Genomic DNA, 60,234 nt, shown 5'->3' with positions numbered 1-60,234 from the left:
GAGGAGGCTGGATGGCAGCGGGTGTCCCCAGCGGCCGCCGGCCTGCAGGGAGCCACGCACACGCAGCCTTTGCCGAGCCGCTGCTTGGACGTGGACAGCGCGGGCCGGGAAGGCGGCCAGGGCCGGTGTCCGTGTACCCCGGGCACCCTCCGTGCTCGGGGAACGTGGCGGTGGCGGACCGCGACGCCCGTGTGGCAAGAAGGAGGGAGCTGTGCTAGCCAGCGTCCGAGGGCCCGCAGGCTGCGGCCCGGGCGCTCTCGGCGGCTTCTCGGGTGCCTCTCTTGGTTTGTCGCCTCTTGCCGGACAGGGTCGATGGACGTAGGGGTGCTGAGTGATGCCTGGCACGTTCTTGTGAGTCCAAATAACGGGTGTTTACTTGGAGAGGCGAGTTGCGGGAATCTGCAGCAAAGGATATATTGAAGAAGGCGAGAGTGATCGTGAGTCCCTGAAGGGATTTTACCGAGTGACTCGGAGAGCGCTGCACCGTGAACGTCATCGTCACAGCTGAGGCAGCAGGACCTTGGCAGCACAGATTTCAGAAGCTGGTGATAAACCCAAAAGTTTTGGTTTAGATATATGATTTGTGACCCATACTTGCAGGGAAGGACCAACTGGTAGACCCAGAGCAGTTACCTCCAAATTGAAGTCAGTAGCTTGACCGAAGAAGCTGGTCACTGTGACCTATGACTGTTGCACTTCAATTTTTTCAGTTGTCTTTCCCAAGAAACGAAGACAGAGATTGCATGGAAGTCAGTTGGCAGGTTTCTGACAGGAAAAGATGATTCAAGTTCCTGTAGCTGGAAGAGAAGCTGTGTTTGAGTTTTATTTGTTACAAAAGCGTACACCCCAGCCAGTGGTTACCACCCACTGCCCCCCTGTTTGGTTTTCCTTGTGCTCGTGCAGCTTGTACGCCAGTGACTGCAAGCCTTCCTTTCTGCCAGGAAACCAGATCTGAAAGTCCCTCTCCGTGTGGATTTCGGTGTCTGTAATTCATGACTGGTTTTTTTTCCATGATGATAAACTTTGAGAGAAGTCCTGCGTCCTTTCTGTTTGAATGTGGCCACGGCTTCTTTACCTCACATGGTGGTACAGGCCCAGCTTGAGCGGTAGGGCCATGCAGTTCTGGTCCTTTAGGAAGTGTCAGTTATACTTTGATTCATCGGTATGCGGCCAGGAGCTCTCTAAAACATGTCCCAGAAATAGGTTGTAGGTTGTGGACCTTCAGGATTTATTACCTTAACAAGTCTTCAGATGACTTACTGTTGACTATAGTTTCATCAGTTATGTATTATTTTATGTAACCCCAATCCCAAGATTGCAGCGTGCAAAAGACATTCGTCCTCAGACAAAACACAGGAGAAAGCAAATGTTCTTTAGATTGGTATTTAAGGCAGGAAGAGAGATGAGGTTGAACAAGTTTAGACTTGTAGTTTCTAAGAAGAAAGCCGCTAGGCCAATGCTTTTTCCTAAAAGATTTTTCTTCCCCTCTGAGACTCAACCCTCAGTTCTAGTAAACACTTCACAACACTTCTCGGTCAGTGACATCACCTCTATAGACATTTCTATAATATGCTGTCATTGATGTAACTAGCCGGTTTTGGTTGAGATTTCTGCACTAAGTTTACAAGGGAATAGAGTTTTCTTGGAGTTTTCAGTTTCAGCTCCCAGTTCTTTCAGACCATACTATGAAGGCTTGATTTAAAACTCATTACACATATATCAGCCAGCTGGGTGAATAAAAGGACTCCACCTAGGTAAAATTGCCTTGTAACTGTAGCTTTAATGCTATAATTTACTGTGCAGTATTACTTTCTCTAAAGCCGTGTTCAATTAATTGTAAGACCAGAGCTCTGTCTTTGCTTGGCTTGTGTTACAGAATAGTATGGTGCTTTCTGCTGCTATCTTCATCACACTGTTTGGCCTGATCATATACCTGCACTTCGTGAAAGTTGACCAGGAATCCCTGTTGGTCATCGGCTCACTCGGCATTCAGGTGACCTCATCCTATGCTTCAGGGAGAGAGAGCACAACCTTCATTGAGATGGGTCAAGTGAAGGATGTGGTTATCAATGAAGCCATCCATATGGTAATCATACAGACTCTTTCTTCTTGTGCATCTGTGGGCACACTCACATCCACTGTATTTTTATGGGCGTGATTTACCAGAGCAATTAAACACAGCACCATCCATAGCTCTACTGACATTAGGAGCTTTGTTTCAGATTTCTCTCTTTAATCTGTTCTCTTTAAAGGAGAACTCAAGCCAAACAAATAACCTCAAAAAGCCAGATCCATCCCTTGGATAATGCCTCTGAGACTGAGCTAGTGGTTTTAGTTCTTTGTGTTGTACTGTTGATGCCAAACTCCATAAGTAGTCAAGACTTTGGAGATAGGAAGATAGACAACACAAGAGAGGATTTTTCCTGTTGCTGGGGTTTTCTGCAAAGCTCCTGTAGAAAAGCAGACCTTACCCTTCCAGCACGTGTGTGTTCATTTCAGGTTAAAAATCTGATAGAAAAAAACACAGGTAGAATTATTTTTTTATTGTGTGAAGGGAGGAAAACTATAGATATAAATTTGCAGACTTGACTGTGGCCTGGGGTAATTGGCCTTCAGCCCAATGAGTTGAAACAGATCCTCTTTCCGTGATAACTCCAGGCACTTTGGTAGCATTTTCCAACTCCGATGATTTTGTCTGTTTGTGTTGTAGCAAAAAGTTATCTACTACCTGTGCATCCTCCTCCAGGACCCTGGAGATCCTCAGGGAGTATCTGAGGTTGTGCCACTCTTTCAGGTGAGTTTGACTGAATGGTGGAGAAATCCTGATCTGTGGTCTGTGTGTGCATGCCAGTTGTCTAAGCGTATATTTATTCCACTACAGGTAGCTGATTACAGTTGCCTTTCCCTGAGTGGGCCTTCAGGATGGGTCTTACAGCATTGTGGAATGGGTGGCATTCGAAGTCTCATAGAACTATGTACCGGGGATGGTTTTTTCATTTGCCCTCCATTCAAAGAACAGGGAGCTGTGTCAGTCTGAACCCAACCAGGAGTTTGGGCGAACTAGAAGTCTTCAGCTCATGTAGGGTACTGAGGACTCGTACAGCTTTCTGTGTAGTCTTATGCTCAGTGTTACCACCATAACTATGGCGCTGCGCTACAGTTATTTTTCTCTCGGCTCTGTGTGCCAAAAGTGCTCATAAAAACCTCCTTGGGATTAGAATGACTTTCCCTGTCTCACCCGTTGACAAAGATCACAGTACAAGCTGTGAGCAATTTGCTTAATATATAATAACTTGTTTGCTTTACCGTTACCCTGTCTCCACTTTCTCTTCTCTTGCTAACTTGTTCTGACTGTTCATAATACCATTTGTGGGATGGATTTTCTTTCTGCATGTACGTGCCTAACACAACAATGCCCTGATCCTTGAGCAGTAGAGGTACCTCACACCTTAGACTGCTGAGGTTTATAGCCCTCTCTGTCCTCCTTAATTCACCTGCTGCTGGTGACTATCATTTTGTAGTCCACATGCAGTTTATGACTGGATACAGTTAGTCTTCAGCTAAATACTTATGGGTATAAATAGACTATTCCATTGATACTTGATGCTAACTCAGTCCCACAATTATAAAGACTAACAATAATATAAGTTAAGTATTTCACACATAGTCAAGGTAAAAAGATGGATTTGCTGGAAATCAATGACTAATAAATTCCAGAGAGCTGCAATCAGGAACCTGGTTTTCATTATGCATGCTCCTTTCCAGCTTCAAAGAGACTGCCTGGCAATTGTGTAGTTTCTCTTTTTTTCTAGCTCAAGTCTGAACGGTTTTATTTTCATGGAAATACCTTGGTATTGGCAGCGTTGACTCCACCAGCAAAGGAGGTACAGAAAGAGCTGTGTCAGTTTGCAATTCATTACCTGTCAGTAGTTATCACTTTAACGTGCAAGTTAGTATGTTACTTAGTTTTGAAGGAGAAGTAATTAGTAACTTTATTGCATCTCCTTCATTGGGTTCCTCTAAGTTATGTCAGCCTTCAAAAATACAATTTACCGTGTCACTGAGCCCAGGAGCACTTCTGCGCTGAATTGACCTATTGTTCTCTTAAGCAACACTTGCAAGGAGAGGCGTTTGATGGACTTTACACGGTAATGCTGTTTTGGGAGCTCAAAAGTCATGGGACCATAGGGACTGTAGGACTGGGAAACTTTCACCTCCTTGCTGGTTTTAATTTGGTCCAGGTTAGAAGTGATGGAAAATCATTATACTTTGACCACCATTCGCTGTTCGTGTGAAGTGAATTGATGTTTTCAGTTAACCTTCCGTTGTCCTTTTGTTGACAGTACTAGCAGAGGCCAAGGACCAGGTGTCTAAATTCTCTGTCCTAAGGTAGATTTTTTTCAGGGTGGAGGTCTTCTAGGATGGTGGATTAGTGTATGGAAATCTGCTGTTTGGTAGGTCTCTAGAGGGATTATGGCCTAATACATAGGTTAATGGGTTGGGAGGTGTGGATGTTCTTTCATGCTGTCGCTGTGAACTGAGAAAGGGGAGGCTTTCTGATTTGGTGAGAGATTCAGGCTAACTGCAGAATGGTGCTGTGTGTTTTGACCTGACAGCTTTAGGGACTGGCGTTTTTCATCACAGAGCAGGTATGGCTTATGGAATGGCTTTGCATTCCTTTATCACCAGCTTACATCAAACACTTTCTGGAGTTTGGTGGATTATTTCTCAGTGAACATGTAAAAGGGAAATCTATTCTCCATTGACTTAATGTAAGAAAGCTAATCAGCTACAGAACCTTGCTGTTGCATCCCTTATATATGTATGCTTCTGATAGTCAGCTTTGTGTCAGCTATCTCCACATTCCTTTCTCTGCCTGATAATTTCATGAGTAGGAAGTTAAAGCTTTCCAGCTCTTTTACAGCCAGTTCAGAGCCTGATTGTCTGTTGTTTGACTTCAATTCTAGAGCTCCAAGCCACGCCTGGACTGCTTAATAGAAGTGTACAAAAGTTGTCAAGAAATCCTGGAGCAGAGGAAGACAGCTCCACAATCAAGTGGAATAAAATAGTAAAAAAAAGAAAAAAAAAGAAAAAATCAAGGTAGCAAACTTGCAGCAGGACTCAGACACATGGAAAAGCAAGCAAAACTACCCCATGTTTTTTTTTTTTAATTAGATGAGTAGAAAGTGGTGCAGCAGTACAGTGATGTTAGGTCTAAAGGCCTGCACAGACTCAGAGAGTTGTTACAGAAAATGTCAGCTCAAGCACAGGAGTGAAACTTGAAATCCTCTGCTATGAAGACAGGTGAGCAGAACTTTTTAGACTCGGACAGAAAAGGCTTTTCCTTGCCTCTCCAGAAAAGAATTATGGGGAAATAGGGCAAAGGGAGGCAAGAACATGCATCAAACGTTTACTCTTTTGTGGATCAGAAAATTATGATAAACTTCTAATGTAACCTTGGCTGGACTGCCAGAAATATGCATTTTTTTGTTTCTATTTAACCCTTTGTTTGAAAAAAGCATATACCACTCTAAATACCAAAGCTGATGTGTGGGCTGGGATGGTAACTTCCTGATCCACAGGAGAATTTCAGAAAGAAAATAACAGAAAATTAGAAGATACTGCTGCATTCAATTATGTTTAGTGAAATAAACATAGGAGAGCAGACTTTGACCTCTTCAGGGATCTGCTTGAAAGAGTCCCATGCAATGGGGCCCTAGAGGGAACAGGGGTCCAAGAAAGCTGATTGATAGTCAAGGATCACCTCCTTTAAGCTCAAGAACAGTCCATCCTAGTGAGCAGGAAGTCAAGCAAAAATGCCAGGAAGCCTGCATGGATGGAGAAGTTGCTCCTGGCAAAATTCAAACACAAAAAAGGAAGTATACAGAAGGTGGAAGCAGGGACAGGTAACCTGGGAGGAATGCAGCAACACTGTCTGAGATGCGGTTAGGAAAGCCAAAGCCCACTTGGAGTTGAATCTGTTGAGGGATGTCAAAGGCAACAAGAAGGGCTTCTGTAAATACACAAGTAGCAGAAGGAAGACGGGGAAAATGTGGACCCATTGCTGAATGGGGCAGGGGGCATGGTGACACAGGATATGGAAAAGATGTGGCATTAAACAGGCCACATCAATTGCTCTGAGAATATGAGGAAAATGTGTTGTTGAAAATGATTGTAATGACTATGTGAATAAAGTGTTATTGATCTGTACTCTCAGAAGTAACTTAAGGTTGGGAAATTCTTCTTTGCTGATGAGCTAAAAGTTACTGTAACCTTTAACTGGTATTTTTCTCTCTTTTTTTTTTTTTTTCCTGTGACTCCTTAGTAATGTAACTGAGACAATTTAAATGTCAAAACAAGAGCTAAACCAGCAAGTTGGCAGGAGCCTAGGAGTCATGCTTAATTTGCATACAATGCTGTACTGTGCTTGTCTACATAATCTGTAATTAAAACATGTGGCAACATACCATCATGCAATATGGTAGAGATAAGGCGATCTTTTTTTTTTTTGTTTTTTTCCACGGTGCCATGAAGTTTGAAAGACACAGGTTAGCACATGTCACAGGAAGTATTCTCCTTGTCCAAGTGAAAGGCAGCAGCTTGGGGATGTGCCAATGGCTTTTGGGTAATGTTATCTAGGTTACTTTATTTTTTATGGTTTTATTTCTCATAAATACTTTAAATATTGGGGTTGGCCAGATTTTTAATTCCAGTGCTGCCCTAATATAAGTTGGTAGGTCTCTCTAAAGTTGGTGAACCTGCACCCTGATGCAAACTGTGTTTGGTTGAAAGTCAAGCCAGAACTGGGAAGGGCAGGTGTTGCAGCAGGGGCAGAAATTGGCCATTAACAAAGGCAGCAAGCCCTGGGAGTGACTGTGTAAACGACTATAGCAGTCCTTTGACTAAAAACCACGTGGTATACTTGAGTTATTTGAGTCTCATATGGCTTGAGGTGTGGTTTGGCCAGGCTGTGTTTCTTCATGTGGAGGAGAAGTGGTCAAGGCCCTTGAGGAGCACTATAGCAGCAGGAAGATTCACTGAGCCATGGGGAGAACGTGTCAAATTATGTCTCAGCAGACTGGACAGAGTCTTGGGCTTAAGAGTGTGCTGGGAACATTGACTATGCTGTAAAAATCCCATGAAGTCCTGAGAATGTGCACTGAAGAAATGACCAAGTAGCTGTGTCAGAGGAGGAAGTCTGGAAGATTGTTTTAGCCATCTTTTGAAGGAGTGAACATCCTGTGCCCATGAGAGTGCACTTTAGTCATCCACTAAAGCTGAGAGAAGATCAGCAGAGAGAAACAAGGAATCAGACTAGGGCAGGTCTGCACCAGCTATGTGCCTGGATACCAAACAATCTTTGTCCATTTTTGTTTACATTGAGACTATTTTGACTTTTACAATAGTTTCTTTCACTCTGAGAATAATACAGTTTAATTCATACTAACGGCATTTTATTAAGAACAAACAGAAATCTCACAGTATCTCCCAGACAGCCTTTTACATACACACAGCAGTTAGGAAAACAAAGGCTTTTGTCATCTCATTCTATTCTGCAGCAATAGTCATTGCCAAAAGCATTGATTAAAATAAAAATTGTTTTCTCTACCAAAGAATCATACAAAATAGATTAACTACACAGGGTTGGTTGGTTGTTTGAAGTCAGGTAAGCTATAAATAGGAGGTATATGTATATCCATCAGAGTGGGGTGGTCCCTGAAATAACTCAAGTATTGGTGAATATTTTTAAGAAATAAGGAAGAAAAAAAAGTTCTATATGCCATGCTTCTCAATTTAAAGTGCAGTTATGGGAGAAAATAATGAGCTTCAGGACAGCTTTTGCTTATTGAACATCTCTGCTTCCTGTGTGCCCTGGTACAAGTGCCTAAGGACATGAGTGTTAGCACTGTAAGGTAAGTACAGCCTCTGAACTGTCAGCTGGAGACTTTTATGCCTTGAGCATCCCCAGCACAGATGACAGCTCAGCATATTCTGAAGCAGCTTTGTTACTGGTGGGATACAAGAAGCAGGCTGCTAAACAGACCTTCAGATACAGGAGGAAGTGTTAGGCACAGGTGACTGAGGAGGAATAACACTCTCTGTATTCAAACTGATGTAGCTATACTGAGATCACTCTGTGTGTGTGTGTGTGTGAGAGAGAGAGAGGAAATACATGCTACTGGCCACTCTTATCAGGATATGTAGTCGCTTAAAAGTAAGAAAAAAAAAAAAAGACTAAATACCTTCTTCAAAGTTGTTGTTGGCTCAGAAAGCTTCTACCCTTTTCCATAACTTCAAGGGATGGTCCTTAAATTCATAACAAGGGGGTAGATTACAGTATGTGCAAATCAGGTCTCTGTTCATACAATCTTTTCCTGTCTTATGTCTGCCATATTATTTCCACAACCCACCATAGGGTGGTTTAGGTTTGGGGGTTTGTGTGTTTCAAAGATGCTGATACGCAATTGCTTAGAACATTTTTCTTCTAATTTGTGGCTTTGCACCCACCAAAAGTGTGAAACAAGAACTTCCTGAAGTATCAGCTCCACTGCATGCGTTAGTTGGGTGTTTCAAGGTTGGTGGCAGGTACTAGGGAGTAAAAACACTGGTATGGTTGGTTTGTTCATTTGCTAATAGCTTTGGTTTGCTATTGCTGAATCCTTTCTAATGGTTGGATTCACACTGTTTTAATTTGGGAAAGTTGCCTATGAATGCATAATTATTACAAAGTTGCACATGGTACTTTTGAAAGTGCAGTTATTCTTCCTTAGCTTTTTTGGAATGCTTATCAAAATAGCTGAACTCAATCCAGGTAGATTTAGATTTTTCAAGAAGAATTGCTATTTTTCTTTTATTTGTTTAAAATCCATTAACTTTCTCAATCATAGCAAAGTCCCTTTGAAAGAGATCAAAAAAAAAAACCCCTGTTCTTTAGGAAAGTCAGAAGAATGATATTTGAGTACATAGTTGCTGACTACCTCCTCCTTGCTGTGGTAGCATGAAGGAAGCAGGAGTTTGAAAGGAACAGCTTCTGTCAAGTCAGAATGGCAGAGCTGGTTTGGGAAGATCCATTCCAGCTGCTGAAAGACAGAAATAGTACAAAATTTGCTTGCCTTGTCTTCCTTTGTCTGAGATTATCTGAAGTTTCAAACACATCCTGAAACATCTACAACAGTGATTAACAGAAAGTCTTTGAAAGTGCTTGTCTGACAGTGGAGCACGTGACACGTTCAGCCTTGTGGTAGAGTTCATCTATTGCATAGAACAGCCTTGACTCCCAAAATGCATCAGTCCTGTAGGAGCTAGAGCATCATCTGACACTCTTCCAGTCCCAGTCATTCTGAGTCCTCAACATGCCAAGACAGTATGTTTCCATCTGTATATTGAAAATACTCTTGAGTACCACTGAACTCTGATTCTATACTCCCCACTTCAGGTGTGAAATTATTCTTGACTTGCATCAGAATTATTCTTGTCAGTTTAGTTCCTTTTCCTTCTCAACAGTGTCTTCTTTCTTTTCACATCTGGAGCAAGGACTTGGAAAGTTTCTGTCTTTCAATTTTAGCATCCATTTCAGGGAGGAGTCATTATAGCTCTAGGGAAAATTAAATTGTCCTCTTGGTTATGTTAAGCAGCTGCATAAAAACTATTCTAGTCTCTGCAAAAAGACTATCTTAATAGTTGTTCTGGGCGTGGCAGCATTGAATTTAAACACTGCTAAAAACTTTAATATGATGGCTATTCACAACCAGAGCATAGAGCTGAAGTTATGTCTAAACTACCTGATCAGACTACGTCATGTTAATCTTTACACTCTGGTAATAGCCTTTTCAGTGTATATCTAGTTTATGACACAGTGATATGCAGCTCCTAATACAGGCAGTATTCAACAGTATGCATCCTTCCACAGGGTTCATGCCACATGCCACAGTATCCATTACCACCTGTTTTTACTTTTAATAGGACTGTGCGTTCAGCCCACTGCAGTCAGATTCAAGCCTATATACCACTCAAATCTGCCTTGCAGAGGTTGCAGTCTAATTAAGGTAAAAAGTGAGCAAGTTAGGGATTGATGCAAACAGAAGATTATTGCAAATAATGATAATAACTGGAAGGGGTTATGATGGGGAAGAGAGGCCACTAGGAGTTTTAAGAGCTGGACTGAGATTCCAGGCACAGGGTGTGCAGTGATCTGAAGGCAGGTGCAAAGCTGAAAATGGGAGTGATCACAGGCAATGTATGTGCTTGTAAGCAAAGCAGTAAGATCAGGATATGGAAGAAGAATGGGTGCAAGGAAAGAGCAGATGTGATGTGACTGGAGCACTGTGCAGGCAAATGACCTGAGGCATGGTATTTTGGATGGAGTGTGGCATGGAAAGGAAACTCCTGCACAATCCCCAAAATCAACATTTTTTTTTTTTAAGAGAAAGGACACTGCCTCTACCCACACTAAGGAACTTTGTCTATTATTGTGGAATCAGAGCCTGCATTAAAGTAAGGTGTGTAACCAGCAAAATCAGCAGTCTGCAATTCAGTGCAGAGCAGTGCAAAAAAACCCCAAAACCCCACAAAACCAAAAATCCAACTGCCCCTCCCTCCCCCAACAAGCAAACAAAAAAACGCCCAAACCCCCGAAGTCTTTTGGAATGAGCCCTCAGAGCAGGGTGGGCCCCTTAGTGCTTTGGGGCACTGAAGGAAAAAAGCACCGACTTTCAGTCTCCCAGAGCTTGTTAGCAGGTGTTTTGCTTCGGGAGGGCTGTGTAGAAGATAGGAGTGAAGGTGTCGAACGGTAGTTAATATAGCTGGCAATAAGAAGTGTTGCTTCAACAATCTAGGGAAAAAAGAAAATGATTAACTGTAGTCAATTAGAGGTAAGAGTGCCCTTTGATTTTTAGAACCTATTGACTGCATAACTTTTGCAAATGGCTTTCTCACATGGAATTGTTCAGTTTTGAAATGAAGGTCTGTCTGTAAAAATTAGGTAGAGTAAGTCTCTTGATTAAAGGTTCCAGCTTACACGAGATTTATTGAGTGTATATAGCTAGTGCAGCAGCCACAAGTACCAGTCCCCAGGGCTTCTACAAAATGCCCAGCTGTGATGCTGCCAGCTGAAAAGAAACTCATTGTTCATTTTGTAATTACCTTTGGAATTGCCATTGTGAAAAGGAGTTTTTCAGTGCTGTTTTTTCCAGAACTCCTTTCTTTCATTTGACTGACTACAATCATGAAGTCATCTCGACAGCCTCCAAAGGTCAGCACAGAGGAGTATGAATAAGAGACCTTCAAGTGCTGCAGACAACAGAGAGTTTGAAAGAGTCACAGTTCTGTAAAAGAAAAAATGGCCACCTTAAACTAATATATTTGCTTCTTACTGGAAGAACACCAGATCTCCAGGAGTAATAGGCTCTATAGGTAACAGCTGGCAGAGAAAGCCAAGCGAGAATTCCATTTCTAGTTTTCTGCTAGCTTGCTCAATGCCTCACTGCTTCAGAGCAATAGTCCAAACTTTGTTATATCCCAGATGGTGGTAGTAAAGCGCATACCACTGAGATTTTGCAAGATGCATGAGCACATTTGCTGCCCATCAAAGAGGCAGTTAGCTATTTCATGAAACCCTACCTTACACTGTAGCTGTAATTTTCCTTTGTTTATGTAGCATTCAAACATAGTCCTGACTTCCCTCATCTCCAACTTCTACAAATTAACTTCTGGATCCATTTGAAGTTAAAGACAAACTTTTAGTGACTTTAAGTGGACTCAGGGGAATGTCTTTCTGTGGGAGGTAAGTTATTTTTCTTAAACAGTGTTCCTCAACATACCATAGTGTTATAATCCAGTATGCTGATACCATCTTCATTCACAGCTATCCAGACTGGGCAGTCTTCCAATGAGGAAGGCAAAATAGGCTAGAGAAAAAGATGATTATTAATTTAGGTATTTCTTGACCACCACACAAAGATGTTTCTGATGTAAATCTTGGGTTTTAAGGATAAAGTGAAAATGAGAGGGAATCCTATAGGCTTACTGGTCTGACCTGGTCTGATTTTTAAGAGGACTTTTCCCAAAGTCTCAATAATGTTTTCAGATTTACATAGAATTTTGGTACTAGTGGCACAAGAGATGCAATGATAATGAAGGCTCTGAGATTAATTAAATTCCATCAGTGTAGTTAAAACTGAAGGAAATACTAGGACAGAGCAACAAAATGGCAGTTATGCTCTGCTCTGCTTCTTACACTACTCCCATCAGGCAGGCAGGCAGTGAGACCTCTTGGTTTCTATAACACTAGTGCATTACATCAGTGCAATTTTCTTTCTTACAGATTTTGACAAATGTGCATCAGTTATCTGTTAAAAATGAGTTATGTGTTGTTATGGCTAATGACATGAATCTTTCCTGTGAATCTGCTATTACATGGCTAATGCTATAGGCTTTGCTGTTTAACTATTGAAAAGTTATAAATTACATTAATCATCAGAAATATCAATGTTATTTAAACTCTGGGTGGAACTATTCTATATTCTGATTCTTCAGTGTCAGTAACCTTAAATACCAGTAAGCTCTTCTGCTTTTAATCCTGACAGTGGAAATAATTGTCTTTTCAAAAACTTCTTGTATATTTACTCAAGAGGTCCCTTTCATTCTTAGACTTTATTCCATAACTATAGCAGCTTTGACTTCAAAGCAAGAGACATGTAACCATCAGCAAGACCTATCTCAAGCTTTAAATAGAGGAGGTGGGGTTGGGGAAGATGGTTAATGCCAAAACAAGACTTCTCAGACAGCCACTATGTGCTAAGACATTAGTTTGGGCAAGGTTAATAGGTACAGAGCTCTAGCCTGAGGTGGGCTGAAGGATGGTACAAGCTACTGGAAGAAGCACACCCTCCAGCTGTTCTTTGCTCTCCCATTGATGCCTGTGGGCTGGCAGCTTACCCAACATGTGCTTTAGTTTTTGCTTCTGAAACATGACATTAGCAGTGCTTGCCCCTCTTGTGTGGCAAGGAGAGCAGCCAGCTCTGTGTCAAGCAGAGAACAGGACTTAAATACCCATTCCCCTTTTAGCTAGCATCAGCTGCCAGGTGTGATTTATGAGGGACTCTTCCCTTCCACCCTCCCAGTGGTATGTAAATAGTTTTTTTTAAAAATATCATTGCAGCCTTGATGACCAGGGAAATTCCCACCTGAGAAAGCTTTGGCAAGGTTTGTAAGGAGAGGTAGTACCCTGCATTATGATCAACTGATCCAGCCAGGGAACCTTCAGTATTTATTTACTGAACGCTAGCAACCCCTAGTGTTTACAACATACTTCTTGTCCTTCTTTCTAAACCTAGGTGGTACAGACAGACCTGTTTGTTCAGAACAAAGCATTGTTCAGTTTTTTCCCTTCCTGAAGTAGAAGCATTTTCAACCCGTGTTACCAGAGATCATAGGTATATCTCTGCTCTCGGGAACAGAAAAAAGGTGCTTCAGTTACCTTAGCAGCAAATATTTTGGTTCCAAAGAGAGGCCATTTCCGAGCCACTGTCAAATAAATTCGAATGCATTCTGGTGGAGAGCATCCCTGCAGCACCATCCACTTTGTCGCCAGCCTGTCAACCAGTTGCCTTTCAGAATCCAAGACACAAGACAGCATCATTTACTAATGTCTTCCAAGGAAAGGTGAGTAAAATTGTAACAGTTAATAAATGTTCCTCTTATTCCAAAAGGGCTGTTCTACACAGCACTACAGACAGGGCTGTTAGCACTGTCAGTTAGGAGGGTTGTACAGCCTGAGTTTATTTCAGCATTTTCTCTACTTCCACAATTATTTTACTACTAGTGATACTGTAGTGCTCAGGAATCCCAGTGACATACAGATTGCTCACTGGTGTATATATTAAAACACTGTAACTACAAACACTCAGGCAGCTGCTAGAGTAAAATCCTGCCCAGCTTGTCTTTCAATTATAGATTCAATTATACTCTCACCTTCATCTTAACTTGTCTGTAGTACGCTCTATATGGAGTGGCAATATATATTAACTCACTCTTGATTTGGCTCACTAGGGATGGTTTGGCAGCTATCTTACTACATGCAGATGGAATTTGCTTCCAACAGGTTGTAGTTATCTTAGTTCCACCACTGCATCCCTAAGTAGCTTTGGATCTGGAAGATGACCATTCTCTCTTTAAAACAGTTAGAGCTGAGATCCATGGCAGCATCTGAATTCTGTACTTAAATACTTGAGATCTCTGCATTGTGTGTAACAATTTCCAAGTCAGAACATCAAAAAGCCCTGCCAAAATATGTCCTACCAGAATTACTGCATGGCCTGAAGCAGCTCATACATGCTGGCTTTATGGATCGTTGCAAATGTTAGGCATCTGGATTCAATTGACACTTCAGGGGAGGGTAAAACAAAAATTCAGAAACAGAATTCATCTTAGGCTTAGGTTAGAGTTTGTTGGAACCGAGATGTGTAATTTGGAAGTGAAAGGCTTAAACTTCTTGTCTAGGGGAAAATTAGTTGGTGATTTGGCTCTTTTTATATTAGTTAACTGCTATTTTCTTTTAAAGGAACCTTTTCCTGACACTTGTGTTTTGTTTAAGTTTCTACATCAAATAATCTTAACAGGGTTCCTTGAAACTTCTTAAATATAAAGACAGAGTTTTGCAAGTAAAATTTGTTTTCAGTGCAAAGTATAGAAGAACAAACAATTTACCTGAGCTGTTCAGGAGTAATATTTTGCTTGTAGCGTTTGGGGTAGAATTTATCTAAGACCTGGTGGAGAAGATGCTGCATTTTCGATTGTGATGTTCCCCCAGGACTTGAAGATCCTGGTCGATCCAAATCCCCATATTCCACCTAAGACAACATTACAGTTTATAGCGCAATAGAACTATGGGGGGTTTAGTGCAGTAGAACATTCCTTGAATTCCTATGCCAATAACTACTGTGTTTATTAGTCATGCAAAAAGACACCATTAGGCTGGGGAATTTTGTCTATGGCATTTACCATAGTAAATGTATACAACAGAGCAACCACTGAGGACATGACTGCCAAAGAATTCTTTACTGATCTAAGAAAGTGAAACAAGATCCCGGCCAGCTACTTGTTGTAGGGAGACACTTCTACATAACTGCTAAGCTTTTGGGGTTTATTTTCAATTGGCCAATTAAAACAACAGTGTTTTCGTAAATAGTTTGGACAATGTCCCCAGCTTCTTCATCTCAGTTCACATTACTTTAACAAATGCAACAATCAGTTTCAGCTCAGTAAGAAACTATTATCCTGCTTATTATGCTGACAACCCATACTGTGTGTTTTATGTGATAAAATGCTAAATGCAAGCCTGGAAGTCTAATGGAAGATCTTCTTCCTGGGAGGAGGAATAACGGAGATGATCTTCCTGAGTAAGAATCTATTGGCAGTGCAACAGGGAAATTTTTTACTATTAATGGGATTCTAGTAGTGGTACTATTTCCATATCTCTACTAAGGCACTAATTGGAGCAGTTCTGGGGATAGTCCAGCCTCACTGGACTATTTTTCTTCAGAAGGAAAGGAGAGACACTCCTATAGCAAATTTCCCTACAGCAAAAAGTGTTCTAACAACATATGTATGGTGGTACAGTGTGTTTGGCACGGTACATCTCAGACTGTATGTTTGATAAGAAAAAACACTTTTGATGTAAAAGATAGCTGCTTAGTCAAAGATATTTAGTGTACAGCTGAAGTCTCTGGAGCACAAAAGGGAGGATTTCTGCCCATAGCCATACTCACCTGAGCCATCAGAGCCACCATTTCCAGAGCTAATTCCTTATTAACAGGAAACCTTCCATTGGCTATTTCATTGCTGACTTGGAAGGCCAGTAGCAACCGCTCCCGGTCTGTCTCACCTTTGGCCTGGCTCCGAAAATATAGCCTAAAAAGTAGAGAATATTGTGAAAGTAAAAAGATACTGTGAACTGAAAGTAGAGATGGGAACTTTAGTCAAGGTGTAAAAGTGTTTTTTTTTGGTTTTTGGTTTTTTTTTTTCCTCCTTCTCCAAAGTGAACTTTGTGTGTTGTGGGGGTACTGGACAGAGACTTGGAAGCTGACGTGCTTCCCTTATGAACAAAATTTGGGCAAGGAGGGTCAAAACATGCTTTCTAGCTTTGGAAGCCATTTGAATTCTGTAAGCCAACCACTTCAAGACAGTGAAGCCTTATTAAACACAGGTAAATCAGTGTCGATCCATCCCCATCAAGCACAGACAGGCAATACTTAAGATATGTCCTTCTCTGCTTATCATAGAATACAGAACTACCTCTGCTCTACATTTATAAACTTCTACATGTCAGCCTTGTAGACTTGTTATTTTTGCCAGCTTTGTTTTAACCACTTACACTGATACTGTTATTAAAAAAGTCTTCAGTTTGCTTCAGCACGAAATAAGAGACCAAACCAGCAGGCTTAATTTAAAAAATTGAAGAAGCATCCTTGTAAATCAAAGCTTCCTACTACTATTTATTCCCTTCACACTTGCAATTTCTTTGACCTGGCATAGCAAGATGACTAATGGGGGTTGAAGACACCAACTTGGGGAATGCTTCCCAGAACCATTCCTCACGCATGCCTATTTGGAGCCAACACCATCTAATTCAAATATTAATTTCAAGCTGCATCTATGACTATGTATTCCACAATACTACACAAGATATTCATTCCAGTGGATCAGTTTGTTTATTTTCATGTCACATAAGATTAACAACGCCATTAGGACCATATTGACCTTACAGATGTCTTATCAGAGTCCTTGGTGTTAGAACAGCCCAACCTTGGAAAGACCTTATCAAAACATCCTTGCTGTCCAGTCTAGGCACATTCCAGTCCAACAAAATAATACTGCAAAGTTTCGCTCCTGAAACAAATACTGCCTTCTGGGTCAAAAGCGCTAACTTCTGCTTTCACCTCTGTTATACCAACTAACAAAGTTGACAGAAATCTGTTTCCACCATTACAGTCAACAAAATCTTCAAACGTTCAATACAGAACTTTGTCTCTTTTCAGTTTTGGGGTGCCTTTGTTTCGCCTGCAAAGAGAATTCACGTGCAGAAAGCCATTCCTTGTTCTCATACACAGCTCTCTATTCACTGTAATTCAGAATTCCTGTCTGTATTATAAATTATGAACTTGTTCCAATTTTTGGTTTAGATCTTTCTCTCATACTTCCTTTCTCTACCATCTCTCCTCATCTAACTTTTAACATTTCTTTATAAAGTCTGGGCACTGCTACTACGTGTCTCTTCTACAGCTCATGCTATTTAGAACATTGTTCTTGTATCTTTTTCATCTTTGTGATTCTTCACTTAATTGCAAGTTTCAGCATACTCATTTTCACTGGTGATTTTTCCCTCAGGTCTCTCTTCCTCTCACCTAACATGCATTATTTAATTATGTTTTAGGATCTAGGCAAATGAAATTGTGCCAAGTATGTCTTATTGTGCTACAGCTAGTTCTTAATTCATTTTAAGTCTATTCTGCTATTGCAAAGTGGTTTGGGTTTTACCTCTAGGCCATATACTCTCTTTTACATGTGTACCACACACAAAAGTCATCACATCTCATGTAGGATTTGAACGCATCTCAGCTAAAATAGTTTTGGCACCAACAGTACTATAAATTACTGGACAGCTACAGAGATATACGTAGTCTAGAAATGTTTAATTAACAGCAGTAGTTAGGCCAACCAACAAAGCACAGTACCTGTTCTTATAGGTCAACTTCACAATTCTTGTGCCACCTTCATATTTCCCAGGATGCAGTTCTTTTAAGGCTTGTTCCCATTTAGAAATGACATCACAGATCTTTAAAAAATATCATAGAGGAGAGACAAACTAAGGTGAAATGTATAGTCAAGTCTTCAGGGGAAAATAAGTGAAAAAAAGTAGTGTGGAACACAGAAGATAAAGAAACAGACTGGATCAGCATAAACACAGCCAAAAGCAACAAAACAATTCCTTTTTCTATTACACAGTATGTAAAAATTACAGCGTTCCAACTGAAAACTCGAGCTCTAATCTGCAGGGGGACATGTGTAAGTACATTGTGGTCTAGTAGCAACTCTTTGGCTATGTCTATGTTAGCAAGTAGCAAAGCCCAGGAGGAGCAGATCTGCACAGTGAAACACCTGTTCCTAAGACTCTATGCCCACACTATATGAGTTTCAAAGGGTTTTCCTTTGGACTAAGCTTTACTCTAATCGAATGGCCTGAAAGCTCATTACTGTGTTGGAACACATCTTCCAGTTCATGTTTCATGTAAAAAGAATCCATTTCATGCTCTCTAAGGTTGCTCCTTAATGTGAATCAAAGCATGGTTAATAGGAATGATTGGTAGGTTTGCTTCAGAAATGCCCTCCTGAGCCAAACTAAAGCACTAACATATCCTCTGAATAGCAGCTATCTACATGCGTGGCTAAACCAAACTCTTGGATGTGAATGTCCAAACTTCGGGAATGTTTGGTCCTAGATTCCAACTTTGTAACTCAGACATATTTTTAGTAATAGCATGGTTAATTTCTTTGGTTCCACTCAGCTCCTCTTGGTTATTCCAGTCCTTTTACAAGTGGTCTAATAAAGGCCCCTGCTTCTCTTTTGATAGCATCTCAATAAAAAGGAATGTGAACATAAGAAGCCACATGAAATACATAATCAGATATCCTAATCCTCTCTTAAGAAGCTATTGAGGTTGCCTTAACAAGTGAATAATAACCAGTTAGTAACCAGTAAAAGTGATGCCTTTGATTGTCTCAAGCTCCTTCGTTTAATATCTCATCTCTCCAAACGGTGGTTCAATTACCAGCAAAGCTCCACATTATCTGATCTGTATCAGGCCATGAAAGCGAAGTACGTAATTTGGCACTGTCTGTGGTAGTTTCCTCTTCAAACCATCTAATTTAAAGTTATTGGTATCTTCTCCCTCTGTTGCCCAATGTGAAATTTTATGCTGTGTAAAACTGAACATTTATGTTCCTTACAGGTACCAGGGCCTCTTCAAAGTTGCCACTACCACTATTCCTCTATCAATGCTGTACAACAAATTATTCTCCCAGATTTGTACCAAAATCTGATGTGTCTCATTCATGGCTGCTAGCCTGCTCACTTAAGGCAGTCATCCAGCTGCAGCATGGGTAAAAATCTCCATATGAAAGACACAGATGTTAATACTTTATCTGCTTTCCTTTTCCCTTGATCTGAGGCACTCCTCTCTTTTTAAAGTGAAGGCATACTCAGTAGAGCTTTCTCCCCTACATAGGCTTTCATTGTTGATGAGAGTGTAAGTTATCTGGAGATAGCAAGGAGAGATGCTTCATAATCCGATAGATGGGATTTATATAGACATGCCAAGAGACTCACAGCCTAAATTTGTCTCAATTAGGACTGTCACATTTGATGTTAGTTGTGATATCTGATCATGCTAGATAGCTCAGTCATGTTTTAATTTTGTAGTCAAGATAAATTAGAATGTAATATATGCTAAAATCTGAGTTAAAGACTTTAAAAATTGACCAATTTATCACCTACTAAAACAGAATGTGCTTTGTCTTAACTAGTATCTCAGAGTAGACTGAGCTAATCAGAGAATAATAGAATCATTTAGGTTGGAAAAGACCTTTAATATCATCAAGTCCAACTGTAAACCTAACACTGCCAAATCCACCACTAAACCATGTCCCTAAGTGCCACATCTACCCATCTTTTAAATACCTCCAGGGATGGTGACTCCACCACTTCCCTGGGCAGCCTGTTTAGTGCTTGACAACTCTTTTGGTGAAGGAATTTTTCCCAATATCCAATCTAAACCTCCCCTGGTGCAATTTGAGGCAGTTTCCTCTCATCCTATCGCTTGTTACTTGGGAGAAGAGGCTGACACCCACCTCGCTACAGCCTCCTTTCAGGTAGTTGTAGAGAGCGATAAGGTCTCCCCTCAGCCTCCTTTTCTCCAGGCTAAACAACCCCAGTTCCCTCAGCTGCTCCTCACAGGACTTGTGCTCTAGACCTTTCACTAGCTTTGTTGCTCTTCTTTGGACATGCTCCAGCACCTGAACATCCTTCTTGTAGTGAGGGGCCCAAAACTGAACACAGTATTCGAGGTGCAGCCTCAACAGACCTGAGTACAGGGGGATGATCACTTCCCTAGTCCTGCTGGCCACACTATTTCTGATACAGGCCAGGATGCTGTTGGCCTTCTTGGCCACCTGGGCACACTGCTGGCTCATATTCAGCCACTGACCAGCACCCCCAGGTCCTTTTCTGCCAGGCAGCTTTCCAGTCACTCTTCTCCAAGCCTACAGCATTGCATGGGGTTGTTGTGACCCAAGTGCAGGAATTAATATCTCATCTCTGAATACTAATCTAGATAGACGATACCCAAGTGTATTTGATCTTGAAGCTTTAAGAAAAATTTATTAGCCATTTAACAGCTCTTCAAAGATGTATGCTGAAGGTAACAGAGGGAAAAAGATACCTTCATGTTGCCCTGCAGACAATGTTCTAAGTTCCTCCCAGAAGGATCATCTGTGAACAGAGAAAATCCTACGTGGGATGGCTTCCTCATTCCTGTCTCCTGGTTCAGTCGCTGGATGAATTCATCAACTGTTGAGGAACCATCAAAACCTACAACCTGCAATGAAAAAGGAGTTAATTGAGGATAACTTTCAAGAAACATGACATTGATGGGTATTACAACTAATGAAGCCTGGTTTCCTACAGATTGGTGTCTCAGGACTGACTGCCAGCTCCAGTGTCAGCACTTGCATATTGTCTCCCTTCACGCTGCATTCTTTCTCATACCAAGACACTTATGACATCTCTCCCTTTTCCCCAGCTACCTTTTCTTCTTAAGACCTGTAGAGCTAGGGCTGGATTCCTTTCATTTTCTTAGGAAAAATGGCAAGGAGGAGAAATAGTGTCTACCTCCTAATATCTGATACGTATAAACACCATGGTGCAACCCCCACACACAAAGGAGGCAGGTTTATGGTGCAGTCCTCTAGTGCCCAGAAGAAAGGGAGCTGTGGTGGCTCACCTGGTAGGTTCCGTTCACGAAGTGCACTGGGATGCTGAAGGGGAGTGAGTGGTGGTAGGGATTTCTCAGCAGGATGGACACAATCTCCATCCGGGAGGGCTTGGCTTCCCGCTCGCCAGTCTGCACAGTGCGGTCTACTGATCTCTGGCAGTAGATGGCATACTTCCCTATTTCACTCCTGGGTGAAGAGATGGAGGTAAGTCACAAACATACTTCAAATGCCAGTCCTATTCCATTTCCCATGCCATGACAAAGCATTCCTCCCTCAGGCTTTTGCTCAAGCAAAGATACATCTCTGTGTAGATACCGTAGTTCATCTCAACAGACTAACAGCTCAAGTGAAAAGCTACAACACAAACCTGAGCTCCAAGAATCTGTAAAATTAAGGTAGACAATGGACTCTCTGGGAAGTGCAAGACCATTCCCTGCTCATAGATGGACTGGACGTAGTATAGGAATATCCTCTTCTGTACCCTGTTGCCATCATAGTATCCATTAAACCAAGAATAGTTCACCCTCAAACTCGCTGTCATGCCAGCAGAATTTAGTAACTATCATGTCAAGTCCTGATAAGTATTAATAGTAAGCTGTAATGCATTAGTCTCACAGGATTATGTAAGTTGTGTTTATCAACTTACATGGTTATACAAATTCTAAGTTTCCATGTATTAACCCTATCTGCCAATCAAGAGACTCAACAGAGATTCAAAGCAGGCTCAGATTTGCTGATAGTTCAATACAGTATAGGACAGTTACTAATATCAGTTTACTGTCTACTGAAGAGAATGCTCCACTGAACAGCACCAAAAGGACGTAAGTATGTCTAAAGCCAGGCAGGAACAGTCAGTTACACCTTTTGCAAAAATGTTAAGAATGTGTGTACTGAATAAGTTCTGAAATTGAAGGATTTATACGGATTTATAACTGTGCTATCACTTTGCAGGGGAAACTAATTCCATTCAAGATGCCTTCAGGAACTCAGTACCTGATTAAATCTCCAGTTAAATCCCTGCAAGCAACGTGGAAGTCAGGAGCTCTGGGTTTTCACTGTAGCAATATATTGCTCACCTCCCTGGTAATGCATTTGAACAATTTTCAAATAGGGAATCTTGCTTCAAGGAGAAGTTGTTGTGTCTGGCTTCCAAATGATCCCGAGTCCTGCATCTTCTAACCTAGAACTGTGCCCCACTTTTCTTCCTCTCTTAGAGATTGGATATACACTCTAAGGTCACCTTTCATGAAAAACAATACCTGGAACGAAGATTTAGTGGCAATCGAGACCATAGGCATTATGCAGTGTAAACATTCTAGTGTCTTGTTTGCTGTATGAAACAGGGAAAGCATATCTATTTAACTGGTCAAAAAACAGCCGTATCCACTCCATCTAAAGAGACATAAGTATTCCTAAAGCTAGGCAGAAGGAGCTAAGCTCAGTCCCATTTAGCAACTGCTCTAAATCTAACCTAAACTACAGATGAATATAAGCACAGTTTGCTGTAACTTCTGTATGTTTTTTTCTAGCCCTAATAATTGTTTCATAGCTGGATTGTATCAATACATTTCCTCTTTGCTTCTGCTTAAAGTTTATTTGTTGATAAAGGTACTTTTAGGCTAAGAACCTGGCAAACAGTCAGCATAGTAGTGCTTGAAACTGATGGATTAAAACAGTTTCACAGAGCCCAGCATATCCTTATGAAATTCAATAGTCCCTAACAGTAGAGCAGCTCCCTACTGAGTTTGATGGGCCAGTTTGGGAGCTGATAATGCACACGTTTGAAGACATGGTTTCTAGTACTAGCCAGAAGATCCCTAACATGTTGCCTTAGCCAACGAAGAGAGAGCCTGAACATCGAGTAGTGCCCAATATCTGTATTTTTGCTTCTGAGAAGAAATAGCAAATGTGAGGCAGCATGTAAGAAAATAAAAAACCCAAACTTGATAGGAGGAGTACACAGAGTTCCTTTGCAATACCAGGAGACTTTTAGCTTGAGTTCCAAGGCAGACTTAGGCTGAGTATTTGAATATGAATATTTGTTTGAAATAAAGCCACTGTTCTACTTACATCTTAGCAACAGTATATTGTTGCAACAGACAACTAGACATCTCTAGCTGTGACCTCCCCCCAAGGACAGTGAGATATGCTGAAGACCAGATCACCATGGAAACAAACAAAAAGCACAGCATGAACAATGGAGAACAACTTATTGCCGTTACAGTAGATTGTTTTCTTATAGGGGAAAGTGTTACACTCCAAAGAGGTAACAGAAAACAGTACTAGCATGTTTCAGGTTTGTTAGTTTTTCCTAAGTTTTTATGGTTCCTTGAGATGTTCTCTGCCTCACCTTTGTTCTGTCAGTATGCCTGCTAACCTGACAGCAGAATGTAATCACCTAAAATTCTAATAATTCTTTCTAAATAATTACTTTGGTGTGTCTTTCTATCAATAAAAGAAAGTAGCTCCACTGGCAAAAAAATTCCCTCTGTAGCTCCAGTTATATCTGCAAGGAGTTCTTTTGCTAGTATAGGTCACTCTGTTTTGTGAACTAGCTTAATCTAAGTGACTAATGTGAATGACTGAAGGGGAGACATCTTGATACCATTGGGAACCTTCTGTCCGCTCCCTCAACCTCTTCTTGCAAGTGCGAGTTACAAAATTGCTTCCATCTTTATCGGCAGTGGATGCAAAAGGCAGTCAGCTTAACAGAAGAAAAAGCTGTTGCGGTCTTTACCTTGGGTCTGCATGTCGCTGCAAGTGCTGTTTGATGTACCAGAGGAAGTGGTGTTGAGGCAGGAATAGAGGAGCACACAAAGCCAGGAGTTGCCAGCACTGTGAACATAAAACTGGACATCACTCTTGTTCTGTACTTCCTGCCTGTTGTCTTTCATAGAATACTGCAACCAAAATGTTGGATGGTGACTAGTGCTTTTGGGAGTGACCATTTTTAGACATGTAGTTCAAGATCCTTCAAAGGAAAGTGATGGTCAGAAGACAGACTGCTCTTCAATAGCTCAACGTGGAGTCTAAGAAAAGGTGTTCTAAATGACTGGTCACTTTTGAAAATCTTGACTAGTGTAGCCAGAGCTGAGTGAGTGATTAAGACTTAATACTTTTTCCTATTTGTAACTGCAAATCATAACAAAGAATACACTGGGGAATTTTGTTTCCAATTAGAACCATTAGTCTTCAACCAGATTTTATTTTCTCATTTGAGCTGGGAATATAATCAAGTATGTACATTCATGCTGTAACTTATTCATTTGATTCACCCAGTAATTATAGTGCAAAAATCAGATGTCATGCTTAGTAGTAATATTAATTATGTGCATGCTGTTGATTAACTAAAATGGAAAACAAAATTAATACCATGTGACAATTATAGCTAGCCAACATGAGCTATGAATTTTGATTCTGAATATGGTCTGAATAAACCATTTGCAACTGGTGAATGGTTAAATTCAAACTAAAAATTATTTTGCAAGCAGTTACATTCTCAATGTTTTTCTTTGCACATCAGTGCCGAGACTCTCTTTCCTCCACCATGCCTTTAGCATTTGCACAATTTTATGAGAACTGGTCCCATTGCTAATTATTAAAAACATGGAATTAAATAGAAAGTATTTGCAGGGGGGATGTGACAAAAGAGGAACTGACCTGAATGACTGACTGGTTCTGGGGTTGTCTGCAGCTGGTCTGTTTAACAAGCTGACAGTAAATTTCATTCTGCAGCTCAGTATGTGTCAAGCAGACCTGCAGTGCTGTCTGGGCAAGTGACACATGGTAATCAATAGAGGGTGCCTCCACAGGGACATTGATGAACAGCTGACAGGACTGTAAAAGACTGGAAGTTAGTCAATGCCATAAATACAGTGACTCTTCTCTGGTACTTCCCAGGCCAGGTTCTCCAGATGTGTTACAGACAATAAATGAATTCTTCTAAATAACCTTGAGAGGAGGGAGGAGAATAAATACTTAATTCCTATCCCTCTTTTGTTGTGACAACTGCGAAATTCACTCAACCTCCCCCAGCCTGAGGAGCTCACAAGCCAGCAAGAGAATCGAGGGGAAAATGTGCTTCCTGCCTTCCATGCATGTGCTTTACCTTGCTAAGACTGTCCAGGCTTACTGCTGATCTTACACTTGTAGAGTGCAAGAATCAAAACTCCAATAGCTTCACCATTGGTCTTACTGACAATTGAGTTTGCCAGTAAATTGTTTCTGTTCCTTCAATCCAACTATTAGAGAGGAAGAGGAAGACAAAGCTAACTTTGAAGTGTAAAGCCTGTGAGGGACATTGCTCCTAAATCCAGATTCCCTACAAGGAAAAGTTAAACTTCCAGAGAGCGAATGACACCTAATATCCGACTGTCCTTTTGTAATTAAATGACCCAGCAGGTCTGTCTAAAGCAACCAATGGTGACAGTACATGTTGTGACAAACCACATGACCAAACACTGTTGTTGCCCCAACAAAAGAGCAAAATAACTGAAAACCATGCAATGTCCCTTTAAATACCTTAAAAAGTTTCAGAGCTTCAGTCTGTAGAGCCTCTGATGGCAGGGTGGTGAGGGATGCGTGCAACCCATCTTTACTGTAGCACAACATAGGATGTTTCCACAGAGGAGAATCTGAGGTAGCAGATGGGCAAAAACATACAGTGTCAGAAAAAAGATAACATTGTCCATATTGAAAAGGAGCCTTACTGAAATGGCAAAGCTTCCGAGGCAGCAGCACTGCACTAGGCCACATTTATCTTTGGTGCCGCTTCACTGATTTCTGCAAAGCCTGCCATGAACAAGGAGTCACCAGCAGCATTAGCCATCAGCAGAAAGAAGTATTGCCATCCTCAATCCTGCTATGTCAGAGCTTCTCATCAGCTTTATTCTGGTGAGAAACTGCTCAGTTGCGTGTGCAAACAAAAGACACAAACTCTGCCAGGGCAGCCGCCTGCGATGGGGTCTTTGTTAGTGCAAGTCACTATTCAACAGTAAGCAAGGTTCACATACAGGTCTAGGAATATGTGAGTGTGCAGGAAAAGAGTATTAAGTACGAATGCATATGTTAATACACATTTGAGAACATGGTGCATAAAAATACATGAATGAGCAAGTATGAAAGATGAGGAGGAACAGATGAGCATGGATGTATGTGTGAGGGTTTATACAGGCAGACAGAGGAAAAGATGTGAAGGCAAGTGTGTGTGATTATTTAGAGGCGAGAGCACACGTCTGTATGGTCAAGATTCCCAGGAAAGGAAAATCAGGACCAACAATAACAAGAAAAATTAAAGCTCCAGTTCTTTAATTTATTTTGAATTAGTGTTACAGACATTTCAGATACTTTGATAAGTGATGTAACAATGTGATGGACTTGTCCAGTTTCACTACAATACCTGTATCATCTCTGGAGATGTTAATGAGGAACTAGGGGAGAAGGACACTATATTGTATGCTCTTCTACTGAGAATCCGCTTCCCTCACCTTTGGCTGGATTAAAACTGGGAATTGAAATTACCCTTCCTTATGCTTTGCTACCATGGAAAAGAGTTTGTGGTTTCTACTTACTAGGGTCTCCCTCTGCATCCAATAGTTTTCCAATGAGTTGTTCATATGATGTGCCCACTTTGGCATTACTGCTACCAGCTGCAACGGTCAGATGGTACAGCCAGGTATTCTAGGCATAAGGGTGAGAACAGTATGGGTCAGTTCAGACCTTGTTTTCTACCAACAGGTTCAGTCTGTGTGCCCCATTTGTTCACTGATACCAAAAAAGACTCGTCCTCCAAAAAGACTGCCTTTTATACCTTCTCCTGTTTGGTGCGAATAAGTAAGTATGTGGGACTCTGGTCCTGTGGGTGAATCACCAGCGTACAGTGGGACGAAAGAAGTCCTCCACCAGTGGCTTCATAATCTTCATCAGAGTCACAGGAACGGTCTACTTCTTCCACTTTGGACTCACGGATAGGCAGATGCCCTAGGGGACACTATAAGGAGGGGAAGCAAGTTATAGAAGTGTAGCTAATCTCCGACTATGGATAGGGAACACTGGGAAAGAAAACCCAGGTCAAAACATTAGCAGTTCTGTAAAATGTAAGGAATAAACTATAAATCACTAACTAATGTAATTATATAATCTTGCGTTTCTATAGAATCTTTTCTCTTTCATCAACTAAAGTACTTACAAACTGTGTTACTACTTTTATTATTTTTCGTGGGAGACCATCTACAGGTCAGCATGAGAATATGCAAATAAAAAGATGGTCTTTCCCATAAGGTACTGTTTTCTTCCCATTACACTTGTCAGTTGTGTTTACGTCATTGGTTCTGCAAGGCAGGATGTGTTTTCTGATGGTCAGTTGCTCAGTATCTTAAGACACTGTTTTCTAAACCTGGTCAGACTTTCTACTTGCTACTGGAAAATAAGTACTTTTAAAATTACATAAATAGGTAGATTCAGACAAACAGAGGATATCTGCTGTGCTAACTCTGGAGGTCAATCCCAAGTATGAGTCACAAGATTACTTCATATTCTGAAACTTGGTTTCAACATCACCAAGACAAAGTAATGGACCATTGGGCCAAGCTTCCAGAAATGGAAACACGTTACACTGATTAAATGACCTCCCTCTTCCCATATTGTTGTTGCTACTTATTTTTGTGACAGTATGCAGAATATATCAGCTGCTGTATAAAAGTCTGCTCTAAAGGCTTCACAGGACCAAATGGAGAAAGCGAGAAACAAGATATACAGTGAACTGAGAAAGAGAGTCACTTGCCTTCTGAGTCTTTTGTCATTTTAGCTTTTAAAAAAAAAAACAAAAAAAAACCACAGAGAAAATACTGATTTCTTTTTGTGGAGCAGATGCTGTTAGAAGAGGAGAAGTATAACCAAGGAAGAGCTTGAAGCATGAGACACAGAAGCAGTAAAAGAAAAGAAAGCTTCATGAGAAATGGGAAGGGAGGGTTCAGAAACAAAAGGGGAAAAGGAATTACCTTATCTTCATGATTTCGATAGTAGTAGAAAGTTCTTCCAATCAGTGCACACCAGACCAGCTTAGAGTGACCATGCTTTACCTGTAAGGAGGGCAAATACATGTTTTTAACATCAACAGTGTTTTCTTGCTGGAACGATTTTCTAGGATTTCAACTTTCAATTCAACTCTCCCTTAAAATCTTGCAGTTCTATGCTAACTGGAGCTCCTCTCAAAACATACAGAGCACCACTTCCAAAAGCAGAAAAGTACATCCCACCTAAGTAGATGGGACACTGGTGCTTATGGAAACGGGTCTAAGGTTTTGTTAAGTATTTTACTCATTCATAACAAGCCATCATTTCTTTATCCTGAAATACAATATTAAGAATAAAGTTTTTAAGATTATAAAAACAAATCATTTAATCTCAGCAGGAAAAGACCGGTCAACATGTAGTCTAGGGAGCTGTTTCCTATTGCAGATAAACAAGCTTTGGATGCAGGTTGTCTTTAGCCATCTGTAGATGCTGACCAGAATTCTATTAAAAAATTCATAGTAACTTGCTATGCAAAACTGATCTATGGAAATGGCATAAAGCATAAGAATTTTCAGCCATTGTACATTGCACTAATGCACCTGCAGTCTGTTATGATGGAAATAAATGCTAACCTAGAACCATACAAGCCATTTCTGTGAAATTCTCCTATATCACCAAGTTAAGATCAATTAAATGTGACATTTAACAGCATTTCCTATTGTTTTTTCTTTTACTATGACATGCTGTGAATTCCGTTGAAGAAAAGCATACATAAGCTAGACAGTTGTTATAACTTACTATTTGACAAAGTCAGTATCTCTCAGTAGGCCTGTTTGTCCCATTCCTTATCATTTATACAAATGTTCCTCTCAAATACAGAGATCTACTGCTACTCTTCTTTCTTTCCCCACTCTTCTAGGCAGTACTAAAATACTAATTTCTTGCTGACATTTACTGTGCAAACCAAGAAGCTGGTACACAGTCAATACTAAGCTAAACTGAATAAAGAAATAGTATTCTACCTTGGTGAGCCAACCTTTCACAGTAGGTTTAGCATCACTGTGAGGAACACCAACAGGACCAGTCACTTGCACTCTCAGGATACTCTGTAGGACATGAATCCATTCCTCCAAGATGTTGGGAGAGTCTGCTGTCAGGAAGTAGGTTCTCTTTTCTGTCACGAGCTGGAAGGAAAAGGAGTGCAGAAGTATAAATCTGCACACCTACAAATCTTTTCTTCAGCTGCTGAGTTTCATTATCCCATACAGATTTTTTGGGGGTGGTTCAGGAGGGATTTTTTGGGGGTAAGAAAAAAGGCGCGAACCCTCAAAGCCCAAGTGAAAGTACTGAAACTCAGATGAATCAAATTCTCATGAGCTCTCTGCTGTTTCTGTTAGGTATTGTGGCTTTGTGTCCTCTCACATCGTTTCTTGTTTCTCAGTGCTGCTGCTGATTTTTCTTTTTAAAGGTTACTACATAAATGATTTTTTTTTCCTTGGCATTCTGCCTTCAATAGCTTGTGACTGTGAGAGGAAAGATGCTATGAATTTAATAGTATTAAGCCTTAGCAACTTCAGTTCTTCAGTTCCGTAAGGGCAGAAGGTAGCTAACAGGTCAGGCCACGTGCCTTTCAGAGTATGAGAGAAACTTTAATGCCACCTTAATAATCAAGTCCTCTAACAATAATGACTTAAAACTGAACCCTGTGATGGGCTAATTTCTAATATTTCAGAAGTTGAATTCTAATAGGAATCCAACACTTCAGATGTTTCTTCAGACCCTCCAGATGTGTAAAGTCAGGACAGAGATCTTGCGAGAAGAGTGTTTCAGAAAGAAGAGATCCTAGGTACTATCAGGTTTTAATTGTTGTAAGAATCAATTTTCCCCACAAATTTCAAGCTCTCAGTCCTAACTGCAAAAAAGGAAAGTGCTATGGTGTAAAACAAAACAAAAATAAAGGAGAATCACTTTCAATCTCAAAAAGCTGTATTTGGGTTACAGTTTAGGTCTTTCCCCATTATTTATTAAACTAACTGCCTGGATTGTGCCAGGAAACACAGGGGACAGATAAAGTTAGCTCACATCATTTGAGACATACAGTACCACTCAGCCTGAGGTAAGTGCTCTCTCACCCAGCCACTGAGTGTGTGGTTATCTGCAGGATGAAAAAGCAACACTTACCTGGAATGTTTGGGACCCTTCACCCCTGACAATTTGGCATGAAGAATTCAGTTCCATCTGCCCTTGTGGTTTGCGGATAACGTCACTCTGAGGAAAGAAAAGCAAGCAACTTTTTCAGTAGGAAAAAGAAACTCAGATGGGTCTTGGAGTACTTAAATACAGCATAATATGCATGTGCAGGTTGGAGTCTGCATTCATGAGCTGGAAAGGACAGCTGACGGTTGCCAGGCTGAACGTGAGACAGCGTGATCCCATTGCAATGATGAAGCAAAAGTCTCCTCAGTAGTGGCAGACAATATAACAAGGGTAATGGCAACAAGTACGGTCTTACAAAGTTCAGATTGGACATTAGGGAAAAAAAACACCAAAAAACCCAAACAACCAAACCTTTCTCACTGGGAAGGCAATACAACACCAAACAGCTACCCAGATAGTGGCTGAATTTCCACCTTTGGAATTTTTCAAGATTCAGCTAGACAAAGCCATGAGTGTCTGGTGACAGTCCGTCTTCAATGTATCAGTTGGACTAGGGTCTTCCAGAAGTCCCTTCCAACCAACAGTCTAAATTCTGCATATTTATGAAATTATTTTTTATATGTATGTATATAATATATATGTATAATTTGCTTGTGAATTCTGACGGATAAACCTAGTATCAGAAAAAAAGATGCATTGTGCCCTAAGGTATACTTTTGTCTTGTCAGAATATGACAACTGAAAAAACAAAAAAATTGAAAATAAATCTTCTCAATATTCCTGACTTGTAAGCAAAGATGTGTATATACACAGAAATACTATGTAATTATGCAGGTATGGAGGAAATTGCTGTGTCCAGAAGAAAAAAATATGGAAGGTGAATATCCCTAAATATAATTCTCTGTAATGTAGCTAAGTACAGCAGAATAACCAAGGCCAACAATAAATGTATTTTATTGCATATACAAATTTTGAGTGCATACCACTAGAATTTTTGAAATAGCGTAACTTCATTTGAAACAGTTGTGAGTTATAAAAAAAAATTTGGAAAGCTTTGAATGCACAAACATGCGCTCTCAATATTGTTTCATTGGTCATTGTAAGACAGGATTTTTCATGAAAGCTTATTTTCAATTTTACCCTAGTTTTCTAATACTTCCACGTCCATGTAGGAGGGTGCAAAATGAAAGAATCCAGCTTTCTTTCCCCTGAAAATCATAGTTTTGCTCAGAGCCCCATATACTGACTGATGAGTATGTATCTGTGCCCTCCTGGTATTGTAATTTATTTTTCCTTTATTTTCATCTTAAACATGACCAAAGCTGGGCCATGGTATGCCTTCTACTTTTCATCATGTGTATGAAGTTAACCAGTAGGCATCAAGCTTCTGTCCTTGTGAATAACCTTTCATCTCCTGGAAACTGCTACCACAAGGAGTTTCCCTGCCTAAGCAGAGACCCACGGTTGAACCTGTGGGTCAGGCATAAAGCTCTTTGGCAGGACATTTTGGGGGAAGCTTGCCCGTGGCTGCCCACTCTGCTTGTGATATCAGCCTGGAACTGGTTCTGCAGACAGCCTTCCCCTGTGCCTCCACACAGGAGTAAATGTATCCCAGTGACTCACCGGAGACTTGTAGTACATGATTTGTCTGTTTCTTAGAACAAACCATCGTCTCTTCCACATCTTCACCTGGCTGCCCATTTTCAGCAAGTAACCTGATTTCTCCATGGGTTCCTAGAGGGCAAAAAGCAAAGGGGAGAAGAGGTTATCTTGCACCTCTCAAAATACAAATGAAAGAGTACTGAAATCAAGCTCAGATATTTGCTGCATCTCCATCATTTTCTGCTTTACTCTGCCTGATGTGAGTAGCAGCCATCCAAGGTCTCTGCTCAACTTGGAGAGAGTCCTAGACTATCTGTGTAGCTGCAAATACCACATTGCATTGTTTTAGTAAAGAATGCATCTGAAGATCATTTCACTGATTGTTTGATGCACTGAAAACTTGTCTTCCTACCATAGCAGTGATTTTCCAAATAAAAGTGAAGGCTGGCTCTAAGCCATGATTTGACTCCTGTTCCTTATCCTGTACTTATCTCTTGCTTTCAAGAGTACTGAATTTAATGCTGCCCATGTTTAAGCGTTTTTCCCTAGGCCAAAATGTTCTATCCTTTCTCCTTCCTTCCTCTGAATTTCCAAAGTTTTTTGTCACAAAAGCGTAAGGCCATCATTAAAGTAGAATACAAGTACAGAAAACCAGTACAGGCCATCAGGAATGAACATAGCCCTTGGTGCTTATACTTTTATCTAACCACAAAACAGAAATTGCACCACCTTCTAAAGCATCAGATAGTCTCTTTTGATACAAACCAGCTGGACCAACAGCCCAGTCTGTTAGAGCATCTCTTTGCAGAAGATAACTCAATATATTGTAGTTACGCTTTTTCACTTTCAAGGCCAAGGCTCTGTTTGCATCCCTTCACAACCATGAGGCAGCAAGACTTACAGTGCAGATTCCACCATCAGTGGAATAAGAAGATGTTCGCTGTAGCTTATGTTCTGGTTCTGAATAGTCACCATCCAAGGAGTAGGCATCAGGAGGGATGGCATAGTCACTCTCAGAGCTCAGTGAGGACATAGATACACCTGTTCAAAATAAAGGAAAGAATGAGAATCATGGCTAGACAGAAGCATGCACTGAATATTGCACACTCTGAAAGAGTTTCAGAGTTCACTATTAAGGCTTTTTTGTTCAAGAAGAACAAATCAGATCAGACTTTGGAAACTAAAACTCCACTAACCAAACTTCTAAGACCTTTTTTTTTTTTTCCCTAGGAAGACAAGTAGTGAGAGTGAATTTTGGATACCGACAGTGAAATAAATTTGTTGCTGAATAAACAGGGATTAAAATAATATTTAAAAAAAATAAATCAGACTTGTTATCTAAGGCACAGACATGCTGTTTTCAGCTTGGAAACATCCATTATAAAGCCTCAAGCTCCTCTCATTCAAAGTAAAGAAAAGGCTCCCTAACCAGCAATCGGGTTTTACTTTCTGTGAATCTTCCACTACTGGTCCATGGCACTGCACAATCAGTCAATGCATTCCACTCAAGGATCCAGTTTAACCTTCCTAGCAGTCAAGAAAAATTGTCCTAGCCAGGACCCAAATTACCTGATGCCTCTTAAAGATAGGAAAGGTTTGCTTACTGGTCAAGAAATTATCAGCCAGTGACAGAGACAAAAAACATTTTCTTTAATGTGTCAGTACTAGCTTGCTTACAAGCAGAAGTCACAGAAAAGGTATGGATGGCTTCACTGGATACGAGATGAATTTGGGAGATCAATCCTTCCCACAATCTTAGCTTAGCAATTGCCTGGATGGAAATCTACCAGCAGTAGAAAGCCATCTAAAAGGACAGGTTTCTGTTGAGTAGCTGTTGGTGTCTGCACACATTCTGGAAGAACTCCTTATTAGCATCACCAAGGCTGAGTATTTGCCTGTCACTGATGATGCTGTTCAGGACATCTTGCCCCACCAGTGAGGACAGAGTTCATGCTTCCCAGTAGTAATACTCCCACCTTACCTCTCTTCACTGCACGAGGGCTGCCTGGCATGCTAGCTTTCCTGTTCTCAGATCCAGCAGTAGAAGTCCTAAAGCTGGCATGGGAGCCACAGTCATCATCAGAGCCTGAAGACTCATCTAAGAAAGGCACGTTGCTGATCTGTGTGGCTTTCTGGAAAACAGACCTGTATGGTCAGCATGTGAGGGAAGAGTTTCCCCAGGACAGTCCCTGCTTAGTAAGGAGACAGAGCAATCAATGCAGGCCCTTCATTTTCACACTGCCTTGCCCACTACTGTGCCCAGGGCTACTCACTTCCTCCCTTTCTAGTCCGAGACCTTCCAAGCTGGACTCTCTAGTCTGATCTGTTTGGGTCTCCTCTGGTTACAACCTCCTACTGTTCCACAAGCCCTGTGCTTCTCCATAAGCTCTGAAAAGCCCTCTTCCATTTCATTCTCTAGGCTACACCCACTATCACCCTTAGGTTTCTACAGCCTCATAGTGCACACTGCAGCTTCCTGGACCAAAACTTGCTTCAATGTTCTGTATTTCTAAATACATTTATTATCTGCTACTCCTGCATTCTTTTGGCGTCCAGTACTTCCTGGCATTCTCAAATTTTCTTTCCTTCACTGCACAGCTTCATCCCCTCCTCTCTCAAATTACTAGCAGCCCTGGACCATGCTTTTCATAACAGGAAAAGTGAGGTAACTCCTTACCCCCTTCAGCGTAGTGTAGACTGGCACTGTGACATTTCTGTAGATGAGACAGGTAAATGGCCCAGAAGTTGAACACGAGAAATTGGAAACTGGGAAAATTCAGAGAGAGCAAGAGAGCAAATAATACAAACTGGTGAAAAGGAGAAGGTTTTAATGGAGAGGTACACATATACGTGTAAGAACTTAGGTAGCTTCTTGGAACATCAAATAATGGAGGACTACCATCCTGGACAGTTTGGCCTCAGAAAGGCCAGGGGATATGTTATTAATTACATATAACTCCCAGAGACAGCTGCAACGCTCCCTCCATTTAGCCTGTAAGACATCTTACCCACCCTGTGCTCCCCATGGTACAACAGCCATCTGGTGCACCATGTCCAAACAGGTAAAAGCCATAACAGAGGAAGGTAATGGTGAATCACAAGACTAAAAGCAGGCCATAGACATGCAGAGGCAGAAGAGTGTCAGTGAAAGTGATGAAGGAGATAATGGAGTCCCCAAAGATGTCACTAAATGTAGGGGCTCAAACAGCCCAGCACCAACTACCCCTGAAATCAGAGGTATCCTCCCTTCCTTCCTTTATCGTGGCTATCTGCAAAATCAAATTTACTTTGGAAACAACCAAGGAAATGAAGAAATGTGAACAGCCAGAAGCTCAGGTCCCACACTGTCACTGTAAACTCCCTCCAAGCATGAATCTTATCTAGAACTTACAGCAGCTGGAAGTATCATTCACCATAGCCACTTCAGACAACCTCATACCAGACTTGGCCACAGCATAGATTCGACTCTCCTGGAACAATAATACCATGAACAGCAATGGTCAAACAAAAACACGATTCCTGCAAAAAGAAATGCTCATGTCACAGAATCACATCACAATCACAGCTTTGGGCAGGAAGGAGGGGCCCTCTAAGAAAGATTGCTCTGTTCCACCAGATGTTACACGAACAACCATTAGCGGAAATGTCCATCTGAGTGTGATTCCCTGAATCACAGCAGATTTGGTTTATAAATGCTACAAAGATAATATCCACAGACTGGAACACCTACTTGCAGTTACCAATAAATTACTATATCACAGCTTGGAAAAAGCTGGGTTTTCCACTTTATTAACAATGCATTCAAATGAATCAAGTACAGGCCTAAAACAGGACAATTTATTGAGGCACCACCTGCAAAGGATTCCCATTCTCTGATAAGGGAATGAAAGAAATGCCTGGAATGATCTCAGTAAGCCTATGTCTCAGTTATAACAACATATGGAGCTTTCAGTTCAAAGGATCTCCAAGTGCTTCACAAATTGATAAAAATTTCAAGGGGGGAACCCAAACCTGTAACTAAATGCAATGTTATGACTAAGACATCAACCAGTCTAAAATGGATAAAAATCAAAGCTAGGAATCCTCTTGCTGCTCCTTAAAGCATACAACCAATCACTATCAGATAATACACATAATACATATACATGAAAGTGCCTAAGACTGGACAGTCAAGCACACCAAAAAAAGAAATGACAGAATTAATATTTTCTGTACATATATGCATTGTGATTTAGTCTCTAATGAAATATGTGCATTTTTTTTTCCCCAACACTTCCTATTCAGGGCATATAATGGACATCCCTCACTGATTAAGCTGCTGTTTAATATTCTATTCATGCTTTAATGCTTGATATGCTCAAATTTGCCCTACTTGGATACACTTACTTGACTCTGGTCTGAAAACAAAATAATGAATTTTTCATGTGGTGTTCCCAACTATAATACTGCAATGCTTCATAAACATTAATAAAAAAATTTACAAAAATTTTACAAAAACCCTGGGAGGGACACTGATGTGTGCTATCACTGTTTTCCAGAAGAGGAACTCAGACATAGGTTCTTTGAAGTATCCAATGTCTCTGGAGTACCCATTTCAAGATGTCTAAGACCTGACTTCTTGAGAATTTAGCATCATGTAACATCGTTTGTAATGAAAACAATTGAATACAGTTGCATAAGAGAAATGCTCAGCACTTCACCAATCAAATTTACTTGCTAAAGTCAAGTTAGACATTCAGAAGGTACATGTGGAGCTGATGATCACCTGTGAAAAATCTAGCTTAAGGGACTAGAAGAATCTTACATGGGAACTCTAGATCAGAGAAAGGAATTGTAGCCAATCTCTGAGACATACTTCCCTTCTTCCAAGTGAGTACACTGCTCATTATACTTTTCTGACTTCTGCAGCAAATAAAGCAGACACCTTAAAAACTGCAGTTTCTTTTCCTACACTACCCAGCTTCATCCGCAGCACAGTTCCATATTATGGACTGAAAAGACATTTCTTTGGAAAAACAGCTGTGATTATACTAGGGTTTAAACTGGTATCATAAAGGACACAGCCAAAGATCACAAATAACGTGCAGTTTTCATAGAAAGAAAATTATAAAACATGAGCATTAACAGATGAGTGCTTGACTTTGCACCTTCAATAAACCACTTGTCTGCCTATGCCTTTAAAAAAGCAAACTGAAAATAATGAAATGATCTCTTTTGATACTACATTGATTTTCACCAAGTTTAAGTTAGATTGCAACATTAACAAACAATCTAACCATCTGAACTATGAAGTAACTGAAAGTAATAATAACAAACTTCTCTCTCATGTGAAGTAAGCAATTGGACACGTATATTCACTTTACCGATGGTTTTCACAAAATTTTCCTGGGAGCAGAAGTATACCATGAGATAGGAATGCTGAGATCTAATCCATGTATCTATTCTAGTATTCACAGCTTTTTCTGACGCTGAAACTATTTGGTCTGGTCCATTCACTTGCATTTCTGACTCACTGTTCTATCTTAATCACATGAAAACAGAACTAAGGATTAACTTTTGATGACCCGTAAGGATAAACCACAATGCAGCACCTCCTGACTTTCATTTTTATTCCTATGTTTCTTGAGCACTATTTACTTCCATGAGTTTTTTTTCTTATAAAGAGAAAAGAAGAAAAAAATGCTGAGTGGAACCAGCATGCCCCATGATCTGGAACTGTCGGACTAGGTGCTTCAGAAATGTGACCGATGTCCACAGGAAACAATTGCTTGAGACCAAGAGCTGTTGTAGCCTAACTACTGGGCACTAGTCAGAGATAAGCAGCACTCCTCAGACTGTTGTCCTTGCATTTCTTACCCACGATGGGAATCTGTGCAGTGGTGGTGTGGGAGGTTTACCTCCTGGGTCGAGTACACCAGCTTCAGAACTCACAGCTTCTCTTTGCCCTGCAGATAAGTGGTTGCGTTCCTCACATGCTCCAGCTTCTTCCCTCACCGGGCCACGTTCTGTCTCCATCGTCTCCAGTACCCCATCATCATCAATGTCTGTCTCCTTCACTTGCCCGTGGCAGATTGGAGAGTCTGTTATGGGCTGGAAGGTGCTAGCCTCTAAGGTCACTACACGATCGAAAGAATTAGCCCCTGGCTGTGGTTGGCTGTAATGTCTCTTGGCTAGTTGGATACTGTCTCTTGGCATATTGGGAGTTCGTATTTTTGGAAAGGTCATACTACTGCCAAGGCCGCATTCCCTCCCTGGACAGAAGGAATGTGCTGTAACAGCTGATGTTGACACAACCAGGGGTGGCTCAGCAGTCTGGGGATGGCCCTCAAGCATGCTCATTAGTTCTGCTGAGGAAGAGGAGTCCAGCCGGTGGGAGTGGAACCTGGCACTCAGATCATCAGAGAAGCGAGTGCCGTCCAAAGCCACTTGTTGCAAGGTGCTCACAGTGCTATGGTTTCCTTCCAAAGACGACTGGAAAGTCAAAGCCTCAAGGATTCTTGTGGCCTCAGCTGGAGGGTCCAGTGATGTGGCATCAGAGCACCCTAACCTGTGCTCAGAACTTACGGCTGGGAATACATCTTTCTCTGTGGAGAGATTCCAGCTTGATGGGTCAGACATGAGCTTCAGCGTGCTCTGGGAAAGCAGAGATTTATCCTCTCCATCCTCAGAAAAGGTGTCATTGGCAAGGACTATGTTTGCTGCAGAGAGGACACATTTGGTAGGTCCTGTTTGGCACAGCTGTCTGAAACCAGGTGCAAGGAGCACAGATTTCTGGTCTATCTTCTCAGCAAAAGAGGCCTGTGGTGCTCTGGCCTTCAGAGAATTACAGCTCCAAAGAGATTCAAAGGGAGGAATGGTGGTCATATCTACAATGGAGAACATATGGTTAGAGCATTCAAATGCTTTACTATCTAAAATGTTACCTGCTAGTATAAGTTGTTCATGTCAGTTGTATTTCAATAGCACCCTGGCCTGGTTAGGACTATATAGAATGGAAAGGAGATGGCTGGGCACAGCTGTAACAGAAGCGCTATATATTTATAATTGGGAATAGTACAGAAAAAATAAATAGGAAATGAATAATTGCTGTTTCTTACAGAAGTGGAATTAAGGGGTGCCTAATGAAATTATCAGGCAGTGTTTGGAATTTGCAGAAGGAAGGGTTTGGGGTTTTTTTTCAGACAAAAAAGGAAATAGAATGATGCAGTGTCCAAAAGATAGACCAGAAAAAGTAATTTATCAGTGGTACAAATAACAGTTTAGACACAAGTTCTGGCCTAGGAAATTCCCAAAACACTGAAAGCAGAAGCTGGAAGGATACACAGAGAGAAGGACAGCTCTACTTGCAATATTTTCTACACTCTTTCCTGAAACATCCACAGCCAACCAGCAGACAGGATACTGGTCTAGGCAAGCTTTCAGCCTAACTCACAAGATAGCACTTTTTACTCCTACCTATCCGCAATTATGTCTCTTCTCTTAAAACAGCCATGAGAAGGAAGTGCACCTATCCACACAATACTTTGACAAAAACCATCTAAGTGCCCAGAACACCACGTAGCATGACTTCTGACTTCAATGGGCCTACAGTGATCTAAACTATCAAATAAGGTGGTATAGTTCCTCCCATTCCTAGGGGCTAGATGAGGCTTCCAGCATATGTATGGAGACCTTCTTAACCATCACACTAATTAGTGAGGTTACTCTCTTTTCAAGAATTTCCCTAGAGCTTTTTGCTATCCTTTTGTGCTACATGACCAAGCAGTGCTTTTTGTCAGCAAGTTTTATAAGTTACTTACTTGTTTTTGCTGTTAAAACTTCCTTTATTTTTTCTCTGCCCCTTCAGCTGCTATACTAGAAGATGACATAAAAGAGAGATCCTAGATTGCCTCCATTGTCCTTTGTCTATTTAGTACCTACACTTTATAATTATTCTACTTTCTTCCTTTCCATAATTACTAGATTTAAAGACTATCTCAGTTCTACAGGTTCTGCTGAATAGCAGCTTTAGGGTATGAGAAAGCGTGGAGAAAACTTGGAGCAGCAGAGGACATTACTTCACTTTATGATTTTGATTGACCTTGGCATTTATATCTTCCCTGACTGAAAAGAACCAAGTCATAAGATGCTTTGGAAATTGCACAAATATGGGTGAGTGTGACTGCACACCTATTGCTGAAAATGCTGCTTGAACATCAAACTCTACAGGCATTGCTTAACTATTAATGCGATTTACAAGGAAGTAGAAACAAACTGAAGACACAAAGTAACAGAGGGAAGGACAAACAGCAGAATAAATCACTGTTGATTGTGGAGAGGATGAAACCCACTCTTGGAAACACAGCTGAGAAAAAGACAACCATGAGAGCCTGACCTTGGCACTTGAGTCACAAGGAACTGAATGCTAACAAAGTTATTCCTAACACATAATGCTAGCACACACAAATCCTGGCACACATTTTGCTCTGCTCCTGAGGTAAATCATTAGTGTAGACTGAAAAGAGGCCATTCATTTCAAATATTATTGATATTTTTGCAGCTTCCTAGATGTGACCGGAGATGAAGCAGAGGAGGCTGTTATTATTAGCATGGCAAGCAAGAAGAGATTTGTCTCTCTGCCGAGGCCTTTGAATTCAGGCTGGCACAGTGAGACTAGTGGAGGATAAGAGGAGAGGGCATAGCTGTTTACTGCCCAGAGAGTTGGGATCCAGGGAACACTTAATACCAGATTATTAACGCAGCTTACCAGCCATTCTCTTTTTGTAAACAGCCAGAGCCAGAGGGGATGAGAAAAACCCAGTCATAAAGCATTTAGCCAGAAACGTGGTGGGATTTAGAAGGAATTTTGCCCTATTCCCTTGCTGCAGAGTGATAGGAATACCAGAAAGACTTCTGAAGGAAAGAAATGCCCCCTACCTGCATGCCCAGTGAAGTTCTGGAAACTAGGTCATCCTACTGTGACCAAACCAAGCTCATTAAAAAAAACAGGATGAAAATGGCTAAGAGTGAATTTCCTCTTCAAAATGTGTTGCGATGAAAGGTGCTGATTTCAAGCCCTGGAGACCAAAGTTCTCCATCTATCCATCAAACAAGAACCACAAAAGCACAAGCACCGTAAGCAGCTTTCTCCAACCCAACCTGATAGCACAGAGGAACCCAGCTTCTAAAGGCAGACCAGACAGCTGCTGCCTTGGCCCACCCATTCAGTCCTCAGTTACTCAGCTCACATGCCAGCAGAGGTTCTGTGGGGATGAGAATAATTCACACATGGAAGTAAAGTGAAATACCTCAGGGAATTCTACCCTGCACCACTGAAGTGAATGGAGAGTTTTGCTATGTATTCCAATGAGTGCTTCTAATTCAGGAGCTCAGTGGCTTATTTTAATGGCAAAAGCAGATTCTGAAAAAAGGGGTCTGTGTTCAGTCACAGGTGGGAAACCAATTAAGAGTTTTTAAGGCAGGTAAGCAATGTTATTCCCATCTTAAAAATGGGCCATTCAGGAACAGAGCAATTTTACTGCTTGCTCACTGTCACAAGTGCTAATTTCTGACAAAGTTAAGAAAACAACCCAGGAATGCTGACTTCCACTCTTGTGGTGGTTACTAGGCTACAGTGCCAGGTGAACACATTTACCTTGCAATGTATCCTGAAGGGCTTCAATTTGCTCCGTCAGCCTCTGATTACAGTTTTTCAGGTGGTAATTTTCTAGCTCAAGCTATGAAACAACAATAATAAAAACTGAAAAATAATGCAAAACTGTGTGTGTTCCACGATACAGAACATGTCTTCTTCTTTATTACATTCAAGTGTCTTAACACGAAAAGGAAAAAAGGATGGATGAGTATACCAGTCATCTTGAAATCCTTCTACTCAGCAGCTCCACTGGACAACCCACTTAAACGCTTTGCTGTGCTTTCTCAAATAGCCTCTGTATATACTATTTGAACTTCTCAAATAGGTCTTTTAATTTCCTTCCCTGCTATTGTTTATCATTTACTCCTGTTCCAGAAAGAACTGTCACATAAGAGACAATCAAAAAACTATCACCCAGGAGCATTTTTCCCTCTTACCCTGTATGTGGTAAAAGGAGATCCCCTGGATCCACATAACCAAAGGAATGAAAAAAAAAACCAAACAAACCAAAAAACCAAACCAAACCATTAAGGGTGCATTTACATTTGCAATTAGTGCACAAGTGATGCTTTGCAAATTTGCCTTACACCTTTGCTTGAAGTGTCTCAAGATACATTCTTAAACACAGCAGTGGTGCATCCAAAGAGGCTTGCCTCTTGATAGAATCAAAGTTGAAATTGCACCCAGAGTGCTGTCTAGAGCAACCCATTTGCAACACAGATGCAAAGTCCTTCAGTTGTGAGCGGTTCACTTGTGCATGGTATGTACCTAGAATCAGCATCTGGCACGAACTTCATTACCAGTGAAGATACAGTGTGAACCGTATGGTCCTGGATTCACAGCAGGTCACAGGAACTCAACCCCTGTGCTTCCTCCTTTGTACTGCACCAGTCAGCAATGTAGATGCACCTTAAGTTATCTCATATAGGAAAATGAAAGAGAAGCACAGCAGCTCTGTGAATTATCTAGGCAATCTAATGGGATTACAAAGTCACATCATAACAAAATTAGTGCCCACAAAGACTGCTTCTTCCAACTCCAACAATTTCCCTTTCTGGCATAAACTGGGAAATCTATGGCTTTAACTTGGGATAAAAGGGAAAGACCAGAGTGCCCCACTCCCAGCTGGAAACCATTACTGCACCTTTAAAACTGTGTGCTGACCCATTGCTATCTCTCAGTTTTTCTAGAGGGTATTGAATTAGGCCCAGATAGAGGCATAAGTCCACAGGATGGATAGGAGGGAGAGGTTAGACGTGAGAAAATGCTGGGCAGCAGGAAAACAACATTAGTCAGAGATGGCAAATTGAGGAAGAGCAAAGGATGTGTTTGTGTCACAGCTGCTTTGTCAGAAAAAGAGACAGAAACTGCACCCAGAGAAAAAAGGGAGAGGCAGAGGAAAGCTAGGTGAAAGCCACTTGTGACCAGTACATCTTCAGAAACTGCTTTCAGGCATTAGTGACTTCGCAGTCATTTATAGTTTGCCCAAAGCAGTAAATAGCCCTCAATAAGAGGGACGACCCTAGCTTTGCAACTGCACGTGTGTAGGGCCAAAAAAGCAGAAAACCTCTGTGGCAGACTGACTGTCCTCAGACTATTGGTCTACATAGCAGCCCACTGGCAGTGCAGCCGCTCTACCTACTCATAGGCCTTGAAACCTGGCAGCAAGCAAAAGACTCACCTCTCTCAGCTTAAGTGTTACCCACTCTTTGATCTTGGCAGCTTTTTCTTGAACAATTTTGGCTTCCTCAGTCCTCAACTGTTTCTGTGCCAAAAAAAGATTAGATGCTTTAGGAGAGTACAACTAACTGTTCTCAGTAAGTTACTGCACCACGAGTGACTTAAACATTGAAGCTCCCATTCCAGACGTAAGATTTAACACTGCTATTTGGATATTATTATTTAGCTAGCCTCTGAAAAATCAAGCTTTAAGTTGTCTTACGTGGTCCCTGGAGTCAAACTCAGAGGGATGTTTCAAGAGTTTGTTGTGGAATAGCAAAATCTAGCTCAGGTAATGATTGCCCACCTACCACAGTTTCTTTTGAGTATAGTCTGCAACTTTCACTGTCTTAGATGGTTTTGCAATGTTGCTGTTTGCTGTTAAGCACCTGTAGTGTTCCCCCAGCCTACACACACACGCATTGTTGGCTGAAGTTAATAAGAATTAAGCAGTGCCTGTAAGTGATTTACAAAACATTGTAATAACTCCAAGCAAAAGGGATTCAATTGCTGCAAGCACAGGTGTAGAGTATAGACTTTAAAGGTGCATGAGATGGAATCTAATAACAACATATTTAAACACACAATATTCTCATTGAGAAAGTAAATTAAAGAAAGCGGGGGGGGGGGGGGAGACAGCAGACTCAGGATGAAAAAAGCTCCAGAACTTGACCTTGAAACACTAAGACTTGCTAGGAGGTTTTGAGATGGTCTAAGTGGTTGTATGTTTACATATCCATTAAAACAGGGTCTAGTCCACACAAAGGTCTTATGTTATTGTTGATTTGTACAATGAACATTTTTCCCCAAGTATCTGCTTGGATAATATTGCTACATCATCATTTTTGCAGCTGTGTTTACTCAGCTGCTTTTTTTTACTTTTCTGGAAATTTCCTTTGAAAGATGCTGGATTGATACTACAATCACCTGAAGCCTTCTGTTCATCACCTGTGTGGCTTCATGAGAAGCAATGTCACTGAAAGGTCTCCTATGTACATAATGATTTAAACAATTACAAGGAGAAATCAGTTCCAGGAGTGAGGGAGGGGGAAATATACTCTATATAGCACATTCAGCCCTGGTTTCTCTAATTAAATGGACAAAGGTAATACCTTCTGGTAGCAATTGGTGGTTTCCCTGCTAGATTTTTTTCTTCCCAGATGTGAACAAATACCAGTAATTATGATAATAAAAGTGTCAGTACTTACCCCCCTCCCCCATCAGTTTTTCACACTGAAGAGTGTAAGTTCACTTAATGAATACCATATAAATACATAGTAGACTGTAGGAAATTCCCCACATCTTCACATTGCTTTTAATCACCATGTGCTATTCATCACCACAACTGCATATTTACAAGCTCTTATTCAAATATGTTTGCCGACTTTAAAATAGACCTTGGCAACATTATGGGCAGCAGTAACATTCGTAGTTGAGCATAATGAAATAAAAGTAAACAAATCCGATGCTTCAAGAGGAATATTTACTTCATTTTTCTCCTTGAATATGGCTCTGTGTGTTCCTAATCATCAGGTACCAGCCTTTGCTGGGGTTAGAATATTAGATGTGCCTACTGGTCTGAAATGATCTGGCGCATATAGTAGATCTACCATAGTCCTCTGAATATCCATCACATGGGTAATGCCTTTGAATGCCTAATGACCTGGACTTGTCTCAGATCAGGGATCAAGAGGTAAAAGACTCAGAATATTGCTACGTTACACAGTGAAGTGCAATGCCAAGATTTTATTTAGGGTCCTAAAGTAGAATAGTGACATGACGTCAGCATTGTCACAGAGCTTAGTAAGCCCTGCCTCTAAGCAGAACCAATTCACTCAAAGCACAATAACTGCATCTATGGGTGCTGTGCCTAAGACCCAGAAGCAGTTAGAGATTCTTTGTGTCCCATGCTATTGTGTGTTCCAGACATGATCTCAGTGTTCTCTTATTAACGCTCTGAACTCCACAGCTCTCCCCATCCCAGTGAAAAAAATTAGGATGCCTTACAGGGACCCTTAGTGACCTTCCAGCACTGCCACCATCCCATCCCATTCTGAAACTAAACTGGTGACCCTAATAAAGAGTGTTTCCTGTCTGAAATTGTCAAGCTTCAGCTTTCATTTCTAGAATCTCACTTTGCCTCTTGTTGCTAGAAGAAAAAGATTTCTACTAATAGAACATTTTTCCCACTTGTGTTTGTTGACTTTAATCAAATCACACCGCACTTTTTTGGGTAAACCAGAATTTCTTCCATCTTTGATTGCAAGAGGGCCTTCCAGACCTTGATCACTATTGTAGCTCCTTCCGAATACCTTCTTTCTCCTCCAAAATGCAGAAAATTCATCTACATTCTGCCTGAGCAAGCTGGCCTGGGAAAGTGACCTGAAACCCAGAATACTACAAAAGACCTGATGCCTGATGTCCACACTACACATGGTCTGAATAAGTTCAGACAGCTTACCAATCTATTTTGCCCTTGAAATATGTGACAGTTAGATGTAAAATGTAACTCAAATGGGAAAGTATTTTTTTTGTGTAAAATTCTAGGGAGCGATTTCCATTTAAAAGTAATTTACTTAGCAACATAGAAGAATACCTCATTACTCACATTATAAAGACCACAGAGCAAGGCCTTTACTAGAGCTGAAATACAAGCCCCGCTGCAGATTTATCTCCTTCCTTCTACCAACTGAGAATGGAAGAGACTAAGAACTATCCATACCGGGAAACAGCTGATCTTTTATAATGAGGACATCTGACAAGAGATGAACTATGCTAAAGGATTGCTGAAGACTGGGATAAGTCCCTTCCCAAGAAGCAGTGTATGCAGAGTCAGAGATGGGCTATATAATGATTTTGCAGAGCAATCTATATGCTAGGAAGCCAGAAAAATATTGTGACCAGACTCTAGCATTACAGCTTAGGGTCTCAACACTGACTCAACACTAACATTGGTCAATGTCCTTAAAGGACTTCCCTATCTCCTATAATGAAGAGGCAAGGGCTACTGAGGCTGAATGGATGTTTTTGCCTGAAAAGAAAAAAGGAAGGAGAGGATCTTGCACTGAACAGGGCATCATTTTACAGCTGATCTGAAAGCAACTGAGAGGCTAATATGTAATGGAGACATAATCTGTACCTTTGAAATATACATTACAGAGTCCCTCCAACTCAAGAAAGCTACAGGTCCTCCCTGTAGAAAATATCTGTACCTGTTTTGCTAGCTGTGTCTCCAATTTGTTGATCAGAGCTTCCTTCCCTTGCACTGTGCCCATCAGCTCCTGGTATTTCCTGTGCAGAGTGCTGTCTGATTCACTGGTCTTCACGTTGGCTAGTTTTATCTTCTCTTCCATAACTCTGACCTGTAATGACAATCAGAGGAGGATAAAAAAAGCCAAAACAATGCAAATGAAGGAGCTGCTTGTTTAGTGGTCAGACCCTAACTGAGAGTATTTGCAGGTTTCATATTTTTGAAGTTGGGAAAGGAAGAAAAAAAACCCCAAACCCTTCAGGTCACAGTTTATATACACATTTGTGGAAAGAACATTGTCCATTCATTTGTAATGCTGAAGCAGTAACAGATACAAACTGAACCATGAACAGATAAACACACTGTGGATTGTGAAATATTTGCACACTATTAGTCAAAGAGACCATACAGGCACCATAGTCTACATAGACATATCGGCAAGGTACACCACATTTTCCTCCCTTGCAATACTGTGGCCAGCTTTTTACCTTATTCACTACCAAGGTATATACCGCAAAACCCTGGCCATATGCTTCAGATCAAGATTTCTATAGGGAAATGTACTACAGAGTTCCTTCTTCCTCTATCCCCAGCTTAGACAATGTTTGGCAACTTCTGGCTTTCAGACAAGTGTGTTTTCTCCAGACCTGCTAAGCAGTTACTGTGTTAGATATTTCAGAAGCTTTGTCTATCTTGGAGCTCCTGCCAGTGCCAACACTTGTTCATCTCAGCAGGAGAAGCACCAGTGTAATGCTCCTTCGCTACAGACAAAGTTTCAATGCACTAAAATCTAGCTGCTGCAGAAACCTTTCAGGTTTTTAGCAAATTTTTAAAACCTCTTTGCTTTCTTCAAAACCTATGTCTCTCGATATGCCAGTCTCTTTTATCATTATCTCATCCTATTGCAATGGATTATAAGACTTCATTTCTAAAGGTAAATAGAATTCTGTCAACTTAACTCAAACCTGCTAATTGCAACATTCAATGATGGGAAAATATCTGGTTCCAACACAACCCAGAGAGACTAAATCTGCAAAGAAACCAACTCCAGATACCATTAATTTGGCATGAGTTTGGAACCAGGAAGGCAGAATGCAGGCAATGATCTGAGCACTTCACAGAGTCTGTGCAAGACAGTTACTCACGCTCTGTCGAACAGCCTACACTTCATACTTGCAGAAGCTGTGTTTTGTCCTCCTGTCTGCCTGCATTAGGCAGAGAAGCAAACTGCCTCTTCCTCATACTGAATCAGAAAGGTAGGCGCCCAACATCCGAGCCAGAAAACTAAGCCTGCTGAGTCGGATGTGTTTTCATTAGAGTTTAGGGTGATTATAGTAAAAAGAAATGGCCCCCCCTTTCTGTCTGATGCCCAAATGCTGACTCTGTACTAGAGGCTCAGAGAGGGGACCGCAAACATGTGATTTCCTTAATTGAGGTTGGCAGCTACAGGGAGCCCATTGAATTAACAAATCCACCCCCCCAGACTCCTGGAGAGAAAGATAACAAGGGATTTTGTACTTGATGTGGAGCCCTCTCATTTGTCAGCTGCTTCTCATTCATGGTGAATATACTTGCTAGTGGAAGGGAATGGCCCTACTCCTATGCTGTCACTTCTTCAGGCTGTCAGGTAGCAATGAAGTATTTCTCTAGGAACACTTATCTCTGGATGTGGATAAGGTTGCTGGAAAGGCAAACTTTGAGGGTTGCTAGTCTTTAGGGCCTGCCAACACATGGCTGCAGAACTGGTGGTGGCAGGTGAATAAAGGCAACCGTCATTTCTGCTGGTGGCAGGTGAGGGAAGGCAACCCTCATTTCTTCTACACCTTCTCAGCCAAATTCTCCCTTTCTTGCCCATTCTCTGACCTGGATTTGACTTGCTCTCCATCTGCTCCCTTGCTGTCATTGCATCTTACCATATCATGGACAATACTTCTGCCGTTGAGGTGTCTGCTAGTATGAAACCCCCTTCATTGGCCTGTGGCAATAACTCTATTTCCTGCTGGTGCTGTCACAGTGACAATGCTACCTTTGCTGGTCTTGGTCAGGTGTGGACTCACTGATATCATTCTCAAGAACAACTCTTGGCTGGCAGTTGCTGATCTAGCATAGATGCCAACAGCATGGTGACTAGACATAGCATCTTTCCTATATTTAAGCTGGTCAGAAAAAAATCTTGATGTCAGTATCAAACTGACATGGAATAGTACATTCTGCAGACAGAATACCTTACCAGGTACTTCAAGTTCTTGATTCCTAGGCAGTATGTTTCCCAGTGCTTATAACACTACCTATTCAGTCCTTCACTACTGAATCTTTGACAGCTATTCTTGGCCATCTTGCACAGCTTTTAGTTCTGGACTTTAATCTCTGACTCAATGCTACATCGTGCAGCTCTTTCTTGTCCAGCTAGAGCGAGTTGGTTCACTTCAAACTTTCCCTTCAGCAGTGGTCTGCAGTGATGCAGGAGCTCAGACCATCTGGCCCTTCCTGGCTCTTTTGTTTTTATAATACTCCTTACAGCACAGATTGTACAACAGTCTGCTTCTTAAAGGTCCATTATTCTTCATAGCCTGTTCAGAAGCTGAAGTCTCTCTCTCCCCTTCTCCATTATTCAAGAAGCATAGAAGGACTAGCTTAGACAATATGCCTAATTTTTAGATGGTTACAGTAATCTGCAATGAATCTAGCTCTTACTGTTTTTCTCCATGGGCTCCCAAGCCAGGCAGTAATTATTAAAAAGAAAGTCCAAAACAACTGATAGGTTTTGCAGACACACCCTTACTTCTTTCACAGAACCTCCTCTACTTATAGACAAGTCCTTACCAGTACTCTTAAGTATTTGTTTTCTGAGGATCTGCCAGGCAGTTCTATCTCTGCACTTTAATCCTGAGGTACAACATCCCCTTCCTTTTCCATAACCAAGCATGCCTATCATGGATGATGGGGTAAAGCCTGTGAAGCTGAGAGGCAGATATAAGGTGCTGGTTTTCACTTAGGGTTGAAGCTAATTAGGTGCCTGTTCACAGCTCAGGCTCAAAGACTGGGAATTAGACCAGAAAATCCTTCACCACTGTAAACCAATGGTTCCCTAGCAGAGAACAGCACTGCAGAGTGCTGTCTGTATGCTAGACTGGAGGGAATTTAGAGTAAGTTACTGCTGGGCTTGTACCAGAGGAACCATAAGAGAATCTCTTACCTGTTTCTCTGCATCCTCAGCTCTTTGCTCTGCTTCTATCACTCTCTGTTCCAATTCCTGCATCTTCAGAGCCAGAAGAGAAGGAGGGGAGAGGGGGAAAGAAAGAAAAGAAATTAACATCACCTGGAAATTCACCCGTTTTACTCAGGAATCTTCCATTTCTTGTGCAGGTCTACAGATCTTTGGCATCTTTTGGGTTAACTGGACAGCTTTGACCAGGAAAAAAAGCCTTTGACCTTTTCCAGTCTTCTGCCCTACTTTGAATTTACTAGAACTGTTTTCTCATTAGTGAGCTTCATCATTCATTACACGGGTCAAGGGAATAGTCCCAAAGTCCTGACCCTGTCTCTACAATTTACACACCATGGGCTGTCCCTGCAAGAAGCCTGTCTACAGTGTGCCATTCTTTCCTGGTTTTATTTCAGCTAGGATTCATGCACAATGGTAAATAAAAATGAATACATCTTGTAAATCTCACAGCAGGTTCTCTATGATGCCACACTACAACCAATGAATACTTTGCTTTGACTTCAAAAGCATCACAGGCTCATAACTGACAAGATTAACAATGATCTTAATTTTCCTATGCTTCTTTTCTTTTTAAAGAGTTTCGCAAACGGACAGTTCTGTGATTCTTTATCTGAGCACTGCTGCTACTGAAGTCAAAGGACACTGAACAGAATTTTATTCTAAATGTATATAGATCACTTCATTCTCAGTGAAATGCAGATGTACCTGGAGTTCCTCTAACAGCTTACCACTAGAGCCCAGTCTTTTTTTTTTTTTTTCCCCCCCTCAAATAGCAACTAAGGATCTCATTCAGTGCTTGCAAGGTCATCTTCCTCCACCTGCCCTGCTTCGACAGGTCTCAGATTTAAGCCCAGTAATATGAAGTCAGTGACACTAAGTTTCATCCACTAAACTGCAAAATTTGAGGAATGCTTCACAGAGTTTCCAGTATTTACTTGTGTTTGACTAATGAAGGAATGACATACGAGCAGCTTCAGAAGATTAAAAGAATCATGCTTCAAGCAGAAAACAAACTATAAGGGGAACTGGGCTCCTTTTCTCTCCAATGCATTTTATGATTCTTGATAAAGCACGGGAGCGAAGTATTCAGGTTCGTCACTATGAGGACCAAACTAATACTTCTGAAAATGGGACTTATTCCTCCTGGGTCGATCACCCTGAATGGAGACAACAGCATTCCTGTGTTTCCATTTCCCTTCCTTCAGATGGCAACAAGACAACTCTCCTTTTCATACATACACATTGATCATAAGAGCAGGCTGACACCTATTGACAAACAGATCAGAAAGGTATGTATACGTAGACACCTCAACGGTCATATAACTAAAAAAGCCATGCCATAACAAATTCAAACCATGAAGATCAGAAAGTGCCACATTTAGTATGATACCTCTCAAGTTTGCTTTTTCAGTGGAGCAATCAAAGACATCACAGTCTATGGAGCTTAATATCCAAATCAAGGACACTTCTTTGGCAGAGGAACAGAGACACGCCACAGAAGATTGCACAGACAGCCAAAGCTGCTCTGACCGAAGACCCAGTCTTTGAGAGTCTTGGTAGAGTCTGAGCTCAAGGCAATCTAACGCCAACAGCAGTGGTCTGGGTTACGACATGAGTCTGTGTCCATTAGGAACAGTGATCTACCCATGCATTTATCTGTTAGTCTCTGGATAGTCATCACAGTAGCAGCAAAATATACTGGGGAAAGACAGATGCTAACTGGAGACATAATACACCTTGTGAAACAAAGACTGTTTATGACAGTAGCTTCAGAGTGAATGGCCTCTGCTAGTTTTCTGATGAATTGACAGGGTCTACATTCACAGCACAGACTTTAGATGAATCTCTGGGCCTTTTCCCAAAGGCTATTCTCTTAGACTAATAATTCAATCCTCCACAAGGTGGGTGATCTCCACGAAAGACTCGGGTTATTTTAAGACAGCACTGTTCTGACTGAAAAACTCCTTGTTATTCCAGCCTCATGACAGTTTGACTTTGCATTGCTAGCAGTCCTGGATCCTGATCAGGACAGAGAATGTATGTTGGGACCACTCCCGATCAGTAAGGAGTTATGAAACTTCTTGTGCAAGCAGGGTGACCTGGCTAAGTTCCAGTCAAATCAATTACTTTTGTCACCATAATTCCCTCCATAGCCTTAAATGAACTTGTACTCTTCTTAACTTCCTGTACTACATTGTTGGGTTGTCCTACTATGAACTGTTAAATAACTGCTGTGTTTCTCATGTACACAAAATGATTACTCCACCCACTCCCAATGTCAGCTGTCTCACTGGAGCCCATTCAGATTTAATACATCCATGCTTGTAAGGCTCTTTCAAATCCCTCAATGAAATAATAATAATGCTTAGTATTTACATGGGTCCTTTCATTCAAAATGCTTTATAATTTGACAAATGCTACTAAGCAACTTGACCCAGGTCACATAAAAAACCTTAGTGACCAAGCCAAATTCAAGTAACTCTTCTCCCAAACATTAGCACAGACAACTTGTATGGAGACAAGCAGGCCCAGTTGTATAGCCATGCCTGCATGAGACAAAAGAGGCTTTTTCCAAGTGTTCATTGTTTATTAAAGTAAGACAGAAGCAGGTTAAAAGGAACCCAGACGGCCCTTCTAAAAGCTGCCAAAGATCTTCCTATCAACCATTCACACAGGCTTTCCCTCTCCTGATGGCTCAGAACATGCTAAACAAAACTGAGTGAAAAAAGTTCCTGGACGTCTCAGCCTCATGTTCCTACTGCTGTTCTCTTCCAGAGCTCACTCCTAACCAGGTCATCTTGCTGCCAAGGCAACAGCCTGTTATGTCGCTCACCACCAGAGGACTATTCCTTTCTTTGTGTGCGTACAAGAAAGTCAGAAAGTGCCTGTTTCCAAAGAGACCAGATCCCTGCTGACATCCACAACAAGGCAGGACCCACGGGTCCAGCGCTCTGTGGGGGTCCAGCAGGATGGCAGAGTTTTTTCTTGGAGGCCAGGGGCTGGGGTCCCTCTGCCACACCAACCAGCAGCCAGGCTCTGCGCAGCTTGGGCGGCACCGCTTGATAGCTGAGACCAGGCTACCAATGTGGAAGTTCACTCCATGTGAACTAGGGCACTGGCAGTTAAACCATTGAGTTTTAAATTCCTCATGTTCTGAACAGCGATCTAGATTATTCAATCTAAGCGGATTTTAAAAATCTGAAGTATTTAAACTGTTAGCGCACACTGTGCTACCAATGCCAGGCATGAGTGGTTGGGGTATTTTTGTGAGTTAAAACAGTAGAGTCTGCTTTAAAATCATAAAATTGGTTATAAAGACTAATTTTAAATGTGGGGGAATTAGGCTTCCAAGCCTTTCAATCAGTAGCTTCCAGACCCCTGAGACAACCTAGCTGGTGAGCAAGTATCACACCGCTGTTAACATTGTTCTTCATTTTCACTGGCAAATAATTTTATTTTTTTTAGATTTTCCTGTTGCTGCAAACCATATCAGAGGATCTCAGGGGCAATGCTCACCACATGTTGGCAACATAGCTTCAAACTGTGCCCACTTCACATTTTTCAAGATCTCCACCACTCCTCCAAAAAACATTTTTGAAAATGCAATACTCGTTCAAATAAGTCTGAATCTCTTAATTCTCACAGATAGAACTGTAAGGAAAAAAAAAAAATTGAAAACCACAGTTGCAATAAAATCTATGATAAAAATCCCTGGAGCTGGCATCAATATGCATAAAGCAGGTGCCTCCTTTGGTTCTGCATCACTGCCCATCTGAGGGGGAGAAGGATGCAGCGTGGACAGGAGCCCCAGTTGCTGTGGCTGCTGGGGAGCCCTGTGGTGACTGAGAAGGAGGGAAGGAGGGTCTCTGAGCAAGCCATTGCAGTGCTGCCAGGAACCTGAGGCACGGGACACTTCGCAATAGCAGTGTTCAGCATGAGTATTGTACGCTGAGCACCAGCTCTGGTGACTCCAGTCCAGCTGCATCAGGAGAGCCTGCTGGAGCTGCCCCACGGTCCCCAAGGCTCTCCCCTTCCCACATGACATTCAGAGTAGGGAACTGCAAATCTGCTAGCTCTTTGACCCTTCAAGTAAGCCTAGGACGCACTGTATGAGTAGTTACAGAGTAACCTGATCACTGAACCAAGCTGCTCCTTAATCTTAACAAAGGGAACATCGCTTTGACTGAAAGGCTGGATTAAGGGCAGTGAGGCCCCTTCCTTGAGGAGCCCCCTGAAGCAGATGAAAATTTCATTCTCTGCCATGGCCCACAAACCTCCCTGAAGAGATAGTCAAAAGATCTCTGGCAAGCCTGTTCTCCAAAAAGAAAGTTTGATAGGTGGGTTTCTTTGTTTTGCGCGGGGGTAGCCAGAAGTTTCTCAAAGCAGAAATTAAAAAAACATGAGGCCACAGATTCCATAATGCAGCAAACAGAGTATTGCATGAGTACTGTCTTTACCAGACCTGTGCCACATGATATTTTTAACGCGCCTCTATCTAAATTGACTTTACAACCACTTCCAATGTTTTCCAAGGTAAATAATCACTAAGGTCCATCTTAGAAGCTACCTTGAAAAGATGAAGAGGGTGCTTAGAATTGCATAATTTCTTAAAATATGAAGGGTGGAATGAATCTCTCATGCAATATATAGCATTAGTGGAAACACAAGTACAGTGAAAGCAAGGATGAATATTGCTCCACTCTGAAATGGATGTCATTTGGATGTTTTTTACATCCAAAACCAACAAAAAAAAAGAACATGCACATAGAAGTTACATAAAACAAAATGGCGCAAAAGTGAGTTTAGAACATATCTGTCATCGGGTACAGCTTAAAAGCATTTGGAGTAAACTGCAGTCAGCTGTAAAGATTTCAACTTCATTAGCAAACTGTGACTGAAAGAAACTGTTCTCACTTTCCAATGGTAACTGAATATCTGAGCAACCTTGGACTGGACTGTGATAATGTAAGCCACATTTTGCAACAAAGGAGGAACCCCACAGCAACCTACAAAGTTGGATTTTATGCAAATTAGAGGTTAGTGAAAAAGCTTTAATTAAAATTGAAAAATAAGTCAAATTAAGGTAAAGAAAAAACACTAAAAATTCACACCATGATGGAAACAAACAAACAAAAAACCCACAACAAACCCCTCAAATCTTTGCCAGTCCTCTCCCTTAGGATTGCAAATGAGTTTACTTAGGGGACTTGAAAGAGATTGGTAGGAGATGTCTCTAAAACCACAGACGCCATGCAAGTTTCTAACATCCAGATCTCAAAGTATCTTAGTCCTGCTCTTCAGTATCCCCAGAATGTTTTGACTGGATATGCAATGTTATTCTAACACTACGGCAGTACATGTACCCCTGTCCAGTCTCTTAACAGCACAGCACAATTTGCACTCCTGTAAGCTTTTCTATTGCCAGCAAGTCCCGACCCTGCTGTTCTTATCCAAAATATCCATCTTTGCTCTGCAGCTGCCTCAGTCGCTTTAGATATCCAAAATCTTGCTGGTACAGTGTCTTCCAGTAAAGTCGAATATCTGGTGATTTTCCAGTAAACAAGGCCAAATTCTTATTTTCACTAATGACACTTTACACCACTCTGACAGGCACATCTCTGTATCTCAAGTGATAAGCAGCGTGCAATGACATACTGTAATCAAGGAAGAAATCCTCACTGCAAGTAACAGCTTTATTGGACAGCTCAACATTTAGGGATTTTTTTGCTTTCAGGCCATAACTCAGTGCAAAGTGGAAGAAGCCACCACTGCCTCACCTTTTCAGCTAACAGCTCTCGAATCTTGCTTGCCTGCAAGCGGAATTTGAAGAGCTGGGACTCCAACACAAGGCATCGCTTTTGCCAGTCCGTACAGCTGCCATTCTCCACTGTGAGTTCTGCCATTTTGAAGTTAATCATCCATTTGGGATGTTGTCTGAGGTTCTCTAAAAATCCTGTGGAAGAGAAGGTGGTGAGAAGGGAAGTATTTGAGGCAAACTTTTCACCCCTTGTGCCTAGTCTTCCTTGGTCCATCTTACAGGACTGGTAACAGAGGCCATTTCTTCTGCAAGCAGAAGATGAAATGGTACTATCCCAAGATATTGATATTGCCCCCTGCCAGAGGTCACTCTTTTAATGGATAACAGATAAATATTCAAATAAACTTTTACCTTTAGACTGAGTAAATAATTTACTAATGCATCATACTGTATATTCCACAAACAGCCTTGCTGCCATCCTCACAGCCTTGCTCAGCATGTTATAGACTAGGAGTATTTTTACTTCTGCCTCCTTTGTACCAGTATGGCTGTAAACTTTCAAGTCACTAAAACCTCTTAAACATAACTCAGGTCACACACCCATTATTAACTTAAGGCACTGGTGCCTTATCTTGTACAGACTGTGTTAAGATGCTGTGATGTATGAAGCAACACAATTCCCAATCCCTAACTAGATACAGTCAGTCCATAATAAGAGTGGAAGAGTAGCTGTACCACAGTATCTAAACAATCGCACTGTTAAAACATAAAGAGATCTCAGGCAGGAATAAGCTAGGGCTGAAGACAAAACATGCAGGTCTACTGAAGTCCTTATAGACATCAAGAGATATGCATAACTCCACAAAGTTGAAAAAGGTGTGATTTTTAAAGTTGTCTAAACAGTTACCTAGTAAGAAAATAAAACACTTCAGATACTTTGTGCTCATGTAAAAGATATCTAAAATGTAGGTAATAGGTGTCCTTAATCAAATTCAGGCATTTGTGAACGCTCACAAAAAGGTTTATAATATCAACTCCGTGTGTGCAGTCCAGCAGCCAGCTGTATTACCCTACAATAACAAATGTTTACGAAGCCAGAACAGTTATTACTTCATCAGCTTCATCAAAACACTGAAATCCATACTTATTAAAGGAACTGCTCACCTGCTCAGAGGCAAACTCGGTGCTTTCCTGAACTGGGACCAAAGCAACAGATGAAGACTTGGGAGAGACCAATAAAGTCACTCAGCCTCATTGCCTTTTCATCTGCCTTTGCAGGATGGAAAAGCTTAGGATGTCCCTCTAGTTGTACCCACTTGCCAGGACACCTGGCTCATATTTTGCACATAAGATTCAAGTTACCCTAAGTATACATAATAGCATAAGTATACATAACACAGCAAGCCACTTTATCCAGCTATATATCTGCTGTTCTGAGTTAAGACAGACACATTTTATACCCTTTAGCTACAAACATTACCTGTGAGCTATTTTAGGAAGTCTAAGACTGGGATAGATGTCCTGAATCATTAAGTCTTGTTCCTCCTCACTGTAGACAACCACATCGTATAATCCCTCTCATAAATGAACACAGCCCTTCCCTAGAACCATGCAGGTAGTTTTGCTCCCGCTATTCCTGTTGTTCTAGAACCTCACCCCTCTAATGAGCTGCCTTCTAATTATCAGCACAAATATAATCATAACTAGCTTGTATCTGTTCATTCTTGTAGATTATTGCCCTTCAATTTAGCTAGGTTTTTCCCTCCCTCATATTTACCCCTTGGTATATTTATAAATATCAAAAGCTTCTCCTTAAAGACCTCACTCTGCAAGACTAGAGATAAGGGGCTCTTTTAGTCTCAAAAGAAAAGCTCACCACTCTCCCTCTGCACCTGTTCCAGCTTCAGTGCACATCATATAAAAGAGTTGGGTTTTATCTTTCTCACTCCGCTTCACAGACATGGGTGACCACAACTGCATCTGAAAGGCAGCATGCAGCCTCACCAAAGCCTTGTGTAAAGGCATTTAGTACTTTCCAGTCTCCTAGGGGGTACCTCACCTGATTGCATTTGCCTTTTTTACAACCACATTACACTGGTGGTCAACATTCACAGACAAGCCAACACAACCGGGACAGAGGCATCTCAGCTGGCTTTGCCTTTGCAAATGCCAGACATGGGAGTGCAGGGGGCCTATTACAATGATACTGGAACAGATTAATAAAGCACAGGTCTGTGCCAAATCTCCACATATCAAGAAACTCTGTACTACAGGTCATTGCAAAATTTAACAGGCCCATGGTTACCCTGTGGTTGATTAGTATATCCAGATCTTTTCCTCCTCTGCCATTTCTAAAAAGTGCTCTCCCAGGTTTTGTGCCCACTTTATTACTACTTCTAATATCTGATTTTACTTTGTGTCATTAGAGTTTATCCCATCCTTACTAATCCCCGGGGTCAGTCAACTCTTCCTGTAAAATACCTACCTTCTAACACCCCCCCCCCTTCAGCACAGTGTTGTCACATTCTCTTTTGTCATTTCTTTGCCTATCTTATAATCCTTCTATTAATCCCCATCTCCTCCACTTAAACTAATAACTTCCCCATGTGTAATCATATCGAATGATTTCTGAATGCCAGAGATCAGAATTACCATTTTTCCTCTCTCTAGCAAAAACGTTACCCTTTTTCAGAGAAAGACATTGTATTACAATGTCTCATATTTACCTCTAAATTACAACTTTATTTACAACTTCAAATTTATTCTGAATTCTCATTTACTGTTAAATGCATCATTCATTTTCCCCCATTCTCCTACACATAAGCAGTTCATCTGTACTTTATGAATTACAATATAAACTTTGACACACTGACTTTAAATCCTTGCTATGGGACCTCCCATTTCACATGCCACTTTTTGTAATTCTTAACCATCTTAATCCACTAAATTCTTCTATTTCCCTCCTGCCCTCCGCTAGATATTGGTCCTTTCCATATCGGATAAGGAATTTATATGGCTATATGAACCATATTTATACGGTTATATAAAACTGGTTCTTTTTTCCCTTTGCATATGAAGAAGTTAGGAATCAGATACTTTCAGGTGCAGTAATCTTACTTTAGGAACTTGGAAAATAGGAGGCAGCCACTTTGTTCAAACAAGCTGAGATTTTCAAAACTTAATTTTTAAATGCATACAGACACTTCTTAAAGAGCAGCTTGATTTTCAGTGTTAAGTATCTTCACTGGAAGTTGTTTGATAACAGAAGCTACAAAGTCCTTAGAACTTACTGGGGGGGAAATGACCTAACCAACTGCTAAATGCAAACATGAGACTTCCAGTTTTGAATGTATCTGTAAGTTTTGATCAACATCGGTGACAGTTCTGACACTAAATGCTATATGCAAAATAAATATGAATATATTTACTTGGAGTGCCCATATCAAGTTGTAATTCTGATGAAGCTAAAATTTAATACCGGAAAGTCATGGAGTTGTTTCTGGTTTTCAGACTAGAATCAGCTGATGTCCAGGATGTTGGTGGATCCAGACTAGAATTCCTAACACTTCAGAGACTTTATATATTTCCATCTGAAAAGCCTTCTGAGAATAAAAAGCAATTAATCAACGTGAAGACTTTCAGGTGCAAATATAAACGCAAGTAAAGCATTTGCAGCTTTGTTCATTCAGTGCAAACAATGCAGAAAAGTGAAACAGTATTTCCATATTTCAAATGTGAGTGTCTCCTCAGCTCAGGGATCATTTTACCCCGACTGTTATAGGGGATTCAGTCGGCCCAGGAATGCAGTTCTTAGCACCTGCCAGTAAAATGCACCAGACCCTGCCTGAACACTGGAGCTGAATACTGTTCTAACTTTCAGCTACCATCGTACTACAAAAGGAATCAGTAGAAACGTGGTAAGTGTAACACATGAAGGGCGAGAGATTTCCTCCCATCTCACTGCATCAACACCAAGAGGGTCAGCAGTATGGGTGATGGTCAAAACTCAGTGTGGAAACCCCGTACTATTAATCAACTCCCTGCCCCCAGTCACCTCATCTTCCACTTCATAACCAGTTTCACCCCCAGGCTTTTTAACCCTGAGGCCATTGGAATTGTTCAGCCACACAGTCATTTCCCGTTCACGAGTGCAGCCTGGGATGTGCAGAGCGTGGGGAAAAAAAATAACATGACAAGCCACGGGAAGGGCAAGGCTTGGTGAGAGCTGGGGGGGGGAAATAATTTTTTTTTCCTCTACATCAGTGCAGGTGGCTTGGCTAGTAAAAGTGCCAGAAGGCAGGAAGAGGGCTCCCGGTTGTGCCATTCTGCCTCCAGAGGTCTTGCCCCGCACACCTAGGCTTACCAGGAAGACAGAAGAGACCGCAGGACTTACACATATTTACTCTTGGACTGCATGTTCCCCCTCGTTTGGCCGTTTCCCCCCCCCCCCCGCCCCTGCAGCTTCGGGACCGAAGTCCCAGACCCGAAGGCAAACCTATTTATTTCAAGCAGCAAACCTCGATCAACAGAGATGACACAACATCACCCCCAGAACGCTCCCGCCAGTCCCCTTACCGTCACCTTGAGGAACGAAAAGAGGGGGGAGAAAGGCTGCGACAGCCAGCCCCGCGCAGACCAGCCCCCCGAAGCCCCCGGCCGCCCTCTCCCCCCCGAAGCCCCGAGGGCTCCGCGGCCGGCAGACGCCTCCCCCGGCAGCGAGGAGGGGGGCGCGGGCCGCCGGGGCGCCTTCCCCGCCCGCGCTCACCTTGGCCGGCGCGGGGGTCTCTCCCCGGCGGAGCAGGGCGGTGACAGGCGCAGCCGGCGTC

At 41.4% G+C, this 60,234-nt stretch overlaps 2 protein-coding genes across 2 annotated transcripts; one reads left to right on the top strand and one right to left on the bottom strand.

Moving 5' to 3' along the window:
- Positions 1-1,114: 1,114 nt before the first annotated feature.
- PIGH (phosphatidylinositol glycan anchor biosynthesis, class H) lies at positions 1,115-5,069 on the top strand. The gene is made up of 4 exons (XM_010574274.1): positions 1,115-1,162; positions 1,847-2,086; positions 2,711-2,794; positions 4,968-5,069. The coding sequence occupies exons 1-4, from the start codon at positions 1,115-1,117 to the stop codon at positions 5,067-5,069; spliced, it is 474 nt and encodes a 157-aa protein (XP_010572576.1).
- A 5,585-nt stretch (positions 5,070-10,654) lies between these two features.
- PLEKHH1 (pleckstrin homology domain containing, family H (with MyTH4 domain) member 1) lies at positions 10,655-55,553 on the bottom strand. Its single transcript, XM_010574180.1, has 28 exons — positions 55,428-55,553; positions 49,621-49,683; positions 46,387-46,536; positions 43,137-43,220; positions 41,456-41,537; positions 37,678-38,687; positions 35,213-35,291; positions 34,499-34,587; positions 33,803-33,953; positions 32,723-32,862; positions 31,843-31,953; positions 30,244-30,330; positions 29,085-29,246; positions 28,047-28,127; positions 26,858-27,037; positions 26,619-26,727; positions 25,570-25,682; positions 24,709-24,885; positions 23,786-23,883; positions 21,057-21,234; positions 20,496-20,651; positions 17,733-17,833; positions 15,768-15,909; positions 14,707-14,849; positions 13,478-13,607; positions 11,820-11,906; positions 11,143-11,289; positions 10,655-10,831 (listed from the first exon to the last, which is right to left on the bottom strand). Exons 1-28 carry the CDS (start codon positions 55,551-55,553, stop codon positions 10,655-10,657), a joined length of 4,353 nt encoding a protein of 1,450 aa, XP_010572482.1.
- Between the last annotated feature and the right edge of the window lie 4,681 nt (positions 55,554-60,234).

This window comes from Haliaeetus leucocephalus, unplaced genomic scaffold (genome assembly GCF_000737465.1).
Source record: "Haliaeetus leucocephalus isolate CR32 unplaced genomic scaffold, Haliaeetus_leucocephalus-4.0 Scaffold417, whole genome shotgun sequence".
Taxonomy (NCBI): domain Eukaryota; kingdom Metazoa; phylum Chordata; class Aves; order Accipitriformes; family Accipitridae; genus Haliaeetus; species Haliaeetus leucocephalus.
The sequence above is the reverse complement of the archived record's forward strand: the minus strand, read 5'-3'. Positions and strand labels throughout refer to the sequence as shown.

Coding starts and splice junctions, on each gene's coding strand:
- PIGH (XM_010574274.1), top strand. CDS start 1,115: ATGCAGTTCTGGTCCTTTAGGAAGTGTCAGTTATACTTTGATTCATCG. Junction 1,163..1,846: donor AGTTATACTTTGATTCATCG/GTATGCGGCCAG, acceptor TTGTAAGACCAG/AGCTCTGTCTTTGCTTGGCT. Junction 2,087..2,710: donor TCAATGAAGCCATCCATATG/GTAATCATACAG, acceptor TTTGTGTTGTAG/CAAAAAGTTATCTACTACCT.
- PLEKHH1 (XM_010574180.1), bottom strand. CDS start 55,553: ATGGCAGAACTCACAGTGGAGAATGGCAGCTGTACGGACTGGCAAAAG. Junction 33,954..34,498: donor TCTACACTACGCTGAAGGGG/GTAAGGAGTTAC, acceptor TCTGTTTTCCAG/AAAGCCACACAGATCAGCAA. Junction 32,863..33,802: donor CCCTCGTGCAGTGAAGAGAG/GTAAGGTGGGAG, acceptor TATTTTGAACAG/GTGTATCTATGTCCTCACTG.